The following is a 72,089-nucleotide window of genomic DNA, read 5'->3' as shown; positions in this document are numbered from 1 at the left end:
CTGAACGAATATTAAAATGTTTTTCAATTAAATATTCATTATTTTTATTCAATCTAAAAGAAGATCTTTTCATTCTTGAACTCTATAAATAGGACCTACTACCCAACCATTTCTTTCATTCTTCAAGCTGAGTTCAAAGCCTTCAAGCTGCTAGGTTTACTTTAGAGTGTTAAATACTTGGGTTAGGGTTATAAGCTTTATCATCTTAAGGTTATTAAAATCTTGGGAAGTAAGGTTAAAAGTGTGTTTTTCGATATCAAGGTGTAGTTCGATTCTAGTGCATTCAAAGGTATTCCTATTCCTAGTTCATTTTTGTATGTTTCATTAGTTTCTTATGGTTTTTCTTCAATCAAATCCTAACTCAATATTTTTAATTCTTGGTTAAGCATTTAAGTTCTTTGAACTTGAGGTTTCTTTTCGGTAAACTCTTCTTCTCGATGGTTTAAACTCATTTCTTTTTCATCTCCTTATTTTTGAAATACACACCTTCTCATTGTTGGTTTTAGGAGTGTTCCAAAATTCTGTCCTTGTTCTCACATCCCGGTATTGATAAGGAAAATAGGATAGTTTCTATATGCTTATGTGTTATGTTTATGTATAATATGTTATGGTAATTTTACGATATGTTTTGTTTTCATCTAGGGCTCATAGTTGCTTAATTAGCAAGTCCTAGTGTTTATCATTTTCATGTTTAGAGTTATGATTTACCATACCTCAGATATTAGACTAGATGGGTTATTATATACTATCTTGTGATCTAACCTACCTCAGATATTAGTCAGGGGACGTAGATGGTTTATCATATGTCATAATGGCCATTAATATTGTAGTCCTATATGGTATACGTTTTTATAGTCATATGTTTATAATTTATGTTTATGTTTATATGTTTTTAGTAGATTTTCCTTGCTGGGCATTAGGCTCATTCTTTTATTTTTATGTATGCAGGACAATAGTTATGGCAGTGGGAAGATTCTTGGCAGCTTGGGATTGTGTATTGAGGAAGAATGGATTTGGTGTACTGCGTGAATGATTCGAGGATGACGTTGTATTTCAGTTTTTTTTTTAATTATGTTTTCTTTGTATTTTCCGCACTTGGTTTTGCAACAAATTTATTTAAGATTTAAGTTATGTTTATTTTTAAAACAATGGGATCCCATATCACGCATTTATGTATTTCCATTTTTACTTTATAGATTTTAATAAAGTTATGAATGTTTCGTATGTATGTTTTCTTAAGAATAATGTCTATGTATAAGTAGTTTTAATGGTCCAGAGTCTAGAATTAGTTGGGTCATTACAGTTGGTATGAGAGAAACGGTTCATTCGCATGAAGTTCTACTTGATACACACGCTCAAGCTCCGAATCTAATCATCAAGTAAGTGTTTATGACTATAGTTATTATGTTTATATGTATAGCTAACGATTTTTGCCTTTATGTTTTCAGTTAAGAATGAATGGAGCATTAACTTATGAGGATATCCAAGCTATTAAGGCCTTACAAATAATTAGAGAACCGAGAAACACCATAGGAGTGCTAGAAAGAATCACTCGAAGACTACTTTTGTTCCACAGGGAGATAGGTCACCTCCAAGAATCTAAGCACAACATGATGAGATCAACAGAGCAATACGTTTTAGTAATTAAACTTTTTAGAGATTATCCTACTGTGATTGTAGCCTTAGAAGAAATTTGGGAGACGATAGATGATGAAGATGAATTGCCAGTAGCTATGAGATATTATTTTCTCATACTTAGGTTCACTTCAAAAATAGAATTTCAATTTACAAATGAGCAAAAACATAGAATTTTCACGAATCTTCCTCGAGGGAATTTTGAGGCACAAGACAATGACGACTATGAAGAAATAGATGACGATATGTTAGATGAAGGATCGGATGTAGAAAATCCCGATTTTTAGAATAGATTAGGTCTTATTGATTTTATTTATTTGCATTTATGATTGTAAATGGTTAAAACTTTTTTTTTCCAAATTAATATCATTGTTATTTTGTTAACATATATGAGTTTGATTTTATTTTGCAATGATAATAAATAATAAATTTAATAAATAATGACTAAGTTTGGTGAGGGTGGATACAAATCAATGAACTGGGTTCTCTATATTGAGAGTTAGGGGGCCATAGTAGTGGGAATGATTTTACTGATCCCAGCCCTCCCTCAACATGGTTAACTTTAGAACAAAGATGAGTTTCGAGCCTGAGAATTAAGTCATATAGGATGATTAGAAACAGAATTAGAAAAAAATAAAGATGGCTTATTTTTCTAAGTATAGAAACCCACTCAAATGATAAAGAAGACTTATATAATTTTCATAAGAAATCATAATTAATAGGTTCGAGTTATGTTTGTTTAGATTAAGTTTTTGCCTTAGAGCCTATTAGGGTAAAGTTCTAACTTGTTTTTCTCAACTGTTAGAACTTTGCTGAGATGCCCCTCTGAAGGTCTGCTCGCACCAATGGAAATGCCTCCAACGCTGCTCCTGTAAGCAATGAAGCCCCTCCAGTTCGCAGAAGGGGAGTGCGTGCTACTGCCAACCGCAACGCACCGCCGCCGTCGGTTGACAACACTACGAAAATTTCCAGACTGCGACAGCAAGTTGAGGAACTATTGCAGAAACAGCAACAACAGGCTCAGCCTTAGACTCAGACTCAGCCTCTGCCTCCACCGCAACCACAGCCTCCACAAATGGCCCCAGCACCCCAACAAGTTGGTCCATATGGGGGATGGCCAGTGGCGAACTATGCGCCATACCCAGCTCAGCACATGGAGCCAATTTATGAGCGGTTTTGTAAGCAACACGCTCCGAACTTTGAAGGGACTACAGACCCCTTCGAGGCGGAAGAATGGCTCAGAAATGTGGAGCCAATCCTGACGCACATGAACCTTGGCAACGCGGACCGCATATCCTGCATTTCGTCTCTGCTCAAGAAGGATGCTTGAATATGGTGGGATTTAGTTTAGCAGACGCATGATGTTTCCACCATGAATTGGACCCGATTTGTGGAGCTGTTCCATAAAAAGTACTACAATTCGGCAGTCATCGCTTCAAGAGTCGAGGAGTTCGCTGGCCTGAAGCAAGGGAGTTTATCAGTGGCAGAATATGCTCAATAGTTTGACCAATTAGCTAAGTTCATATCAGAAATGGTTCCAACTGACTTGCTGAGGGTGACCATGTTCGTTAGAGGCCTTCGACCAAAGATTGAGCTAGGGGTTAAGCTAGAAAACCCAGGAAATACTACCTATGCCGATGTTCTAGAGACTGTAATAGAAGTAGAAAGGCTGCAGGCTAATGTTAGTCAAGAAGAAGCCAGTAAGCCTGAGCCTAAACAGCAGAGTCAACCTCATACTAGTCGGAACAACAACCACCACAACAACAGCAATCAGTCCAGCAACAACAATAACGGTCAGAAAAGAAGGCATCCTGACAATAAGCAGTCTGATAGCGATAAAAGGGCATGGACAAATAATGGAGGTAATAGGTCGGGTTATGTAGAATACCCGCAATGTGCTAAGTGCCAGAAGAAACATCCTGGTGAATGTCGGGAAAACACCAAGGGTTGTTACAACTATGGTCAAGAAGGACACCGGAAGAAAGACTGTCCCTAGCTCAAGCCAGAAGGGAAAAAGGAAGACAAGATGGTTCCTGCCAGGGTATTTGCCTTAACCAAAGGAGAAGCTGATGCTAGCAATAAAGTGGTCACAGGTCAAGTTTCTATCCTCAACAATATATGTTATGTATTATTTGATTCGAGAGCCACTCATTCGTATATATCATTAGGAATGATAGAAAAACTAGACAAACCTTGTGAAATCTTTAGAACTAGGTTTGTAACGGAGTTGCCTTCGGGCAAAGTAGTTCTATCATCACGGATAGTACGAGGCGTACCGATCAAGATTGAGGACCTAAAACTAGACGGAGACCTGATAGAACTGGAGATCAAAGACTTTGATGTGATACTAGGCATGGACTGGTTAGCAAGGCATGGCGCAACCATCGAATGCAAACGCAAGAAAGTGACGTTCTAGACTCCTAAAGGCCAGAGATTATGCTTCATGGGACAAGTTTTAGGACTACGCACACCACTAGTATCATCTCTCAAAGCTCAAAGGATGATAGAGAAAGGATGTCAAGCATACTTAGATAGCATCACAGATGTGTTAAAGGAAACACCACTTAAGGTTGGAGACGTCCGCATTGTAAAAGTGTTCCCAGAAGTTTTTCCTGACGACTTGCCAGGATTGCTGCCGACTTGGGAAATTGACTTCACGATCGAATTAGTACCGAGCACCGAGCCTGTCTCCAAGGCACCATACCGGATGGCACCTACAGAACTCAAGGATTTAAAGACATAGCTACAAGAACTCCTAGACTTGGGTTTCATTAGACCGAGCCATTCGCCATGGGGAGCACCAGTTCTATTTGTGAAGAAAAAGGACGGAAGCATGCGGATGTGCATAGATTACTGCGAGCTGAATAAGGTGATGATTAAGAATAAGTACCCGCTACCCTGGATTGATGATTTGTTTGATCAACTCCGAGGTGCGACTGTATTTTCAAAGATTGATTTACGGTCCGGGTACCATCAGCTCAAGGTACGGGAAGAGGATATTCCTAAGACAACTTTTAGAACTCGTTATGGGCATTACGAGTTTTTAGTTATGTGTTTCGGTCTTACCAATGATCCAGCCGCGTTTATGGATTTAATGAATAGGGTCTTTAAGGATTACTTGGATAGATTCATCGTAGTATTCATCGACGACATCTTGGTGCACTCAAAGGACGAAGTCGAGCACGAGGAACACTTAAGGTTTATCTTGTTACGACTAAAGGAGCATCAACTCTACGGTAGAGGCTGTGAAGGATTGGCCAAGACCAAAGAATGCATCAGAAGTACGGAACTTTCTGGGATTAGCAGGTTATTATCGGAGGTTTGTAGAAGGCTTTTCTAAGATAGCCACTCCGCTTACCAACTTGACCCGGAAGCAGCAGAGGTTCAACTGGACTGATAAGTGTGAATAGAGCTTCCAGTTGCTTAAGGATAAGTTGTGCTCAGCAGCAGTACTCTGTGTACCGACACCCAACGACAAGTTTGTTGTAATGCCCCGAATTTCTTAATAAGGGTTAGGACCTTGATTAGGAGGTCGGGAGGGCCATAATTGAGTTATGATGCTATTTAATGATCATATGCATGTTTATGTGAATTATATTATCATATGATGGTAAATGCATGCATATGGGTGTATTTATGATTATGAGGGTATTTTGGTAATTGGGCCGCTGTGGGCGTAATCGTGTATTTTGGGTGCATGGTTGTGATTAATTAATATAGCCACATTATAAGGTGGATTGGTTCGAGCTATTCGGCATGTGACGATCATGAAATGTAAGTGTTCGGTCTAGTCATAATGGGTTTAAGTTCGGGGCTCGGGGTGAGTCTCGGGGTCACCTCGATGATTAGAACATTACCGGTAATTAAAGGGTAATGGGATATGATTTATTGGCATTTGAGAATATTGAGAATAGCGGGACTTTGAGGGTGTTAATTATAATTAATGAGTTAAGTGGGAAAGGACGGTTTTACCCTTGGGAAGGCTTTAGAAACTTTTAATGACCTAGGGGCATTTGGGTCATTTGGTTTGGATTTATATTGACTTTCAAGGCTGTAGAAATTCAGAACAAAAATAGAGCATCATCCTCATCTCCTTCTCTCCCGTACATGCTCTTCCCTTCACTTTCCTTTGAATTTTGAGAACCCAAACCGAGGCAACAAGCTAGGAGATCAGGTGGAAGCTTAGGAACTTGATTCATCCATTGAAGGGGATTCAAAATCAAGTTTGAGGTAAGTTCCAGCCATGGAATTTCTGGTTTTACTCTGTTTTGGGCTTTAGTTTCCAGCTTATGAATTCTTTGTGGAAAGTTTGGATTAATGGAAATTTTGAATGATGTTTAACTTGGGTTTTGATGAGGGTGAGTTGTAGATGATGTTTAGTGGTTGAATTGGGTGTTAGGTTGGTGTTTGGGACTGGTTTGAAGGATTGGTTTCAAAGAAAAATGCACGGGAAGCAAGCTGGTGGCTTGTTGGTTTGAGTAAAAGGCCGCAGCCTGGCTATGGTGAGCCGCGGTCTGTGTGTGTTTCTGGGGAGGATTTTTCCTCTGTCTGAAAGTGAGCTGTGGCGTGGCTGTTATGAGTCGTGGCCCATAGAGGCATATTTGGCCAGGAATGGGTTTTTGACTTGAGGATGCTAGCCATAGGCCTCGGGGTCGATCCTACTACCCGGTTAAGTGTGGATTGATGTCCTGGAGGCTAGATATTGGTTTGGGAACCTATGTTGATCATTTTTATTGATGGTATCCTCTATTTGGTTATGACTAGGTGACCGGTAAAAGACTAAAAGTTGATCGTTCTAAAGGGTCGTTCTTTTATCATTCTAGCTCGAATCTGAGGTAAGAAAAACTGCACCCTGTGTATATGTGACATGCATGGCTATTCTTGATACATGTTGGTTGATTATTAAACGTGACATGCATGGCTATTATTGGTGCATGTTGGATTGTTAGATATAATGCATGTGATGCACGAGAAACATGTGATTAGGACATGCTTTGTATATTGAGTATGATATCGTTTAGAGCTTGAGCCTCTATGTTTGTGCATGGTCCTAATTGTACTAGTACATGTTAAGTAAGCATGATGAATATCTTGTTTATGGATATTGGACATGTGATATATGTTTGGTTGCATGGCTTACTTGTATATGGCACTGACTTATTAGTCAGATTCGGCAATGGTGTTAGATCCATCTGTGAAGCTGTGATTTACTAGTCAAGTTCACAATGGGTTGAACACTAGTCGTGTTTTACTGACCTAAGAGTCAGAGATGGCATAGCGTCGTGAACTCTGAGTCATATGAAGATTAGATCTAATTGATATTAGCAAGAATGACTCATATGGGGTATTAACGCTGGACCGATCCTAAGGTCGATGAATTTATAAGCGCTTGTCTGGTCTAAGACCAATTACTCAGAGCCAGGGCATATGGCCCCGATGAATGTTTGTCACATGGCTAGGGAACGCTGTTCCAGGGTTATGACTCTATGGTCATGAGGAAGGTTATGTTGGTGACTAGTCACCATACACCTATCCTGATCAAACTTATGAAAGGTTCTCTTGTCAGTTAAGCCCGGGTGATCCTAACGTCACAAGGCTAGAGGGTGTTGTTCCCATATTAGTGACCTGTGATATCTATTAAGCTCTGGTGATCCTATCATCACATAGCTAAAGGGTGTTGTCCCCATATTTGTGACTTTATGTGATAGTCACCTATTTGTTTGGACTGTTGGTCCCGAATAATTAATATAACCATTGTTGATATTATATCATGTTATATTGTGTTTTCTTGCTGGGATTCGGCTCACGGGTGCTATGTGGTGTAGGTAAAGGCAAAAGAAAGCTAGACCATCCTTGAGTTGGAGAGCTTAGGTGATGACGTGTACATATGCAGCTGCTCGTCCGCAACGGCCGAGGTTTAAAGAGGAACTAGGGTTAAACCCTATTTTGCCGCATAGAACAGCCTGTTGTAAATATTTTCTTGTAGTAGACTCTGAAATTATAATTTTGGGATCCCAACATATATATTAAACGTTCTAATGAAACGTTACATCTTATCCAAAAAAAATTTAAATTCCTAAACTGCTAATCATACTTAGTTACACAATTTTGGCCAAATGACTCGATTAGTGAGTTTAGCACTGTTTACAAGGCACACCGTAACGGTCCTTGGAGTTGGGGCGTTACATTTGTAGTCTACTGTGATGCGTCAAAGCAAGGGTTGGGTTGCGTGCTGATGCAGAATGACAAGGTGATAGCCTACGCCTCATTGCAGCTGAAGGAGTATGAGCAACGCTATCCAACTCACGATATGGAGTTGGCAGCGGTGGTATTTGCATTAAAAATCTGGCGCCATTATCTTTACGGAGAACGGTGTGAGATTTATACGGACCACAAAAGTTTAAAGTACTTCTTCACTCAAAAGGAGCTCAACATGAGGCATTGCAGGTGGTTAGAGCTAGTGAAGGATTATGACTGTGAAATCCTATACCACCCGGGAAAGGCAAACGTAGTTGCTGATGCGCAAAGTAGGAAGAGTTATGGAAGTATAGTAGCACTAGCCGAAATAGAAAAGCCACTACAGCAGGAGCTGATCAATGCCGGGATAGAGGTAGTCATCGGTAGGCTGGCTAATTTGTCGATCCAGTCAAATCTGTTAGAAGATATACGGATTGGGCAAGGGCATGATGACACATTAGTTGCACATATGGATGTAGTTAGAGAAGGCAAGGCCACATATTTCTCAATATCAGGTCAAGGGTTATTGAGATATAAGGATCGGGTATGCGTACCAAATGATCAAAGGATTAAGATGACAATTCTAGAAGAAGCGCACAGTACCCCATACTCAGTTCACCCAGGGTTGACCAAGATGACACACGACATCAAGGAAATATATTTGTGGCTAGGGATGAAGAAGGATATAGCGAAATTTTTGTCTAAATGTTTAGTATGCCAGCAAGTGAAAGCAAAACACTAGCGGCCTGCGAGCTTATTGCAACCACTTAGCATACCAGAATGGAAATGGGACGATATAGCTATGGATTTTGTGACAGGTTTGCCACGAACAAGTAAGCAGCATGATTCAGATTGGGTAGTAATAGATAGACTAACCAAGTCCGCTTATTTCCTGCCTGTTACGACTTCATACACAGCGGATCAATACGCAGAACTCTATGTCGAAGAGATAGTACGGTTGCATGGAATTCCCAAGAGAATAGTGTCCGACAGAGGATCGGTGTTTACATCGAGATTTTGGGGAAGTTTACAGCAAGCCATGGGTACTAAGTTAAGTCTTAGTGCATCTTTTCATCCTCAAACAGATGGTCAGTTCGAGCGTACCATACAAATTTTAGAAGATATGTTGTGCGCTTGTGTACTTGATTTCGGAGGATCATGGAATAAGTACTTGGCGCTGATAGAATTCTCCTACAACAATAGATACCAGTCAATGATCGGGATGACACTTTATGAGTTACTTTATGGAAGACGGTTTCGATCTCCATTACATTGGGACGAAGAAGGAGAAAGGAAGCTCCTTGGTCCCGAAGCTGTTAGAAAAGCTCAGGAAGCAGTAGTGCTGATTAGAAAGTGTATGCTCGCTGCTCAAACCTGTCAGAAAAGCTATGCGGATGCCAAGCGGTGTGATGTGGAATTCAAAGTTAGAGATCAAGTCTTCTTGAAGATATCTCCTATGAAAGGTGTGAAGCGGTTTGGGAAGAAAGGCACGCTTAGTCCCCAGTTTATAGGTCCTTTTGAGATATTGGACAAAGTGGGAGCAGTTGCATATAGATTAGCCCTACCGCCAGCTGTGGCAGATAGCCACAATGTGTTCCACATCTCAATGCTATGAAAGTATGTGTCAGACCCATCTCACATCCTCAAGTATGATATGATAGTACTCCAGAAAGACTTGAGTTACGAGGAACGACCGGTTAGCATCTTAGATAGAGGGATGAAGCAGTTACGGTCCAAGGGTATTCCGATAGTCAAATTCCTATGGAGTAATAGTTCTGAACAAGAAGCAACGTGGGAGTTGGAGGAGGACATGTTAGCTCAGTATCCGGAATTGTTTGGTAAGTAAATTTCGAGGACGAAATTCTTTTTAGTAGGGGAGAATTGTAGAGTCCAAGAATTTTACTTAGCTAGTTAGATAGTAGTAGTAAAAGTAATAGCTAGTAGTAGTTATAGTATATTTATTACTGTGGATTTTAGTTCAAGCCGGGACATAGTTGGACATAGCAACACTTATAGATTTTATAAGTTTCACCTATACTTGAAGAATATTAATTATAACATAAGGTTTGATTAATATAGCTGATTATAAAGATGGTATTTATTATACTATAAGGTTTAGATAGAACTAATAAGATCATGACACTTTTCATGTGCATGTTGTAACGACCCAACTACTCTAGACCTTGGACCATTAACGAAAACTATACATAGACACTAATCTTTAACAAAACTTACAAGTGAAAGGATCATAACTTTATTAAAACTTGTAAAAACAAATGTTAGACTTACATAAAATCTCAAGTAGGATATGGGATCCCATTGTTTTAAAATCAAAACATGACAAAATGGTAATTAAAAAGAGATTTACATAATAAAATGCGGAAAAATACATGTAAAAACCATAAGAAACAAAACTACATCCTCGAATCGAAACGTTCGACTCTTGAATCCATTCCGCCTCAATACACATTCTCCAAGCTTCCAAGAACCTTTCCCACCACTAAGACTATTTTCCTGCACATATAAACAAAAAGGAGTGAGCCTAATGCCCAACAAGGAAAATCTAACACATAGTCCATAGACATAAATTTCATAAAAACATAAAAGCATAACATAACATAACATAACATAACACTTATATCACATACATACTATAATGGCCATTATTACTTGGGGTCCCATAGACTAAACAAGTCATATGCCCATTAGATTAGTGGGGTCTTGCTAGCTAAGCAAGTCATATGCCCATAATCTATTTGGGGCTTGTTAGTCATATGGGTCATATGCCCAAGTCTACAATCATACATATCATAACATATTGCATAACATAAAACCATAAGATAACATATAAAAGCATATAACATATAAATTATATCCTATTTTCCTTACCAAAATAACCGTGATATGGGAACTGATTTGGGACATTGGAACACTCCTAAAAATCATTTAAAATATGGTGAGTATATTGAAGAAAAGGGATGAATGGGAGGACTATACCATTGAGAATATACTTACCAAAAACTTATGTGCAAGTTCTTAGATTTCCTAACCAAAATAAAGAATAAGGTTAGAAGGCTGAGTAGAAGACTATGAGATCTTAAATAAAATAATACCAATGAACTAGAGTGTGGAAATACCTTGAAGACTTGTAAGACCAATCTAAACCTTGAACCGAAATGCTATAAAACCTTACTTCCCAAGTGTTTGATAAGCTTATGATGATCAAGCTTATGATTCCCAACCCAAGTGTTTACACTCTCACACTCACCTAGCAACTTGCAGCCTCTGAACTTAGAGTAATAGATGAATAATGGCTGGGTACTAGGTCCTATTTATAGAGTTTAGGAATGAAAAGATCTCATTTAACTTGAATAAAAATAATGGCTTTTTAAGTGAAAATAATTTGAATTATCGTTCAGCAGAGGCTGAAGACTCGTTCAAAAAGATGTTGGACTTATCAAGAGGTTGAAGGTTTGAATGGGAAACGAGTTTGAAAACTTTAAAAATGTGCTGAGAGGGGCGATATATTGCCCCCTGTAGGCAATATATCACCTGGGCCAGTATGCCCGAGGCAATCGTGCATCGTTTCGGGTTATTCGTATCTTCGTGCTGCGATATATCGCCCCCTATAGCTGCGATATATCGGCATACGCTGACTATTTAAACACAAAATTACACATTTTTAGCTTAATTTGAATTGAGTAAACAGCCTTGACTAAGCCTTCAAACGTTTTCAAAGCTGCTGACTGACCTTAAAGCATTCAAATTTCACCCTTAATAAATTTAATCCTCAAAATACTTAATCATTAATAACCCATACATAACATGTGCTATAATCCTATTGGTTCTTATCTAAACCTTATAGTATAATAAATATTATCCTCAATATCAGTCATATTAATTAAACCTTAGGTTAAAATTAATATTCCTACACTATAGGTTAAACTTAGAAAATCTACAAGTACTACTATGAGTGTCCAAATAAATCCCGGTCTGAACTAAAAATCCACAGTCATAAAGATAATAATACTATTACTATTATACTACTATCTAACTTAGCTAAGTAAAGTTCTTGGACTCTACACATGTTTATTGAGAAATTAAGTACTTTTGAGGAATAGTTTTATAAGAGAAATATTTGAAAACCTCAGAATCTGCCAGCAGCTTTAAAATCGTTTTATGACTTAGTCAAAGTTGTTTACTCAATTCAAATTAGGCTAAAAAGTGCAATTACATGTATAATATTTCAGTGTATGCTGATACATCGTAGCTCTAGGGGCGACATATAGCCACACGGGGAATACGAAAACACGTAACTTCGCATGTATGCTTCGACGAGCCTCGGGACTATAATCCCAGGCGATATATCGCCTCTAGGGCAAGATTTTTAAACAATTTTGAAACCGAGCTCATTTTAATCCTTGACCTCTTAGCAAGCCTCTGAATCTTTTGATCGAGACTTAAGCCTCTGCTGAACGAATATTCAAATGTTTTTCAATTAAATATTCATTATTTTTATTCATGTTAAAAGAAGATATTTTCATTCTTGAACTCTATAAATAGGACCTAGTGCCCAACCATTTCTTTCATTCTTCAAGCTGAGTTCAGAGCCTTCAAGCTACTAGTTTTACTTTAGAGTATTAAACACTTGGGTTGGGGTTATAAGCTTTATCATCTTAAGGTTATTAAACACTTGGGAAGTAAGGTTCTATAACGACCCAAATTTGCTAATAAGGCTTAAGGGCCTTAATTAGTGTGCCTGGAGGGCATAATGGGAATTATGTGTGACTTTAATGAGTCAAATGCATGATTATGATTTAAAGCATGTTATATGACTATTTGAATATTCAAGATGCATGACTATGTGTATTAGTATGCATGTAGGCCCTGATTAGGTTAGAAGGGCGTAATCATAATTTTGGCCATTATCGGCATAACTGTATTGATATATGTGATAATTGTCAAGACCACATTATTATGTGGATATATCTGTGATCTATGACTCGAGACGATCCTAGTGAGCAGATTAGCGAAAAAGCCATGGCAGGGATTTATACCCGGCTCGGGGTGAGCCTAGGGGTATAAACAAGAATTTAGTGAGTATATTGGAGTCTATTTTGACATCGAGGAATATTATTGGTGATTAATTAGGTATCGGGAATTAAGCGGTAAACATTAGAGACACTCGAGGAGTTAGCAGGAATTGGGGTAAAATGACTAAAATGGCCCTAAGTGGACTAAAGGATTTAGAATTAATAGGGAGGGCATTTTGGTCAATTGGCTTTTCAGAGATAAGTAAGTTAAGGCTTTATACTTAGTGGGAATTTTAGAACAATACAGAAGTCTAAGGAAAGAAGGAAAAGAAAGGAAAGAAAGGGAGGAAAAACAGAGTTGTTTTCTCTAGGGTCGGTTTAAGGTTTTCTCACCACTTTTCTTGGGTTTTCTTGGAGCAAGCTCAGAGGAGAGCTGGGTTAGGCTGAGCATCAAGGATCCTAAGCTAGGCTTGAAGAATTGGCAGGGGTTTAGCAAGAACACACCATCACTTGAGGTAAGACTTTGTAGCTTCTTGAGTTTCTGGTTTTAGTTTTTAGACCTATGGTGCGTAAGCTGGACTTGATGGAAATTTTAGGGAATTCAGGCCAAAGTTTGAGGAATAGCAAGCTAAGGAGGCGTAGAGGTTGTCTTGAAATCGAATTCCCATTAAAGGTATGAAATTCTAAGCTTTTAACTCTGATGTTTTGGTTGGTTTCTGCTGAGTTTTGATGTCTAGGAGTGGCTATGGTGAATTTTGAGATTAGGGATGCATGTGCTTGAGTTTTGGGTATTTGGGGTGCATGGAGAAGGTTTGGAGAAGTTTTGGTTGAGTTTGGTTCGAGAAAATCGCAGGAGGGAAAATTGAGGTGTTGCCTGTCTGTGTCTAGCGCTAGCCTTTGGGCACTGTAGCGCTAGGCCATGCTTCCTGTGGGATTTTGCTTCTGCTTGTAGCGCTGTAGTGCCCTCCTATGAGCACTGTAGCGCTGCCCTGTTTCCAAAAAGGGATTTTAGGGTTATTTGCAAGGGTTTTTGACCTAGGGTTCGGGGTTCGATTCCACCTTCTTGTTTGGTGGAACTAGGACTTCTCGGGGGCTCGGGATTGGTCCCGAGGCTAGGTTTTGGACTTGAGGTTTGGTGATGACTTTAACCTATGGTTGTGTTTAGGTGAGCGCTAGGGCTCGAGAGAGATTGTGCTCAAGGAGTTAGGGGATCAAAGCTAGCGAATTAAAAGGTAAGAAAACTGCACCCAGTTATATGTTTGTGATGGGACTAAGTGTTCCCGATATTTGTATTATGTCAATGATGGTATTATGCCATGGGACATGTGATAGCGGCCTAAGGGTGTCGTACACAATATTTGCGCACAGGGCGCGGCTTGGCCACTGGTAGCCGAGGACAGCTTAATATTCACTGAGCTCGGTTTAAGCGGGCCGGAGTCAGTGGGATAACGGAGGGAGCGGCCTAAGGGCGCTAGCCCTAGTTATCATTTGTGAACTGATATATGATATGAGTTGATATGTTTAGTATGTGGAATACCTGATTATACTGAATGCTTATATGGTTGAGAATATGTGATGCGATATGAGTTACTGAATTGTCTGTTGATTGCTTATGCTCTATTGTTGTGTTTTCTTGCTGGGCCTTGGCTCACGGGTGCTACATGGTGCAGGTAAAGGCAGAGGAAAGTTGGACCAATCCTGAGATGGAGAGCTGCAGGGTTGAATGTACATAGTCAGATGTTCGATCGCCATGGTCAAGGAGTGGATCAGGACAGGGATTGCCTAACTGTCTGTTTTGCCTTAATATGGCTTGATATTGTATTTAAACCTTATGTCTTTTATAAACGGTCTGTAATCTTAATATTTTTGGGATCCCGTGTAAACAGGAAACGTCTCTTTATGAAAAATGTGGCTTTTAAGACCAAAACATTTTAACCCTAGTTCCTTTATAGTATCAATAACACGTTTTTAATAAAACAACTTGATTAGCAAGTCTAGCACTTTATAAACACACAGTGTAGCGGTCTTGGCTATCCAGGGCGTTACAGGTTCGTAGTGTGTTTTTCGATATCAAGGTGTAGTTTGGTTCTAGTGCATTCAGAGGTATTCCTATTCCTAGTTCATTTTTGTATGTTTCATTAGTTTCTTATAGTTTTTCTTAACTCAAATCCTAACTCAATATTCTCCATTCTTGGTTAGGCATTTAAGTTCTTTGAACTTGAGGTTTGTTTTCGGTAAGCTCTTCTTCTCGGTGGTTTAAACTCATTTCTTTTTCATCTCCTTCTTTTAGAAATACTCACCTTCTCATTGTTGGTTTTAGGAGTATTCCAAAATCCTGTCCTTGTTCTCACATCCCGGTATTGATAAGGAAAATAGGATAGTTTCTATATGCTTATGTGTTATGTTTATGTATAATATGTTATGGTAATTTTACGATATGTTTTGTTTTCATCTAGGGCTCATAGTTGCTTAATTAGCAAGTCCTAGTGTTTATCATTTTCATGTTTAGAGTTATGATTTACCATACCTCAGATATTAGACTAGATGGGTTATTATATACTATCTTGTGATCTAACCTACCTCAGATATTAGTCAGGGGACGTAGATGGTTTATCACGTGTCATAATGGCCATTAATATTGTAGTCCTATATGATATACATTTTTATAGTCATATGTTTATAGTTTGTGTTTATGTTTATATGTTTTTAGTAGATTTTTCTTGCTGGGCATTAGACCCATTCCTTTATTTTTATGTATGCAGGAAAATAGTTATGGCGGCGGGAAGATTCTTGGCAGCTTGGGATTGTGTATTGAGGAAGAATGGATTCGGTGGACTGCGTGAATGATTCGAGGATGACGTTGTATTTCAGTTTTTTTTTAATTATGTTTTCTATGTATTTTCTGCACTTGGTTTTGTAACAAATTTATTTAAGATTTAAGTTATGTTTATTTTTAAAACAATGGGATCCCATACATCACGTTTATGTATTTCAATTTTTTACTTTATAGTTTTTAACAAAGTTATGAATGTTTCATATGTATGTTTTCTTAAGAATAGTGTCTATGTATAAGTAATGGTCCAAAGTCTAGAATTAGTTGGGTCATTACAATCTATTTTCTTTATTATTATTTCATTTTGTATAGATTTTAATAACAATCTATAATAAAATCTCCAAAACCTTAACTCTTCTCATTCTTTTCATTAATTTTTTTATATTTATCTATCTTATATATATATATACACATATAAAGCAGAGCTACATGGAATGGAATTGACACGGCAGCATAAAATCACTTTTTTAAGGTGTATCTATTTTATCAAAATTTGGTATTTCTTAAATACAATTTTTGTGTCTATCTACATGTAACTAAAAATATAAGCAAAACCATTCAAATACCTTATTCAATATATATTTGGAGTATCTATATAAACAATGACTTATTCAATATATACTTGGAGTAAACGTATATAAAGCTTTAACTTCTAATAATAATAATAATGACAATAACGTATATAAGATCAAGAATCCACATGTAACTGAAAATATAAGGAAAACCATTCAAAAACCTTATTCAATATTATTTGGAGGAGCTATATATAAAGATAGAAGTATGTGATTATTTTGAAAATTTACATAGTTTTTCCTTGTGATTCAAAGACGTATACTTTCATTGTAATTTCTATTTTTGATATCAATAATAATAAGCACATAATACATCGATTCAATATCTCATCTCTCCTTGCCACTCTACTAATCAGTTTTTTCTTATGTTGTAAAGCAGGTGCACCTGGGTATGTTGCATCTACCTTTCTAAATGGAGTGTCATCTGTGGAAGAGTGAGGACATAAATTTTTTATATCAAAAGGGTGCGTACACCAGCTGGTACGATTATTGTGTAGTTTAAAAAGTAAACATTTATTGATATTGTTGGAAATGAAGATAAATTTCCCAGTTCAAGAACTTCAGATTAATCTCAGTGACCCAGAGATGAATCTAAGAACACAAATCAGTAAGACTAATTGTCAAACAGTTAGAAAACGAAAAATATGAAAGCATAAATCAACACAAGTATATATGCTAGTTCAGAACAAGATCAATGTGATCTTGAACCTAATCTGGTTTTAGGAATCACTATCTCTTCTTTAGTTAATCAACGAAATGAGTACAAGACTTCAATAGAGCTTCTTGGAACAATCTTGGATCAAACTCTCTAAACACTCAATCACACAGGTGTTTTCCTCTCAATCTCTGAGCAAGCTCATTCCCAAAAGTTGTGCTTCTCAATACAGTTCCTCAAACCCAACTCTCACAACCTTTCTCAATACTCAATCTTGATTTCCACACTTGAGCTCTCTCTTCTAATCTGGCTTTTTTGTTGTTTCATCTGAATTTTCTCTCGCTTCATCTGTGTTTTGCTCTTCACAATGTTTTTCTCCCTCCGTTTTTCTCTTCTTTCACGAGTGGAGTCAAGATGTCCTTTTATAGACCAAGGACTGAAATAACACTTATGTTAATGAGGTTGTTATGACAGTTGAGAACCAAACAACCCATTAACAGAATTAGTTGGGATTTGGAGAAACTACTCCCACAAATTCCACCTAGATTTTTCAAATCACAACCTAAGTGTAGTAATAGAATTCCACTTGTAGAGATAGTGATCCTAGAGTTCCAGCATTAGTTACCAAGGTTGACTAAGTTTAAGCAATACTTAAACTTGTTCACAGGTAACACCTTAGTTCCTATATCAGTTGGATTATCCTCAGTACCAATCTTGTCCAATGATATCACATCTTCCTCTATCTTTTCTCTTATCCAAAACAAACGAATGTCAATGTGTTTGCTCTTTTTGTGGTATACTGGATTTTTACAAAGGTGAATTGAAATTGACTATCTGAGTATATCTTAGCTTTACCTTTCATCACCTTCAGCTCTTGTAGCATTCCTTGTAACCATATTGCCTCTTTGAATGCTTCGGTGGTGGCCATGAGCTCAGCTTCAGTTGTTGATAGTGACACCACTGACTGTAGTTGGGACTTCCAACATATGCAATCTCCATTTGTTGTGAATACATATGAAGTAGTTGACCTCTTTGTATCCTTACTTGCTGCATAGTCTGCATCTACAAAACCTTCAAGTGTAACTTTTTGATCCATCTACTTGTATCTCAGTCCCATCTCAGTAGTTCCCTTTAGATATCTAAGTATCCACTTAAGAGCATTCCAATGCTCTAATCTGGGGTTGGACATAAATTTACTAAGAATGCTTAGAGCATGTGCTATGTCTGGTCTAGTGCTGACCATGATGTACATTAAACACCCTAGTGCCATAGCATAAGGGGCTTTTTCCATTTCCTTTGTCTCTTCGATAGTCTTTGGACTTTGATCTTTTGAAAGTACAAATTGTCCTCCTAGAGGTACTAAAACACTCTTTGAATCCTGCATGTTGAATCTTTGAAGTACCCTCTGAATATAACTTGCTTATTTAAGATTCAGACTCCCATCTTTTCTATTCCTTGTCACTTCTATCCCAAGTATCTTTTGGACTTGACCAAGCTCCTTCATTTCAAATTCATCTTTCAGCTTCTCTTTGATGCCTTTTATCACTGTCTTGTCCTTCCCCATAATGAGCATATCATCTACATATAGTAAGAGAAAAACTGATGTAGATTGCTCAAGATTTTTGCAATATAGGCAATGATCAAACTTTGATCTAACGAATCCATTCTCTTGAACATAGGTGTCGAATCTCTTATTCCATTGTCGTGGTGATTGTTTAAGTCCATACAGTGACCTTCTAAGCTTGCACACCATATCTTTGTTGCTTGATTCCACCTGAAAACGAGGTGGTTGATGCATATAAATCTCCTCCTCTATAAAACCATTTAAAAAGGCAGTCTTGACATCAAGCTGTTCTACTTCTAAATTTTGTTGTGCTGCAAGAGATAGCATCAATCTTATAGTCTTATATTTTATTACATGTGAGAACACTTCATAGTAATCGATTCCTTCCACTTGTGTAAACCCCTTTATGACGAGCCTTGCTTTCAACCTCAAAGGCTCATCTTTATTCAGACCTTCCTTCACCTTGAAAATCCATTTACATGAAATTACTTTTTGACCTTTTGGTTTTGCAACTAAATCCCATGTTCTGTTTTTTCTCAATGAATCAATTTCTTCCTTCATTGATTGTAACGACCAAACTATTCTAGACTTTGGACCATTAATAACTACTATACACAGACACTAATCTTAAGAAAACATATATATGAAATAACCATAACTTTATTAAAACTGTAAAGAGTTAAAATACATAAAATTCATAGTAGGATATGAGATCCCATTGTTTTGAAAATAAAATAAAGCATAACTTAAATCTTAAATAAAATGGTTACAATATTAAGTGCGGAAATACATAAAAATTATAATTTAAAAGACTTAAACAACTTCATCCTCGAATCGTTCGCGCAGTCCACCGATTTCATTCTCCCTCAATACACATTCCCAAGCTGCCAAGAATCTTCCCGCCGCCATAACTATTTTCCTGAACATATAAAACATAAAGGAATGAGCCTAATGCCCAGCAAGGAAAATCTACTACAAGCATGAAACATAGTTATACACATAAACTATGAACATCTATCATATACTATAACACATATATTTTATAATTCTAACCCATGTACATGATAACTATTGGGGTTTGCTAACTAAGCAACTATAAGCCTCAGACTGCAATGAGGTTTGCTAGTTAAGCAACTATAAGCCCCAAAAACATATAACCATTGGGGTTTGCTATATAGCAACTATAAGCCCCAAAACATAAATGTGATAGGGTTTGCTATATAAAAACTATAAGCCCCAAACATACATATATAATACACATAAAATCACACTATAGCATAATCATAACATCTTACATAAACATAGCACATATCACATAAGAATTATCCTATTTTCCTTACCAAAATAACGGGATGATGAGAACAAGGTCAGGATTTTGGAACACTCCTAAAAACCATTAATAGAGAGGTGAGTTTTCTAAAAGAAAAAAGATGAAAAGAATGAGTTAAACCATCAAGAAGATACCTACCAACGAGAACCTCAAGTTTAAAGAACGTAGATGCCTTTGAAATTGCTATGACCGAACTACACCTCGAAACCGAAATACACACTATGAACCTTACTTCCCCAGTGTCTAATAAGCTTAGAATCATAAAGCTTATAACCCCAACCCAAGTGTTTATCACTCTATAGTCTCACTAGCACCTGGAAGGCTCTGATCAATGCTTGAAGAATGAATGAAAAGGCTTGGTGCTAGGTCCTATTTATAGAGTTCTAGGAATAAAAATCTTCTTTTTGGCTTTGAATAAAAATAATGAATTTAATTGAAAATATTTGAATATTCTTCAGCCAAAGGCTTAGGATGTGATCAAATTGTTCAAAGAGATGTTTAAGGAGTCAAAGCTTAATTTTTAAAAACAAAAATAATAAAAACAAATAGAATCCTAACTTCTAACTCCCGAAATCTTGTAACTCTAAACTCACCTGCAGTAAAATCAACATAACTGAAGCTTTAGGACTTTGATTTAGACCATCTTTATACCGTTAGAAAGATAATTCAATTATCTACAACTTTCTAGATATACTATTTTTCGAAATTCATAAAATAACTGGGGAAAAAATATGTTGGAAGTTACAGTACCCTAAAGTTACAAAAAATCTATTTAATTATTTAAATAACAACCTAATCCACAAATAAATAAAATTGTGACAAATGTCATGCTCCTAACAGATTCTAGTGCTCCTAACAGATTCTAGTGAAGACTAAGTCTTATATTTCCCTTATTTTATCATTAAAATAATAATTCCTTAATAACCATGCATATGACAAGAGTCATAATCCTATTGGCTCTATCAAAACCTTAGGAAAAACTATGCTCATGACAAGTGTCATATTCTTATTGGCTCTATCTACACCTTAGGTTATAATAATTATCATATTAATAACCAACAATATTAATCAAACCATATGTTATAATTAATATTCTTAAACTATAGGTTAAACTTATAAAATCCATAACTATTGCTAGGAGTTTCCAACTAAGTCCCGGCTTGAACCAAAATCCACAGTAATAAACATACTATAACTATTACTAGCTATTACTATTACTACTACTATCTAACTAGCTAAGTAAAGTTCTTGGACTCTACAATTCTCCCCTACTAAAAAGAATTTCGTCCTCGAAATTTACTTACCAAATAATTCCGGATACCGGCCTCATATGTCTTCCTCCAATTCCCACGTTGCCTCCTGTTCAGATCTATTACTCCATAAAACTTTGACTATCGGAAAACTCTTAGACCGTAATTCTTTCATCTCTCTATCTAGGATGCTAACCGGTCTTTCTGGAGTGCTATCGTATCATACTTGAGGACGTGAGATGGGTCTGACACATACTTGCGTAGCATTGAGATGTGGAACACGTTGTGGCTATCTGCTAGGGCTAGTGGTAGGGCTAGTCTATATGCAATTGCTCCCACTTTGTCCAATATCTCAAAAGGACCCATAAATCGGGGACTAATTTTGTCTTTCTTCCCGAACCGCTTCACATATTTCATAGGAGATACTCTTAAGAAAACTTGATCTTCGACTTTGAATTCCACATCACGCCGCTTCGCATCCGCTCAACTTTTCTAACAGCTTTGAGTAGCAAGCATACGCTTTCTAATCAGCGCTACTACATCCTGAGCTCCTTTAACCGGTTCAGGTCCAAGTAGTTGCCTTTCTCCTACCTCGTCCTAATGCAACGACGATCGACCCTTCTTCCATAAAGTAGCTTGTAGGGTGCCATCCTGATTGTTGACTGGTAGCTATTGTTGTAGGAGAATTCTATCAGCGGCAAATACTTACTCCAAGATCTCGATGTAAACACCGATCCTCTATCGAATACTATTGTCTTAGAGATTGTATGCAATCGTACTATTTCTTGGACTTAAACGTCTGTGTATTGATCTGATGTGTATGAAGTCTTAACAGATAGGAAATGAACTGACTTGGTTATTCTATCTATTACTATCCAAGCTGAATCATCTTGCTTACTTGTTCGTGGCAAACCCGTCACAAAATCTTTGGCTATTTCATCCCATTTCAATTCTGGAATGCTAAGTGGTTGCAATAAGCCTACAGGCCATTGATGTTTTGCTTTCACTTACTGGCATACCAAGCATTTAGATACATACTCTGCTATATCTTTCTTCATTCCTAGCCACCAATATAACACTTTAAGGTCGTGAGTCATCTTGGTCGACCCTGGGTGAACTGAGTACGGGGTACTATGCGCTTCTTCTATAATCGCCATCTTAATCCCTTGATTATCTGGCACGCATACCCGATCCTTATATCTCAATAATCCTTAACTTGATATTGAGAAATTTGTGGCCTTGCCTTCTCTGACTACATCCATATGTGCTGCTAGTGTGTCGTCATGCCCTTGCCCAATCCAAATATCTTCTAGCAGATTTGACTGGATATAAAAATTAGCCAGCTTACTGACAACTATTTCTATTCTGGCTCTAATCAGCTCCTGCTGTAGTGGCTTTCCCATTCCGGCTAGTGCTGCTAAACTTCCATAACTCTTCCTACTTAGCGCATCGGCAACTATGTTTGCCTTTCCCAGGTGGTATAAGATTTCGCAGTCGTAATCCTTCACTAGCTCTAACCACCTGCGCTGCCTCATGTTGAGCTCCTTCTTAATAAAGAAGTACTTTAAACTTTTGTGGTCCGTATAAATCTTGCACCGTTCTCCGTAAAGATAATGGCACCAGATTTTCAACGCAAAGACCACTGCTGCCAACTCCATATCATGCATTGGATAGCGTTGCTCGTACTCTTTTAGCTGTCGTGAGGCATAGGCTATCACCTAGTCATTATGCATCACCATGCAACCCAACCCTTGATTCGATGCATCGCACTACGAACTTATCGTTGGGTGTCGGTACACAGAGTACTGGTGCTGAGCACAACATGTCCTTAAGCAACTGGAAGCTTTCTTCACATCTATCATTCCAGTTGAACTTTGTTGTTTCCGGGTCAGGTTGGTGAGTGGAGTTGCTATCTTAGAAAAGCCTTCTATGAACCTCCTATAATAACCTGCTAATCCCAGAAAGCTCCTTACTTCGGATGCCTTATTTGGTCTTGGCCAATCCTTCACGGCCTCTACCTTTGATGGGTCTACTGCAACTCCGTCCTTGGATATAATGTGCTCGAGGAACGCCACTTGCGAAAGGCAAAACTCGCATTTCTTCAACTTGGCGTAGAGTTGATGCTCCTTTAGTCGTGACAAAATCAACCTCAAATGTTCCTCGTGCTTGACTTCGTCCTTGGAGTATACTAAGATGTCGTCGATGAATACTACGAAAAATTTATCTAAGTAGTCCTTAAAGACCCTATTCATTAAATCCATAAACACGGCTGGAGTGTTGGTAAGACCAAAAGACATAACTAGGAACTCATAATTTCCATAACGAGTTCTAAAAGACATCTTGGGAATATCCTTTTCCCGTACCTTGAGCGTGTGATTCGCGGACCGTAGATCAATCTAAAAAAAAACAGTTGCCCCTCGGAGTTGATACAAGTCATTAATTCGGGGTAGCAGGTACTTATTCTTATTTGTCACCTTATTCTGCTCGCAATAATCTATACATATCTGCATGCTTCAATCCTTCTTCTTCACAAATAGTACCGGTGCTCCCCATAGCGAATGGTTCATTCTAATGAAACCCAAGTCTAAGAGTTCTTCTAACTACATCTTTAACTCCTTGAGTTCGGTAGGATCCATCCGGTATGGTGCCGTGGAGGTAGGCTCGGTGCCCGGTACTAATTCGATTGTGAAGTCAATTTCCTGCGTCGACGGCAATCCTGGCAAGTCATCAGGAAATACCTATGGAAATTCCCTAACAATATGTACATCTCCGACCTTTTGTGGTGTTCCCTTTACCACATGCGTAATGCTAGCTAAGAATGCTTGACATCCTTTTTCTATCATCCTCTGAGCTTTGAGAGATGAAATAAGTGGCGTATGTAGTCCTAAACTTTTCCCATATAGCATCGTTTCTGACCGTCAGGAGTCTCGAACATCACTTGCTTACGTTTGCTATCGATGGTTACGCCATGCCTTGCTAGCCAGTCCATTCCTAATATCATATCGAAATCTTTAATCTCCAGTTCTATCAGGTCTCCTTCTAGTTCTACGTCCTCAATTTTGATCGGTACGCCTCGTACTATCCGTGATGATAGGACTACTTCACCCGAAGGCAACTATGTCACAAACCTAGTTCTACAAGGTTTATCTAATTTCTCTATCATTCCTAACGAGATATACGAGTATTGCTCCCAAATCAAGCTATACTAGAACATATACTATCGAGGATAGGAATCTGACCTGTAACTGCTTGTTACTAGCATGGGCTCCTCCCTGGGTCAAGGCATAGACTTTGGTCTAGAACCATCGTTTAATCCCTCTTCTCCTCACTAACATTCGTCTGAATCCTTTCTACTTCTATTGTCGTTTCTAGAACATTGGCATAGGTAGTATTTCCCGAGTTTGCTAGCTTAACCCCTAATTCATGTTGGGGTGTTATGCCCTAATTAAAACCCAAATTCTTTGTAATCTCATTTTATTATCAATAAAAGAATAGAAATCATTTTTTGACTTGGTCAATCACTTTGCTCACATGTTTTATTTTCATGATTATTTGTTTAATATAAACTTCTATTAAATCCCGAGCATATAGCTAATCTTATTTATAGTAACGTAATCACAGTGGAATATAAATATGATTATATGTTCAAAATAAGTTAGTCCTAAGATTAGTCAGTGCACCGGATTTACACTGACTTGCCAATCTACGATATGATCTACTTACACATTACAGTGTTATGTTCTTTCCAGAACATTAGCAAAGTAGATAAGATCGGATGTATTTGTTACATCGGACAGGACCGATATTGACAGTTGATAAGATAAGTAAACATACCGTTATTATCTATTCTAGTCATATCATATAGTTGACCATAGGTCAATTCAATCTCAATTCTGAGTGGTTAGTATTCTAACTGATTGTATTATTTGAGTTCTTTGACTTGTTGTTACCAGCTTACCCTACGGACTAGCCCATACTTACATCTTGGGAACTCGATAGTATAATTGAGTGTGAGTGTTAATCATAGATATGAACATCTATAGCTTCTGATGAAGAAGTGAAACGATGGTTTCCTTTTAGTTTGGTTCAAGGTGTTAAATGATAGAGATCTCATTTTAGTAATTAAATTAGTTTACTGAAATATCATTTACAAGGAACTAAGTGTTTTAAGGATAAAATACAATGAGGAGTAAAACGGTATTTTAGTCCTATCTCATTGTAGACCGTCTATAGAGGATTGAGTGACAATTATGGTTGTAACAATGGATAATTAATAGCGTATCTATATTTGTTATAGAGCGTTCTATGAATTCAAGAGTGCAATTCCAAGTCTATAGTGGAGTCACGAGGAATTAATAAGTTAGTAAATTTATTTGTTAGATTTATGATAACTTATTGGAGCTTGATTTCATAGGCCCATGGTCCCCATTGTACCTTGGATAAAATCATCTAGATAGTCTCAATTAATTGATTTAATTATCAATTAGAATTATCAAAGTTGACCAGGTCAATTTTGGATAGTTTCACAGAGTTGTGTAATTTTGAGAAGAAAAGATAAATTATGGAAGATTTATTAATTAAGATAAATTGGTATCTAAATTAATAAATAAATTTAAATCAAGGTTCAAATTATAAATAATTAATTTGATAAAGGATTTAAATAATTATTTAATTAATTAAATCAATAGAAAATAATACAGGCCTTGATTTTAAGTCCAATGGGCTTATAATCAAATGGGAAATTTCACGGGCCTATAGCCCATGATAATTTCGACCTAGGGCTTCAAAATGGCTGTTATTTTATTGATTTTTTAATTAAATTAAATGGCCTAATTGAGTCTATAAAAGGAGTGCTTAGAGAGAAGATTTTAGAGACGACAGATAAGTCACAAGTCAGATTTTCTGATAGTTTTATATTCTCTCTAAACACAAGTCCTTTTCTAAGCCACTTTGTTATTTTCTCTTCTTCTCTCTATATCTATCTCATGTGTTGAGAATTGCCCACACTAGTCTAGGTGGTTCTAAGGATACATTGGAAGATCGTGAAGAAAATAGAAGATCAGTTCAGTTTCTTGATAATACTCTGCGACAGAAAGGATACAAGAGTTAGAGAAACTGAAGGAAGGACTCTTAATTCCGCTGCATATACTGTAAGTATTATACTATTTGTTTCTCTTTGAATTCAATTTTAGAAACATGTTTTAGGCTATCTTGTATTAATTTGTTTAATATTAGATATACATGAAAATAAATAAAGATCCTGTATAAGCTTTTTCCAACAATTCAATCTTTGTTCGAAGTCCTCTAACGAACTTAGCCAAACGGTTGAACTGCCGAGCATACTCTGCCACTGATAAACTTCCTTGCTTTAGGCCAGCGAACTCCTCAACTCTTGAAGCGAGTACAATCAAATTATAGTACTTTTTGTGGAACAGCTCCACAAATCGAGTCCAAGTCATGGTGGCAACATCATGCGTCTGTTGGACTAAGTCCCACCATATCCTGGCATCTTTCTTGAACAAGGACAAAACGAAATATATGCGGTCCGCGTTGCTCAGATTCATATGTACTAGGATCGGCTCTACATTTCTGAGCCATTCTTCTGCCTCGAAGGGGTTTGTTGTCCCTTCAAAGTTTGGAGTGTTTTGCTTACAAAATCGCTCATAGATTGGCTCCATGTGCTGAGCTAGGTATGGTGCATGGTTCGCCATTGGCCATCCCCCATAAGGACCTACTTGATGGGGTACTTGAGCCATTTGCTGAGGCTGTGGTAGCGACAGAGGCGGAGGCTGAGTCTGTTGTCGTTGTTGCTGTAGTAATTCCTCCACTTGTTGTCGTAGTCTTGTAATTTCCGTAGTGTTGTCATCTGACGGCGGCGACGATGGCGGCAACGCTCTTTCACTAGCAGTAGCATTGGTTGCATGCCTCCTTCTGTGAACTGTAGGGGCTTCATAAGTTTCAGAAGCGACGCTTGAGGCATTGGCGTTGTTGCGAGCAGATCTTCTGAGTGACATCTTCACCAAAAGTTCTAACAGTTGAGAACATGTTAGAACTTACCCTAATAGTCTCTAAGGCAAAGCTTAATCTAAGCAAACATAACTCGGACCTATTAATTATGACTTCTTATGAAAAAAAATATGTGGGCCTTCTTTATAATTAGGGTGTGTTTCTAAACTTTAAAAAAATAAGCCATCTTTATTATTTTCTAAGTGTGTTTCTAATTATCCTATATGACTTAATTTTCAAGCTCGAAACTCATCGTTGTTCCAAAGTTAACCATACTGAGGGAGGGCTGGGATCAATAAAATCGTTCCCACTACTATGGCCCCCTAACTCTCAATATAGAAACTTGGTTCATTGATTTGTATCCACCCTCACCGAACTTATTCATTATTTATTTTATTTATTATTTATTATGATTGCAAAAATAAACAAACTCATACATGTCATTCAAAAATAACAATGATATTTATTTGGAAAAATATTTTCACTAAGTACAATCATACATGCAAAATAAAACAATAAACAAATAAATAACAATGCACTAACATAAAAAAAAAATCAGGCTATTAAAATAAACATAAGCATAATAAACATAAACATGATAACTATAACGTAAACACTTACATTGACGGTTAGATTCGGAGCTTGAGCGTGTATATCGAGGAGAACTTCATGCGAATGAAACGTTGCTCTGATACCAACTGTAACAACCCAACTATTCTAGACTTTGGACCATTAATAACTACTATACATAGACACTAATCTTAAGAAAACATATATATGAAATAACCATAACTTTATTAAAACTGTAAAGAGTTAAAATACATAAAATTCATAGTAGGATATGAGATCCCATTGTTTTGAAAATAAAATAAAGCATAACATAAATCTTAAATAAAATGGTTACAATATTAAGTGCGGAAATACATAAAAATCATAATTTAAAAGACTTAAACAACTTCATCCTCGAATCGTTCGCGCAGTCCACCGATTTCATTCTCCCTCAATACACATTCCCAAGCTGCCAAGAATCTTCCCGCCGCCATAACTATTTTCCTGCACATATAAAACATAAAGGAATGAGCCTAATGCCCAGCAAGGAAAATCTACTACAAGCATGAAACATAATCATACACATAAACTATGAACATCTATCATATACTATAACACATATATCATAATTCAAACTCATGTACATGGTAACTATTGGGGTTTGCTAACTAAGCAACTATAAGCCTCAGACTACAATGAGGTTTACTAGTTACGCAACTATAAGCCCCAAAAACATATAACTATTGGGGTTTGCTATATAGAAACTATAAGCCCCAAAACATAAATGTGATAGGGTTTGCGATATAACAACTATAAGCCCCAAACATACATATATCATACACATAAAATCATACTATGGCATAATCATAACATCTTACATAAACATAGCACATATCACATAAGAACTGTCCTATTTTCCTTACCAAAATACTGGGGTGATGAGAACAAGGTCAGGATTTTTGAACACTACTAAAAACCATTAATAGAGAGGTGAATTTTATAACAGAAAAGAGATGAAAAGAATGAACTAAACCATCGAGAAGATACTTACCAACGAGAAACTCAAGTTCAAAGAACTTAGATGCCTTTGAAATTGCTATGACCGAACTACACCTCGAAACTGAAATACACACTATGAACCTTACTTCCCAAGTGTCTAATAAGCTTAGAATCATAAAGCTTATAACCCCAACCCAAGTGTTTATGTACCTGGAAGGCTCTTATCAATGCTTGAAGAATGAATGAAAAGGCTTGGTGCTAGGTCCTATTTATAGAGTTCTAGGAATAAAAATCTTCAGTTTGGCTTTAAATAAAAATAATGAATTTAATTGAAAATATTTTAATATTCTTCAACCAAAGGCTTAGGACTTGGTCAAATTATTCAGAGAGAGGTTTAAGGAGTCAAAGCTTGATTTTTAAAAACAAAAATAATTAAAACAAATAGAATCCTAACTTCTAACTCCCTAAATCTCGTAACTCTGATTTCACTTGCAGTTAAATCAATACAACTGAAGCTTTAGGACTCCGATTTAGACTATGCTTATACTGTTAGAAATCTAATTCAATTATCTACAACTTTCTAGAAATACTATTTTTTGAAATTCATAATATTACTGGGTCAAAAATAGGTCAGAAGTTACAGTACCCTAAAGTTACAAAAAATCTATTTAATTATCTAAATATCAACCTAATCAACAAATAAATAAAATTGTGACAAATGTCATGCTCCTAACAGATTCTGGTGAAGACTAAGTCTTATATTTCCCTTATTTTATCATTAAAATAATAATTCATTAATAACCATGCATATGACAAGTGTCATAATCCTATTGGCTCTATCTAAACCTTAGGAATAACTATGCTCATGACAAGTGTCATATTCTTATTGGCTATATCTAAACCTTAGGTAATAATAATTATCATATTAATAACCAACAATATTAACCAAACCTTATGTTATAATTAATATTCTTAAACTATAGGTTAAACTTATAAAATCCATACCTATTGCTAGGAGTTTCCAACTAATTCTCGGCTTGAACCAAAATCCACAGTAATAAACATACTATAACTACTACTAGCTATTACTATTATTACTACTATATAACTAGCTAAGTTAAGTTCTTGGACTCTACATTGCTTGACTCCATTCAGCATTGTTCTTCCCTGAAAGAGCCTCTCCAACACTGTTGGGTTCTGGTGTGTTAGTTTGCTGCACTGATGCAAGTGCATAAACCACCAAGTTTGCTTCAGCATATCTTGCTGGAGGTTGTATAACTCTTCTCTCTTAATCTCTTGCCAGTTGATACCCAGATAGATCAAGTTGTTGTTCTGTTGCATCTAGCTCAGTTTCAGATTCACTTTGCTCACTCATATCAGCTCTAGCTTGAGTATTTCCTTCAAAGTTTCTCAACTTAACTTCAAACTCAGCTATGTTCCTTTTACTTGTTCCACCTGCATCATTTGAAACACTACCAACTCGGCTTTCAAGTGAGGAAAATCATGCTCATTAAGGATAACTGTTGACGCCGTTTTTCGTCAACAGTGAAAGAAGAGCACGTAAACAATAACTAGTAATGGCCAATAAAAATATGATAATACAAAACACGATTTTTTACGTGGTTCAGCAGTTAAATCTGCCTAGTCCACGAGTCTTTTTTATTAAGCTCAAGATGATCTCTGAAAATTCTTCAAGGATGAATTCTTCAGAGTTTTCTCTCAAGATTCAGAAAATCGGTCCTTTACAATGGTGCATGACCTCTCTATTTATAGAGAAGATTGCAGAATACTATCCCACATATTTTGGGTAGTTACTCTTTTTGTGCAAATAAATCAAATGGCTTTAAATGCCTGTAATCCGATATAAAAGGAAACATCCCCTGAAGACCAGGGGGCGTATAACTAATCAAATAATATCCCATGATTTTAGGGGATTTAAAGTAATAAATGTAGACCACGTCTCTTATGGACAACCCTTGTAGATGTTCAAGATTATTATCATATATCTCCAAGGCCTTATTCTCCCAGGTCTCTCATCAACGTTCGAGCTAATGACATCTCCCGAGGTCACATGGCTTTCGCGCGTTAGGCTCGGAACCCCTAATCCGAGGTCATCCCTGGGGTTAGATGCATCTCGGGAGCTCCCCTTCGAGATCGTGTGGGTTTTGAGGCTACCATATTCGAAGTCGTCTCAGCTTTGCAGGCTTGATGTCTAGTCTTGAAACATACTTCAGACTTTACGAGTTCATTCGCTGCGAATCCAGCTTTCTAGGTCACATTTATCATGGCTCGAAATCTGGGTATAACATCTTTCCCCCTCAAAAGTATTTGTTCGAATCCTAAGAGAAGGAAACTTTTGAACTACTTTCTTCGGGAACCGTACCATCACACACTTGAGAATGGACACGCGTCGGTTGGATATTGCTCATTTATGGTACTTGAGTACCTTGGAAACCTGCCCACGATCATTCGTCTGCCACCTTTTTGGTACCATCATGTCATTGACCCCTGATCGTTGGATTTCATGAGGATTCTGGCCAATGGCCCAGATTAATCCTTTTTATCACTTTTCTCCCTTTATATATTCAAGGTCTTCTCCTTCCTCTTATTTTACACGCATCAGAAACAAAAAATGGAAGGGACGAAACCAGAGGCCATCCCAGAGAACCTCTTTCTCGTGCATGCTCTCTCAGCCGAAAAAACAAAGGACCTCCAGTTTGTTCGAGTCCGTGAGCTCATATTTGCAGCCTCTCCTTCAGTCAGCAATTTCTCTGCAATCGCCATTATTATGTAAGTGTCCAATCTTTGTTTTCCCTTATCCCAGTTTTTGTTCATATTGTTCTTGTGTTTTAAGTTTCCATACAGGGTTTACATCACTGGTTCATACCTAGTTTTGATGTTTGAGCAAGATTTCTGTTTTTTGGGTTTTAAAATTTTAAAAGACGTTTCTTGTACACCAAGATATCGGGTATAAAACCTTGGCTTTGAAAAATGCACGATACCCAAGGTTACCTTTTCTGGTTATCCGCCACTCTCTTTCCCCTAATTTTTGGGATTCTCAAAAAAAATAAAATTGTCTACTCTCCTCCCTTTCTCGTGGAACACACGTTCTGACTCTTTAATAAGGGTCTTAGTATCGAGCTTTTTTTGTTCCTAAACTCCGAGCTCGTCCTATCGAGCTCGTATTCTTGCATGCATGGCCCTCACCATTTTTTCTTTCTCGCTAGATGTCACAGAATCTGGAAAGATGGTGGGGGTCGTTGCTGGCAATCCCTTACTCGCCAAAAACCCCGAGCCTAGAATTGTTGTTTGCTCGGAATCAACGTCGAATTCGTGAGTACGATCTTGCACGCGAGCAGGAGGATATTCGAGCTCATTATCCCCGCCAAATAAACGAGGTCATAGAGAAGAAAAGGAGAACTCTTCGGGAGGCCCTTTATCCAGAGTCCAACTCAGGGCCTAGGCCGATCCCCCTCGACCCCGCATTAAAGGTCACCGTCGCATATAGTCCAGGAGAACTTCAATTTTCATTGATGGGGGAGCCTTCTTCCTCGCAGCCGAGGAAAGAAATTTTCGAGGCCGAGCACTATTGGAGGTTGGTTACCTCGACAAGTCAGATAACTGACATTCTAGCTCTCCATGGCCTCAGGTTGTCAAGTTCTTTGAAGTGTCGAGCTCCGGCCGCTCACGAACAAAGCTGTTATGCCCCCGGGGATCGTGACAATAGGCTGAGATACGTGGCATGGAGCCAGGAACACATGAAGGCGGGGGCGCTATTGCCTTTGAAGTCTTTTTTCAAGGACTTCACGGATTTTGTTGGGTTGGCTCCGTTCCAGCTCAACACCAATTCTTACAGGGTTCTGTCTGCCCTGAGGTCGCTATACCAGGAGCTGGAGTGGGAAGGGCCTTCACCTCAGGAGATTTTATATCTCTTTTGTCTGAAAAGCAACCCCTCCCGAGCTCGGGGAGGAGATGGCTTTTACTATCTTTCGAGCTATCCCAAAGAGAAAAAGGTCTTTGAAGATCTCCCTAATCATCCACCTGATTTCAAAAAAGCCTTCTTCTGGACAGATGGCCTGTCCCGGTCTCGATATTACTCATTCAGGCGGATTCGTAAGTATTCCAGTTTTCTTTATCTCTGTGCTCGGGATTTTAGCTGTAAGACCCGTACTTAGTTGAAATGTGTCTTGCTTTCCAGCCAATTTTTAGCATCCTACTCCTGACGAGGCAATGAAGGGGCATAGAGAGACCCTGCTCCAACTCCCTCATGGTAGGAGGTCTCTCTTGTACCTTTTACATGAAGATAAGCTCTGAGATTGCGGACTTTTGGGAGAGGGTCAGTCCACCTTTGACTGGTCCAATAAAAAGTATGAACATTGGGAGCAGGTTCCTTTGCCCACAGGCGTCCTTCCTTCGAGGAGAGACGTGAGGCCCCCACTTCTAGTTCGCAGAAGGAGTCCGCCATCGGGGAATGAGGCTAATGACGAAGCCTCGAGTTTAGACTCAGATGAAGGTAAAGCCATCCTTACCTCGAGAATGTGGTCCCCCACCTTACTAAAGCATAAACCCGATAGGTTAGTTTCATGCTCGTATGATAGATACCACTTCTACATATGGAGTTGGGTAGACGATTGTGTTCATAGGTTTGATAGTTGGCTCGGGAAGTATGACACCATGTATACTTCAGACGAGGTGTGGAACGGGATAGCTGTCCAATATGGGACCAACGATTATAGGGAACTTTCGAGGTTGACGTCCACCTATAGGGAAGGTACTCCCCCCGCCTCTTCTAAAGATGGGGGAATTTCATGGTCCCCGAGCTCTAGTTCGAGGGAGAGTTCCAGTCAGGTCTTTTCTTTACTTGGTTTTTTCTTTTTTTATTTATTTTCCAAGCTCATTATGATTATGTCTAACTTCGATTGGAACTGTGCAGGTGCCATGGATCCCGATCTCGACGCTGTGCTTTTTAGTGATGAGGGAGCTCGAGCTCAGAAGAGTAGACGCCCGAGAGCCTCGCGGAGGTCTGACCGACCATCCAAGGTCCCTAGACGCCTCGAGAAGACCCCAATGGCTCAGGTTACTGCGAGCACAACCGAGGAACCGATTGCCCAGGTTGATGCATTTGGTTCAACTGCGCCCGTCTCGCTTCCTTCGACCGACACTCAAATAACAGTTGGCTAGCCCCTGAAGATACCTTCCGTCACCAAGGTTCGACTACCGACGGCCCGACCTCATATTGAGGAGTTCAGGCTTGACGGCGCCGCTGGGACCCAAGGGGCTGTGCTTAGCCCGGACGTCCTCTCTCGAGTGGGTCAGAGTTTTTCAGGCTTCGGCACCGACCATTGGGACCTTGTGCACAAGGCCTCGGACTGTAATACTCTTTATGATAAGAGTATCGAACTCACTAGCGCGGTAGCCTTCGCAACTCTCCTTTAACTGTTTGTGTCTCAGCTCGCGATCTAATTCGTTCTTTGTATTTCAGGCCCTTGTCGTTTCAGCACAGCTTAATTATAAGCTGGCCAACGAGGTGCACATGAGTATGTCTCTGGTCCAAGAGTCGAAGGATCTCCAGCTTAAGATGGCTGATGAACTCAAGGACTCGAAGTTCGAACTTGAGAAAGTGAAGGCCCGTCTCGCGGAGCTGGAGAAGACAAAAGCCGAGCTCGAACAGGCGAAGACTCATCTTGCCGAGCTGGAGAAGGCTAACACTAAGCTCGAAGAGGAGAAAGCTGCTACTTTCGACATCATGGAAGGTGAGAAGGCCCGCCTCCTGAACGAGTTCAAAGAGCAGAAGGAGAAGGCGGTCGACCAGGCCATGTACAAAATTTGGGTTGACAACGCCGACCTTGCTACCAGCTTCCTGGGTCCTCTCGAGGCCAAGTATGTAGAGCGGTGGAGTGCCCGTCTTGAGGCGAGTGAAGCCACTCAAGAGGCTGCTCAGAAGGATAGTCATGCTATTCGTCCTGCGGTGTCTAGTGTCGTTGACGCTGGCAAAGCCAAGGGAACTTTTCCTTCTTGATTCTTACCTCGGGGCTGCGTCCCTCTATTTTTGTAACTATTTTTATTTATGCCCGTAGGGCTGATACAATTGTTTTTTTTTATATTGACCTTTATATGCTTTACACTTCTTGGCTCGAAATATTTTGCATATTTTATATGAATGAGCAGTTTATACAAACATAGTTTGGATTTAGACTCGAAACTCGATGCATTCACGCATAGTTTGTTCGAATTATCCGCTTCTGATCTCGTTATTCATCAAGGTTGGATATTACTTTAACCATGAACTCGAAAGTACTTGTATGGTATGTAATGTGAATGGTTTAGTTATATCTTATTGCTTAGTTACTTTTTCTCATCCTCGGTTATCTCCCCGAGGTTATGAGTTCGAAACTATTTTTCTTTAAGATATTCCAGCCTCGATCTCGACTTATTTCTAAGTAGGTTTAAATTCCAACTCGTCGATTAGTTTTAGCTGGTTTGTTCCAGACCTATTAAGTTTTCACATTTGGTTAAATCCAAACGTTATTATCTTTTGATAATTTGGTTGTCCAAACTATCTAAGCTCGCATATCTGGTTACATCCAAATATTTTATGTTTTTTATTTTTTATATCAATGGTATATATACCGATGATGCCCCCTTAATATCCTATGAGTGTGACCATAGGTTATTAAATTAAGAGAGATTTGCAAAAATAAAAAGAGATAACATATTGAACGAAATAGATCTTTATTTGATGGAATTCAAAAGCAAATAAACTAATACATATAGAAAATCATGGTTACAGGCAACACTTTTCCTATACTACTGATAGTAAGGTCTAAGGTGTTCGTCATTCCATGCTCGCGGTACCAGGCTCCCGTCCAATCTCGCAAGCTTGTACACTCCGGGCCGAATGACTGACTCTATCTGGTACGGTCCTTCCCAATTTGGCTCGAGCACTCCAGCTGCCGGATCTCGCGTTGCCAAAAATACGCGTCTCAACACCAGATCTCCCATTCCGAACTTTCGATCTCGAACCCTCTTGTTGAAATACCTGGTAGCTCGCTGCTGGTAGGCAGCGTTTCTTAACTGGGTCTCTTCTCGTTTTTCTTCAATCAAGTCTAAGGTCTCCTGGAGCTGAGTGTGGTTTGAACTTCGATCGTAAATCTGAGTTCGGATCGTTGGGATTTCGACCTCAATGGGCAACATTTCCTCGCAACCGTATGCTAGAGAGAACGGGGTATGTCCCGTTGATGTTCGAGCTGTGGTCCTATATCCCCATAGGACTTGGGGAAATTCTTCGGGCCACCGTCCCTTCGCCTCCTCCAACTTTTTCTTCAGAGAGCTTTTGAGAGTTTTGTTCACAGCCTCGACCTGGCCATTCGCTTGAGGATGAGCTACTGATGAAAAACTCTTTATTATGCCGTTCTTTTCACAAAAGTTGGTGAACAAGTCGCAATCGAACTGGGTTCCGTTGTCAGATACGATCTTCCTTGGCACCCCATATCGGCACACGATGCTTTTTACTACGAAATCAAGGATCTTTTTTGAAGTTATAGTTGCCAATGGTTCAGCCTCCGTCCACTTCGTGAAGTAATCCACGGCGACTACAGCATATTTTACTCCGCCTTTGCCAGTCGGGAGAGAGCCTATGAGGTTAATGCCCCATACCGCGAAAGGCCATGGGGAAGTCAACATGGTCAGCTCAGATGGTGGAGCTCAGGGAATTGCGGCGAATCTCTGGCATTTGTCGCATTTCTTCACGTACTCGAAAGAATCCGTTTTAATAGTTGGCCAGAAATATCCTTGGCGTATGATCTTCTTGGACAGGCTATGCCCCCTCGGTGTGATCTCCGCAGAACCCTTCATGAATTTCTTCAATGATCTTCTTAGCTTCCGGCGGGGTTACGCACCGAAGTAACGGCATGGAACATCCCCTTTGGTATAGCTTTCCGTCCAAAATGGTGTCACGGAGAAGTTGATACATCAACTTTCGAGCCTAGTTCCGGTCTCTTGGAAGGACTCCGTTCTCGAGATATTCAACTATTGGGGTCATCCAGGTAGGTTATGTTTCGATCATACACACATCTTCCTCCTCTGGATCATTAATGATAGGTGCCGATAGGTGTTCTATGGGCACAACGTTCAGTTCTTCATTTTCAGTGGATGTGGCGAGCCGAGCTAAGGCATCTGCATTTGAGTACCGCTCGCGGGGAACCTGTTCGATTGTATAAAATTCGAAACACTCCAATGCAGATATTGCCTTTTCCAAATAAGCTGCCATTCTTGTGCCGCGAGCCTGGTATTCTCCCAAGATTTGTTTTACCACGAGCTGGGAATCATTGTAGCAATGTACAGCCCTAGCCTTGAGCTCCTTTGCTATACGAAGTACCGCAAGTAAAGTTTCGTATTCAGCCTCATTATTCGACGCTCTGAAACCAAATCTTAAGGTAGAATGAAATCTGCTCCCTGCGGGGGTAACCAAAATGACCCCTGCCCCCGCTCCATTTTCATTTGATGAGCCGTCGACGTAAAGTTTCCACAGCTCGTGGGCCGAGGTTATTACCTCGTCGTCGGCCACTATAAAGTCCGCCAACGCCTATGCCTTAATGGTCGTTCTTGGGTGGTAGGTGATCTCGAACTGTCCGAGCTCAACAGCCCATTTAAGAAGTCGACCTAAAGCTTCTTGTTTAGATAAGACTTGCCTAAGTGGTTGATCAGTCAGCACATGGATGGGATGCGCCTAAAAGTAGGGGCAGAGTTTACGACACGAATGAATTAAACTGAGCGCGAGTTTCTCCATCAATGGGTATCTTGACTCTGCCCCTAGTAATCTTTTACTGATGTAGTAAACGGGTCTTTGCATCTTCTCTTCTTCTCGAACGAGCACTGCGCTTATTGCGTGTTCGGTGGTTGAAAGGTATAGGTACATTATTTCTCCCGTTTCAGGTTTTGACAGGACAGGTGGTTCCGCAAGGTGCTTTTTGAGCTTCTGAAAGGCCAGCTCGCATTCCTCCGTCCATTCAAATTTCTTACCTCCTCTCAATGAGTTGAAAAATGGAAGACCACGGTTCGTAGATTTCGAGATGAATCTGCTTAGGGCTGCCATCCTGCCAGTCAAACTTTGGACATCTTTATGCCTTCGAGGTGAGGGCATGTCAATCAGGGCCTTGATCTTGTCGGGGTTAGCATCCGATTCCATGAGAGTTCACAATAAAGCCCAGAAATTTTCCTGAAGATACCCCAAAAGTGCACTTATGAGGATTTAGCTTCATGTTATACTTTCGGAGCACGCCGAAGCACTCTTCAAGGTCATCAACATGGTTCTTGTTGAGTTGAGACTTGACAAGCATGTCATCAACATAAACCTCCATGTTGTTCCCTATTTGCTGAAAACATCATGTTCACGAGCCGCTGGTATGTGGCCCCAGCATTCTTGAGCCCGAATGGCATGACATTATAGCAGTATAGCCCCTTATCCGTGATGAAGCTCATATGTTCTTGGTCAGGGGCATGCATGGGAATCTGGTTATATCCAGAATAGGCATCCATGAAGGAAATCAGGCCATGCCCCGCCGTGGCATCCACGAGCTGGTCAATCCTCGGCAACGGAAAACAGTCTTTCGAGCAAGCTTTGTTGAGATCTGAGTAGTCGATTCAGGTTCGCCACGTCCCATTGGGCTTTGGGACCAACACTGGATTGGCCACCCAGTCGGGGTAAAAGGCATCCCTAATGAATCGGTTTTCCTTTAACCTATCAACCTCCTCCTTTAGTGCTTTCTTTCTATCTTCGTCCAGCTGTCTTCGCTTTTGTTGCTTCGGGGGGAAGCTCTTGTCTATATTCAGTGCGTGGCTTGCTATATTCGGACTTATTCCCACCATGTCCGAGTGCGACCACGCGAAGACATCCTGGTTTTTCTTCAAAAAGCAAATTACTTGCTATTTTGTCTCATCTTGGAGGTGTTTTTTGACCTTCACCTTTTTCGAGGGATCGGTTTCCTCGAGCTGAATTTCATCGAGCTCCTCTAAAGGTTCGAGGTCAACTTTCTCCTCAAACCTTGGATCAATCTCTTCGTCAATCTTTAAGACAGTTCCGTCTTTGTTTTGAATGATGGCGAGTGCTTGTGCGCTCGTCTATTTCTTTCCTCTCAAGGAGATGTTGTAGCATTCCCTCCCTGCTAATTGATCTCCCTTCAATGTTCCGACTCTGCTAGGGGTTGGGAACTTAAGGGCCAGATGCCTTACTGATGAAACTGCCCCCAGCCCGACCAGGGCGGGTCTCCCGAGCAGCACATTGTAGGCTGGTGGTAAGTCTACTACCACGAACTCCATCATCTTGGTTGCCGAGACTGGGTAGTCTCCCAAGGTCACGGGGAGCTCGATGGATCCCATGCAGGCGATCCCTTCTCCTGAAAAGCCATATAAAGTAGTTGCACACGCTTTTAGGTCGCGAAGGGAGAGTCCCATCTTTTCGAGGGTTGCTTTATAGAGAATGTTGACTGAGCTCCCATTGTCTATGAGAACTCGGTGGACCCTTTTATTGGCCAGCTGGAGAGTGATGACCAGAGGATCATGGTGAGGATACTGGACATGGGACGCGTCATCCTCGGTGAAGGTTATTGGTTGTGTTTTAATCCTCTGGCTTTTTGGAGCCCTAGGTTCGGGTTCATAAGGAGACCCATCCCCAGTCTTTAGCTCGTTAACGTATCTCTTTTGGGCATTCCTGCCTACTCCTACGGGATGAGGCCCTCCCGAGATGGTTATTACATCCTCTCCATCTATCGGCGGGGGCCTATCCTCTTCCCGAGCTCGGGAATTATTGTTTTGTGCCATTGGAGGCGCGGCTACTCTCTGGCTTGCGGTCGCCTGACTAGTACTCTGGTTTTTGACATATTGCCGAAAGTAACCTCTTGAGATCAATCCTTCGATCTCGTCCTTCAGTTGTCGACATTCATCGGTTGTATGCCTGGTGTCTCTGTGAAATCGGCAATACTTACTGGAGTCCCTCTTGGATTTTTGATTTCTCATCGGGTCCGGACGCCTAAAGAGGACCTGGTTTTCATTAGCCAGGTATATGTTCTCCCGAGACTCATTGAGCTCGGTGTATACTCTATACACGGAGAAATATCTCTCCCCTTTCTTTTTCTTTCCTCCCTCGGTTTCGGGGTTACTCCCTTCGTTCTTTTTCCTCTTGGAGGGGTTTTCCGCGACAGGCTTTGGAGCTGCTGGGTCCGCCGAGGTTGAGGCAGAGTTGACGTTTATCGTTGTAGTTTCGGGCTGGAAAGTCACATTAAGTGTCGACCTCGCTTCCTCTACATTGACAAACCTCTGCGCTCGTCTGTTAAACTCGGTTATGGACCTCACTGGTTTTCTTTGCATGTCATCCCAAAGGGCACTCCCCGGCATTATGCCAGCTTGGACAGCCATTAGGTGCCCACTGTCATCCACGTTCCGAGCTCGGGCGACTTCTAGATTAAACCTTGTTAAGTAACTTTTTAGTGTTTCGCCCAACTGTTGTCGAACGTTAGTTAAGGTTGATGCCTCTGGTCTAACCCCCATCATTGCTCTGAACTGCTTCTTAAAGTCTTTAGACTACTGCTCCCAAGAAGTTATTGAGTGTCTCTTATATTTTTCGAACTAGCTTTTGGCAGGTCCTGTCAATGATGCTGGAAACAACATGCATCTGAGCTCGTAACCCACGTTACTGGCTCTCATTATGGTGTTGAACGTGCTCAGATGACTATACGGGTCGGTCTTTCCTTCGAACGTTGGGACGTGAGGGATCCGAAACCCTTGAGGAAATGGAGTATTGGAAATATGGGGAGCAAACGGTTCGAGCTCCTCGTCAGAGTCTTCATATCGATCATTCTCTTGCTCATTTTTCAAAAGCCTAAAAGCCTTTTCAAGCTGGTCGATTCTTTCTTGGACTGGGTCCGCAAGAGGCACTGTCTGGAATCAGTTGTCATCGATCATAATCCCAGGCTCGCGTCTCCACAAGGGATCTCTACGCCTATTCAAGCGATCCCTCAGGTCCGGATTTATTGGGTCACCATTTCCCCGAATTTGATTTAGGTGCTCTCGCAGGTCGGGACGATTTCTGCGTTTTCCAGTATTCTTACGACCTCGGTCATGCTTGCTGACCGACCTGGTATCTCCAGATTCATCACTGGTAAAACTCGTCGCCTGGTTATTTCGTGATGGATTCTTTCCATGTCGCCTCGTCTTCGCCGTGCGAGACCGAGATGTTTGACTTTTTTCAGATGGGGCGCCTCTCTGCTCCTGGAAAGCCTCCCTGTTTCCTTGTCTTCCTCCCGCACGCCTTTCGCCCTGGTCTCGAACGAATTGAGCATTCCTGCGGGGGGCGAAGGATATCTTATAGGTGATGGAGGAAACCGTATAGGCGACGGTGGCTACCATCCATGTCGCGGCCTAGACGGTCCAGAATTTGCTCGAGATGGGTCGGTCGCATTTGGTGCGCTCCCAGGTATCTGAGTCCGAGCCTCTGCAGGGGTTCGATTGTTCTCAGTTCCTATAGGTACTTCCGCAGGCGGGTTAGCCGGGGCCCGAGCCCGAGTACTCCTCTGAGGCCTAGGTGGAGCGGATGACTCTGCTGGTGCCGGAGGTTGAGCCGGCCTCCTTGTGGCAGCATCTTTTCATGGACGCCCACGGGGTCTACGGGGAGGAACGTGTACGTCCCTTGGAGGAGGGACTTGGTTTTTGCGCAGAGGCGGGGGCTGAGCCACCTGCGCCTCTGCGGCTATCCTTTCCAACTCCTCATTCCGTTTGTTGGCCTCTGCCAACTGCTGCTTCAATTGTTGGTTTTCAAGTTCCACAATGGGAACATACCGCTCAGGATTGTAATACATATCCTCATCCCTTGGTGGAGCAGGTGGTCCCTGGGAATCGGAAGATCCACTTCTTTCTTCAACATCCGGTTTTTCCATTGGTTGTTTCCCAGGACGTCTTGGATAATTCTCTTCAGGTGTGTTCTGATTATTAGTGGCCATGACTTTTTCAGGAATGAATGCTTAAGGCTCTCAATGAAAGCACCAAACTGTTGACGCCATTTTTCGTCAACAGTGAAAGAAGAGCACGCAAACAATAACTAGTAATGGCCAATAAAAATATGATAATACAAAACACGATTTTTTACGTGGTTCAGCAGTTAAATCTGCCTAGTCCACAAGTCTGTTTTATTAAGCTCAAGATGATCTCTGAAAATTCTTCAAGGATGAATTCTTCAGAGTTTTCTCTCAAGATTCAGAAAATCGGTCCTTTACAATGGTGCATGACCTCTATATTTATAGAGAAGATTGCAGAATACTATCCCAAATATTTTGGGTAGTTACTCTTTTTGTGCAAATAAATCAAATGGCTTTAAATGCCTGTAATCCGATATAAAAGGAAACGTCCCCGGAAGACCAGGGGGCGTATAACTAATCAAATAATATCCCATGATTTTAGGGGATTTACAGTAATAAATGTAGACCACGTCTCTTATGGACAACCCTTGTAGATGTTCAAGATTATTATCATATATCTCCAAGGCCTTATTCTCCCAGGTCTCTCATCAACGTTCGAGCTAATGACATCTCCCGAGGTCACATGGCTTTTGAGATCGCTCGCGCGTCAGGCTTGGAACCCCTAATCTGAGGTCATCCCTGGGGGTAGATGCATCTCGGGAGCTCAGCACAACAGATGTGGAATTCCAATTTACTGTTTCTTTTGAAATATGAGCTCAACACCTGATTTAGATGATTTTTCTGCAATATTATTGGCTAGTCTGTAGAACTCTTTAGTAAAAGCCATCGAAAACATGTGCCACTCTCAACCTTAATGCTAGGGATGATATGTTTTGAGAAGAACAAAACACACAAGAAACTAACCAAAAACAAAAGTCTACTTCCACATAAGGGTAGAAGGTTAGATTTTCACTAAGAAAAATCACCAAAAGATTCACAAATGTAAGTATTTGAAAACTTCTTTCAAAACTCTCAAATACATGTCTTTCTCTCACGTCTTGTTAGTTCGATTTTCTAAAGCATCTTTATTAATATGGTTTTTGTCAGTTTTAAACACACTTTTATTCTTATTTTGCTAACTACTTTAAACTACATTGGTTATGAGCTCTCTCTGTAAGGTAATAGATGATGCCCTCTAAGTGTTTGTGAAAATGATGCAAAGAAAAATGTCAGTATTTGATCAATATTTTTGTAATGTGGCTATTTTGATAATCATTATTGCTTCCTTTGTTTCATTATTTTTTCAGAATAGAGATGAGCTTGTTCAGTGTTTGTTAGATTGATTCTCTTGTTTACATTTTAAATTAATTTTTTTAATTTTCAGTTTATTTTAGAGTATTGTATGAGACAGTAATTTTGTTATTTCTTTCATTATGAAAATGAGTTATAATCCATATATTTCCTCAAGCATATGTATTGAATTGGCTAGTATAAAGAGATCGCCTTTTAAAACCAGGTAGTCACAAAATATTGTATATACATAGTACTATGTATGGTATTGCCTAAATATATAATATTTTAGTTAAATTCAATACCAAACATATTATATATATATATATATATAATATGCTATAAAACACAATGTATTATAATACAATACCATAAACATACCCTTAACTTGAGAAAATGTAGAAAAGAATGATCAATAGAGGTGGAAGAGGGTTGAGAGACATTGTTTTAATTTTAATTTTAACTTATTGTATCATTTAATTTTAATTTTGTATTAATCTTTTAGGTATTGATTATATTCTTTAGGTTGGATCGAATTGGCAAGGAGCATTGCAAAGTTAATTAACTTGATTATTAATTGCAAGAGGTACGGAAATATGTTCTCTTAACTATTTTATTAATATCATACAAATGTTAGAGGAGTTTGAATATCTTAAATATTCATTCGTAGAGAAGTAGGTTCTGAGATTAAAATTGTGTGCTACAGTGATAACGGAAGGTTGAAAACTTGTGTTTCTTAGAGAAGTAGGTTCTGGAATTTGTTTGTGTGTTGCAGTGATATAAGGAAGAAAACTTATTGTGTGTTGCAGTGATATAAGGAAGAAAATTTATTGTGTGTTGTGTGAATTTTTTTACTTGGTATCATAATAAACTTTTAGTTAAAATTTAAAAAAAACCTCCATGTTTCACTTAAAAAGTGAACAAAAAAATCTAAGAATATTATGATGCTTTGTTCTTTGTATTTGATTTGAAAGCTTGTTTGTGGAGCCCAAAAATTATATCTTGACCTTCCATTTGATTCTCTCTATATGTGTCTTGGTCTGAAATGAAACAACAACAATATTAAAGCGCTATTAATATTAAAGGACATAAATATTATATTCATACATGATTTATACTACTAAAGCAAGCCAACAATATCTGAGGACAAAATATCCTAGCAAAATACAAGGGAAATCTTGCATGTGTATGTATTCCCATTAAGGCTTGTGTTCAAACAGATTCACATAGTTCTATCTTGATCTATAAGTCAAACAAAAGAAAAGTGTTCAACTGTTAAGACTTGCAACACAACAACATAATTCAAAAAGTTGTGTTGCATACAGAACAAATTACAAGCAAAAGTTTGCAACGAGGATTTTTATCACCACCATATATTTCACAAACTTTTTCCTAAAAAAGAGAGAAATAAATCATATTAATTATATAAGAAATGATTACTGAAGATTATAAAAACTGATATATGTACTCATAATGCAAATTAAGTCATAAAAAAGGAAATAAATTAGAATCGAGCCAAGGACAATTTTCTTGCTTGCTTCTTACAGAGTCCCTAAGTATAATCAATACATCTCATTGTATTCAACCAGTACAAGATTTCCAATAAAAGCACCAATTAAGGCTCAGACCAAGCTTGATCATAACTATAAATTTATTACTAGCTACAGCTTGTTTCAGGGCAAACAATAAAAACTTGCACTTTAACTGTCATATAATGCATTAAATACCAACATGCAACATAGAAATAAATAGTTGATATTATATATGGATAGATAACACACCTTATCTTTGTCATTTTGCCAGAGTTTTGCCAGTGTTTTCCCTTTTTCTTGTAGACTGAATGATCATCAGAAGCTTCAATGGTTCCCAAAATCTGAAATTTTATTCCATAACTAGTTATTTAATACATATTAGAGATTTATATATATATTAATACTTCAAGTATTTAATACCTAAGAATATAGTCTGTTATAGTCTTATTGAACTAACTGATATCCTAAGAATAATAAGGAGAGTAACTTGAAATAACTGGTACCATAAAGGTATCAATGAATTAGAGTTATAAGAAAAGAGAAAGAAACATATCTCTAACCTTATCCATTGAGAAAGTTGATATTTTAGAATATTAATTTCCTCTTCAGCATTCTTCCTTAGAAGAGTTTCTTTCTGAAGCATTTTTTTGAGTTCAACAACTTCCTCTAGAGCAGACAAATTCTGTGAAATAAACTTCCGAAGACACATTACAATATAATTTAAAATGTTAGTTGAATTGGACAGTGAATGAAGAGACCAGAGATGACATGAAAATCAGAAGCCTAAGTGATAATTTAAGATAAGTCACACATCTATTTCTAAATAGATCTGCTACAGTTATCTATTATTCCATATATTAAGTTTAAGACATTATAATAAAGCAACATATTCATCATTGTATAAGCCAATTTTTTAATGACTGAGATATTGAGATGATCAAAAGAAATAGTGAATACTTTATATTTAATAAATTCCCACCATTTATTTTAGTGTTTGTTTCTGTTCTAGTTGAATTAGACATGTATAATTATTACATCCTTGGAGACATCAGTGCAGCCAAACACGCTTTATGGTGGATCAGAGTACAGAATAAGCAAAATGTGTTGTTTGATTTGATGCTTTATTTTTCCAACTTTTGTGATGATAATAGAGGTATCATTCAGAAAAAATTATATAGGAAGTTCTTTTTCTCATCAGATATTATTACCTCTTTGTTAGATGTCACATCAGTGCCATTATCTATCGCTTCATTTGCGATTTTGTCACTGCCATGGTTTCATTGATTCATCATCAATTGCTCTTCAAGCTTCTTTATGGATTCCATGTAATCTTTTTGATTGTTTAATCTTTCCTTCTACAAATACAAAAAAAAATGAGGATTACAACAATTAAAACAACTATATGCACTTATCAGATCAAAAGTTCATGTATTAAAAAAAACAAGGAGACTTGAGCTACTTTTCTTGCTTATAAAAAATAATAAAATGAAAAGTTGTTAAGACCAATTAGCTTTTAAGAAAATTTAACACATGAAGGAACACACTTGAAGAGACAAATAAACATGCCAAATTTTTTAAAGGAACATGATGCTTCTGGATAATATTAACAGAAATATTTACCTCCAAGGCTTCTGCGTAATTCCTTTTAGTCTCATAAATCTAATTTTGTGCCTCTATGATTATTCTCTCAATTTCATCCTTAAATTCTTTCTGCTACCTTTCCTGTTCCATAATAAGTTTATCTAATTGTATATCTAGCCTTCTATATAAATAGTTGTAATCAAATTCCTCCTTAAGTTGGTATAAACTGTGGAGAAAAAACTGCCTCAGTTTAAAGCATATGCCGCATTGTTGCTAAACGTAAGTTGTTCCTATGAATAAAGGCCAATCAACAAAGCAAACAATAAAAAAAGACTCATTTTGTAATAAGAAATTCAAACACTCATACCTTACTTATCAATACGCTCTGAACCAGCTAGATCGACTATAACTAACTTGCCCTTCCAAACTAAAGGAGCCTTTAGAATTTTACTTATGTGGGAGATGTTACCATTTTCATTCAAAAGAGTTGAATCTCTTCCTTTCACATGCCTCTTCACATTTACCTGTAGCAGTTTATGCGATTGTTAATTCTCCACCTTAAATAATTTAAAACTTTTAAAATTCGAAACCATTGAAGTACCAAGAATTACACATTAAGTATTACCATCAAAATAGCTTGACTACGAGAAGATTCTGTGTTCAATTTTGTATTTGCAGCAAAACGGTGAGCCTCTCCAAGTCTTAATAGTTCCACAAAACTCATATGGTCCCAATTTTCAATTATTGTAGCCCCTGGTAGAGAAACATCTCCAGTTTTGGGGTCTTCCACTATGGAAATGTTATCATTTGCAGGATCAAGAAGGTCCTGTATAGTTTCCATATAAAGCTGCAAGCATAGATGGAAAGAAAAAAAACTAGGATCATTTGGAAAATATTACAAATTAATCAAAGCACAAAACAAGTTTGATTGTTTATGAAATCAAATATCTGACAAGGAATATACATAAGATTATGATTATGTATAAAAAAAATAAAAGAATTTTTCTGAAAATATAACAACCTGCAAATATGAAACTGACACAGAATCAGTCTCTAGAGAAATATCTGCTAAAATGTCCTCCATTGCGCACACCATTATACCACGAGCAGCTGTGCCTTCTTGTCTTCCAAGAGAATATGTTTTACTTGTACCAGTCTGCCTATATGCCATGACTATCCCATTATAACCATCTAGGACACTCTGGGAAAAGAGAATTACAAAGTTCCATGTTACTTAATGAAATATCTACAAAAATATGGTTTGTATTATAAAAGTGCTATGCATAAGTACCACACTAATCATGAAAGAAAATTTGATGTAGATGCACCTGCACAATAGGTTTTTCCATAACTTCATAAACACAAATTTGTGATTCAAACTCAATTAGCTCGAATGTATTAGAGTCTAATTTCAACCTTTTAGGATGATAACAAAAGAAAAAGAATCTAATTTAGTTACCATAAGCATAAAAAAATAATGTATGGTTTGACGGCTATCACGCTTTTCCATGCCTCGAAAAATCACCCCCCCCCCCCATCATTACCGTAGTAACCGTGCTTCAACCAATATAAATAACTCCTCAAATTCACTTTTTACTTTTCATTTCTCCTCAAGAACATTGAAGAACAGAGCATAAAGAACCTGGAAAATTCAGACGATTTTGGCAATCCACGGAGTTTCTATCCAGCCACTCGACTCAACGTCTCATAAATTTTCACCAATTTTTATCCAAGTGAGTTTCTTGAACTTCTTCGTCGTTGAGATGCCATGCAATATTTAGTTTTCTGGGTTGTTTTGGATTTGAAGTTCCTGAATGTTCTTGGAAAAAAAAACGATTTGGGGCAGTCGGGCATGTAGGTATGAACATGATAGGATAAGGAGAAAAACACTGCATGAGGCCGAGGAATCAGTTTGGGAGTTAGGATCATAGATTTAGGGCGTAAAATCAAAGTAAAAAATTGATTTTTAAGTACTTAGAAAAAACTAGGTTTTTCCCGCCCTTTCTCAGTGTCGAAAAGTTTTTCCTGAAAACCTTTTCACTATTGCTTTTTAATCTGTTTTCCAAACTGTTCGCATACGATTTAGTGTTTATGTTAGAATGCTACTGGTTGTATAAAATCTTAACTTTTATACACGAGCAACGTTATTCCAACTTTTCCACTTTCTTGGTCTATTGGCCATAGATTCTCATCTCCCCTTCTCTATTCGCAGATTTTCATCCACGACCTGTGGGGAGGTGAGAGGCCGATCGACGACGACTTGCTCGCACAGCTACTCGAAGATCAAGATCAGTCGTCACTGCTAATCTTGGAAATTCCCTTTTCTTATAACCCTTCAAATAGACTTTCGATCAGCCCAGCCAACATGGGTCGCGTAAAATCCATCGCACAAAAAAGAAAGAAAACAGCCAAGCCTTCTGATAATCAGCCTACTCCTTGGGCAGAAACTCCTTCAACTAGCCCTCAACCTGAAAACACTTCCCAACCAGGAATCCAAACAAAAGCGTGACTTCAAGACGTCCTTTGACCAAAAGTTGAATGGTACGTAGTGCCTTCTAGTGTTATTATTGCTAGGATGGTAGGGAATTCTCTGAAGAAGTATGGACTTCCTGGGATAACCCTGATCAAGTGTTCGATCGACCAGTGGGAAAACCTACCTAGGGGCACCTACAGCGCCTGGTCGAGGTATCACATTGAGGCAGAGGCAACTTTGCCTCTTCATCCATTTTTCCAAGGGGTGGCCAACTATTTCAAGGTCGCTTCCTTTCAAGTCACCCCAAATGGATATAGAGTGCTCTCTACTCTCTATATTCTGTACAGCCACAAGAAGTGGCCCATTCCTATGCCACACGAGATCAATTATTTGTTCGATCTCAAGTCCAACCCCAATCACAACAACACGGGGTTCTTCCACCTCTACCACCAAGAATCTGCTCACACATTCCTGAGTGATATTACCCACAAGTCCAACGTGGGAAAGTACTTCCAGGAGTAATTTTTAACACCAGACCTAGTCGCCCACAATCTGGCATTCACTAAAGGAGGTAAATTATTTATTCATTGGTCGTTCAATTTCCTTTAGCTTTTTTGCACATTCCTTAGAACCTTGATGTCATTCAGGTCCATAGGATCGACCAGCTCCCACCCCTGATATGGAGATATGAGTAGCATCCTTGGCCAGCATCACAAATATTGAAAAAAGTGTCAAAGAGTTGGTCACAGAGACCAATCTAAGGCTAGTTGGCCTTTTGGCACCTCACCAGAATGTGAGGGAGTCAACTGCGGGAAGTGCTACTAGGGGAGAAATTTCCGAGCAACATCAAGTTGTGTCACAACCTCCGAGGAGAGCAACGGGAGTGACCATCAGGGAACCGTCCAGCACCCCGCGAGCAGCTGCTACTCCTGCTCAAAAAGGAAAAGGAAAGCAGAAGGTCTCTGAGTATCCCGAGCCTATTCTTGAGTCTTCGAATGAGAACGGTACTAACTTCTCACTCATAGACAGTTTGCCCATTCCCTATCATTTATTTGACGAGGATGACAACTTTAAATACACACCGAATTTAAATTCAGACTTCTTCAAGGCAGAGAGTGATTGTAGCAGTAGTACAATAAGTAATGTAGCGACCAGTAGTTGTAGCTCGGATATTTTACTTGTAATTTATTTGATCTTATTTCCTTTATTTAGTAGGTATCTCCATCTATATTGCCTGACTGTTTGCTTCTATATTGCAGTCATGTAGGCTGAAGATCTATTCGACCTGTATAGTGAACTTGACCTCGTTGCTCTTGCGAGCAAGAAAAAGGGGAGCAGGCAACATTGTGGAGAAAGCAGCAACAACCCTCCAACAAAAAAGGCTCGAATCAGAGATCCTCCAGCACCAGTTCCTTCTAGGGAAACAACACCTCCTCCAGCTCCCATCGACCAATCGTCTCCACTAGCCCTCGTCGACCAGACACATCCTCCAGTGCCTGCTAACCAAGCTCCTCCAACTCCCGCTGACCAGACACCTGCTGATCAAATAGGAGAGGCTTTGACGAACGCGGTTGTCAGTTCGGCCAAAGATAGGCTGACAAAGCTATCGAGGCACCGACGCAGCCGAGAGGCCATCAACAATACTGACTCCATGGAAGTCGATCAGATCTTTAACCGTGCGTTGAATGAAGTGCTCAGTGTAAGTTTCCATTTTTTGCTGAGCTTTATTTTTTTATATTGTCACTTTATTCCCACTAATAGTTTAACCTTTTTTCTTATCACAGGGAGTTCTAACCATGAGCACTGGCTGGCGCTGCTCGGGGGCCCTGACTGCTCAATACGAGAAGAGGCTTGGCGAGCAGCTCAAAGAATCCGAGGATAAACATGATGAGGAGCATAAGATGGCTGAGGTGAAATACACCGAGCAGCTTGAGGCAACTAAGAAGAAAAATGCTGAACCGCTCGAACAGAAGGCCAAGCTGGCCGAAGAGCTGAAACAACACTAGGCTACCTTGACCAAAGCCATTGAAACTAAAGAGAAGTACATGGAGGCTTCTTTTCTTAATTTCAAGGAAGCCTCTAAGCTTCAAGATGATCTGATCATCAGTAGAAAGGAGACTGAGGGGTTGGAGGAACGCATCAAAGAGCTTGAGGAGACAAATGCCAGTAACCTGGAGAGATACAAGGGAGCCACTTTTAAATGCTTCTATATGTTTTGGAAGAATAACCCCGGGGTGGACTTCAGCTATCTATTAGAGCATAGAGGCAGTCTAAGATAAACAGATGTCTGGCTCGCCTTGAAGAGGAGGAGGGAGCGAAAGTTCCAGCATCCCCCGAAATCTCGTTGGCTACGGGCATCGATGGCGTAGACGAGGAAATTGGGGCCTCTGTTGACCAACAAATTCCTCAAGATCCTCCTGCTTCATAATTTCTTTTATTTAAATTTGTAACTTGGGACACACGGACCTCGGTTCGTAGTGTCAAGACAATATATTTTTTGTTGCACGAGTAGCTTTTTCTTTTAAGCAGAGAATTACATCCGAGCAGTAACTGCTCGCGGTGTAAAACAATTTACTTTTAATATTTAGTTATTATAATACTTGCAATATATAACAACATCCTGTTCGCATGACCGAACTTAGCATATCACTTTGTTTTGATTTAACAAAATTTAAACAAAATTTTGAAAAATACTCTAAGTACTGTAGCATGCTTTCACTTATTTTCTCGTGTGTTTACAAATACTTGTCGATATGCTTTGTTTACTAGGTACCTTTTATGTCCCCCAAGTGATTGAGGAGCTTTAGGTTCTTAGTCACTTGCCTTGACCAAGACTTGTTCGAACATTACTGCTCGTAATAAAGATTTATAAAAAATGATAATATAGCAAAACACCACACGTAATGAGCAAATACTTGTAATAAATACAATAATTGGACAGATTGACTGGCTGCACACAGTCCCTTTTATTTATCGTAATAAATGGGCAATCATGTCTATATGAGTGATCAAAAATTTGATCTTAAACTTATAAGCAATTAGTCATATGGCTGACTAACCCTTGTTCATTAACTTGTAAAAAGTGAAATGAATACAAGCCAATTCTTTAAAAAGAACTATTTATTGATAATACTTGCGCAGGTGTTCTACATTCCAATAGCGAGGAATGAGATCTCCATATAAGTGAGTGAGTTTGTAGGTGCCTGGTTGAAGTACTTCTTCGATTTGGTATGGCCCTTCCAAGTTAGGTCCAAGCACTCCAGCAGCTTGATCGCGGGTGTTGAGGAAAACTCTTCTATGTACCAAATCTCCCACATTAAATTTTCTTTCACGTACTTTAGAGTTGAAGTACCGGGCGACCTTTTTTTGGTAAGCTGCTACTCAAAGTTGGGCTTGCTCACGCCTTTCATCGACCAAGTCTAGAGATTCAATCAATAATTGGCTATTAACGTCTTGATCGTATGCCAACATTCGGTGTGATGGCGGATCTAATTCAATAGGAAACATAGCTTCATACCTATATGCTAAGGAAAATAGAGTATGGCCTATTGCTGTTCGATGTGATGTTCTATACGACCAGAGGACTTCAGGCTAGTGCTCTGACCATGCCCCCTTCGCTTCTTCAAGCCTTTTCTTCAAAGTATCCTTTAGTGTCTTGTTGACAGCCTCAACTTGTCAGTTTGCCTGTGGATGAGCTATTGAAGAAAAGCTTTTGGTAATCCCATGTCGTTCACAAAAATCAGTGAACAGATCACTATCAAATTGTGTGTCGTTGTTTGAGATAATTTTTCTTGGCAATCCATAGCGACACACAATGTTCATGACCACAAAATCCAAAACCTTCTTGGTCATGATGGTCGCAAGTGGCTCAGCTTCGGCCCACTTCGTGAAGTAGTCAATAGCAACCACAACATACTTAAAGTTGCCTTTTCCCGTGGGCAAAGACCCAATCAAATCTATCCCCCACATTGCGAATGGCCACGGGCTTTGCATTTGCTTTAGTTCATTAGGAGTTGTTCGAGGTATCTTGGAAAATCTTTGGCACTTGTTGAACTTTCGAAAAAAATCCACAGAGTCTTCATTCATTGTTGGCCAGAAGTGTCCTTGCCTTAGGATCTTTTTTGATAAACTCTGTCCCCTAGCATGATCTCTGCAGAAACCTTCATGGACTCTCGCATTAATTATTTGGCCTTTTCTTTAGAAACACACCTTAGGAGTGGCATTTAGTACCCTCTTATGTATAACATTCCGTCGACTAGGATAAACCAAGAAAACTGCCTCTGGAGGGCTCTTGCTTTGTTTCTATTCGTTGGCAGTACTCCATGCGTCAATTATTCAATGAAGGTACCATCCACGTGTCTGCTGCCTGAATTACCAGAGAGGTTTCTTCTGCTTTGATGCTTGATGAGGACAGTTGTTCAACATGCACTATATTCAAGGTGTCAGCATCCTTTGCACTTGCTAATTTGGCCAAAGCATCAGTGTTTGAGTTTTGGTCGCGAGGTACTTGCTGGAGAGTATATTTTTCTAATTGCGCCAACAAATCCTTTGCTTTCTTCAAGTAAGTAACCATCTTCAAACCCCTGGCTTGATATTCTCCAGTAATTTGATTAACCACCAACTGGGAGTCACTATAGATTTCAAGTGACTATATGTTAATGTCCCTAACTAATCTTAACCCTGCGAGCAGCGCTTCGTACTCGACTTCATTATTGGACGTTGTGAAGTCGAATCTAATTGAGCAGTGGAATCGATGTCCTTCAGGCGTTACCAAAATCACACCTCTAGCATGGTGCTCATTAGAAGAGCCGTCTGTGAACAACTTCCAAGCGGGAGGTTGACTTTGAGGCTCAGGCTCTTCTATTGGTTCAATGTCTGGAAGTCCAGTGAGCTCTACGACAAAGTCTGCTAGAGCTTGTCCCTTTACTGCTGCTCGCAGCGAATAAGAAATATCAAACTGTCCAATCTCAACCGCCCATTTCAATAATCGACCGGCGACTTCTGGTTTCTACAGGACTTGCCGTAGGGGCTGGTCGATGAGTACTGCAATGGGGTGAGCTTGGAAGTATGCTCGCAGCTTTGTGGAGGCTAAAATCAAGCAGTAGGCTAATTTCTCAATGGGAGGATACCGCAGTTATGCTCCTATTAGCCTTTTGCTTATATAATACACAACTTTTTGCACATGTTCCTCCTCTCATACCAAGACAGCACTAGCAGCATATTCTGTGACCGCCAAATAGATGAACAAAGTTACTCACACTCCTCGATCCACTCAAATTTTTTATTGCCCCTAAGTAGATTAAAAAATGGGACGCATTTGTTTGTGGATTTAGAAATAAATTTACTTAGAGCGACAATTCTCCCAGTTAAACTTTGAACATCTTTTATCTTTATTGGCGATTTCATATCGACCAGGGCCTTGATCTTTTCAGGATTAGCTTCGATACCTCGTGAGTTCACTATAAATCCCAAAAATTTCCCTAATCCAACTCCAAAGGAACACTTAAGGGGATTCAACTTCATTTGATATTTATTTAAGACGTTGAAGCACTCTTGCAGGGCCCCAATGTGTTCTTCTCCCTTCTTCGACTTAACTAGGATATCGTCAACATACACCTCCATGTTTACACCGATCAACATTTTAAACATGTGATTGACCAGTCGCTAGTAAGTCGCACCATCATTTTTCAAACCGAAAGGCATTACTTTGTAACAGTAAAGTCTTGCATTGGACCGAAAGCTAGTGTGATCCTCATCAGGTGGGTGCATACTGATCTGATTGTATCCAAAGTAGGCATTCATGAATGATAGGATCTCGTGCCCTGCAGTGGCATCGACTAGCTGGTTGATCCTTGGGAGCGAGAAGCAATCTTTAGGGCCGGCTCTATTAAGGTCTATGAAATCCACGCATGTTCTCCATTTTCCATTTGGCTTGGGAACTAGTACGGGATTAGATACCCACGATGGATAAAATGCTACCATGATGAATCTGTTCTCCTTTAGCTTCTTGACTTCTTCCTTTAAAGCCTTCGATCTATCTTTGTCGAGCAGCCTCATTTTCTGTTGTACTGGTGGAAAGCTTTTATCTATGTTCAAGACATGGGTGATAACTGCAGGGTCAATACCAACCATATATTTATGCGACCAGGCAAATACCTCCTGGTTCTTCTTTAAAAATTCCACCAATCTCTGTTTTTTTGTTGTCTCTAAGTTTTTACCGACTTTCACAACCCTGGTCGGATCTGCCTCATCGAGTTGGACCTCCTCGAGGTCCTCGGCTGGTCCTACTTTTGCATCAAAATCCCCAAAGCGAGGATCTAAATCTCTATCCCACATTGGGCAACACTTTTCTGGCTCTTTCCCTCAATCTACCCTTTTTAGCCATAGTAAACGAGGAATTGTAGCGTTCCCTCGCTTCTCGCTGGTTTCTAACACGCATCCTATCTTTGTGTCAGTTGGGAACTTCATGGCGAGGTGTCAGACTGAGGTTACGGCTCACAGGTCCACTAGAATAGGCTTTCCTATCACAGCATTGTATGTAAAAGGACAATCAACTACTATAAAAGTAGCGAGTAAAGTCTTGTTCGAAGCCACAGTTTCTGCCGTAACCAGAAGCCTGATCGACCCTGTTGGTGCGAGCCTTTCGTTAGAAAAACCATAAATGGTTTTGTTGCATGGCTCCAGGTCTTTCACTGACAATTTCATTCTTTCCAGCGAAGACTTGTACAAAATGTTCACTGGCTTTTCGTGTCTACTAACACCCGCGTCCACGACCAGAGGGTCCGAATGAGGGAACCGGACATGCTGAGCGTCAAGCTTAGAGAAAGTTATTAGCTCTTCCTCTGTTCGAGCTTTCTTGGGAGTTCGCTCATCCACATTCAGCATTTCGATGTCCTGGTCGTGGCGTAAGGTCTGAGTGTATCGCTCCCTTGCCTTCCGACTATCTCCTGCAAGGTGTGGGCCTCCACAGATGGTTAGCAATGTACCTGCCACAGGAGCGAGTTGTAAAGGGGGTGAGCGTTGGCATGCAGCTGCCTGCTCGTTGCCTCCTTGAGCCTCTCGTTGAGAACCTCCAATGGCTCGTACATATCTCCTCAGGTGTTCTTGTCTGATAAGGAACTCAATTTCATCTTTCAGTTGGTTACACTCATTGGTGTCATGACCATAGTCGTTGTGGAAACGACAAAAGTTCTTTGTATCTCTCTTTGAGATATCCTTCCTAATTGGCGTTGGTCGCTTGTAAGGGAAAGTGGTGCTAGTCGCCTGGTACACCTCTGATCTACTTTCGACAAGGGCCGTGTAGTTGGTGAATCTTGGTTCATACCTATTGCTCTTAGGGCGCTTATTTTCAGATGTTGACGGCTCATTGTTGGCTCTTTCTCCACCATTTTTCTTGTTGCTTTTGTCGTTGCCATTAGGTTTATCTGACCCATTGGCGGCTTTCATGGGATCTTCTTTTGGTCCTTTGTCTTTTGCCAGTGACTTCCCCTCATTGGCAATCGCCTCTTCGAGCTTAATGTACTGGTCTGCTCGATCAAGGAATTCCTGGGTACTCTTCACCCCATTCTTCCTTAAATATTTCCAGAGGGGAGAGTGGCACCGCACTCCAGTAGTAAGGGCCATCATTTTCCCTTCATCACCAACTGTTTTAGCTCGAGCTGCTGCTCGCATAAAACGTTGGACATACTCCTTTAAGGACTCACCCTCCTTCTGGCGTATCTCGACCAGCTGATTGGCTTTAATCAGGTGCACACAACCAACATAGAATTGCCTGTAGAACTCATTCACGAACATCTCCCAAGACACTATGCTAGCAGGAGGGAATTTAAAAAACCATTCATGAGCAGTATCAGATAGGGTTGCCGAAAAATTTTTGCAGGGAGCATCATCCGACACCTTCTGGATGTCCATCTGTATCTCAAATTTATGCACATGAGATATCGAGTCCCCATATCCATCGAAGTTGGGCAATACTAGCATCTTGAATTTGCTAGGGGTTTCTTCCATTGATATTCTTTGTATGAATGGAGTGCCTCTTCTCCGATCATACGTGATATGAGATGTTCGACTCCCCACCAGCTGTTAAATGGCCTAGTTCAGCGCATTGATCTAGGCTTGTACAGCGTCTAGTATCGCTGGGGCGATTGGTGCCGGAGGAGTGTACTCATCGTGCCTTTCGCGCCTGTCATTGATTACATCCCTCAAGTCGTCATCTTTGCGCCTTTGCTCGCTAGTGCCCAACCGATCAAAAATGTTAGGCTGCCTAGGCTTGCATGCCTATTTTCTCTTGGTGGGGGGTTCCTTTTTGCACCTCTCTCTCCTTTCCCTCAACCAGCATTCCCTCTCGGCCGGAATCAGCTTCGCTATAGTCATGACTATCCCAAAAACGTGATTGGCTATGGCGCGACCTGCTGACCGCACTATTTCCTCCTCTCACTGGTATCTCTCGAGCATCAGGGGGAGGCTTGCATTGGTTGATGGGTCCCCAAGCATTTTAATGTCATGGGGGGCCCCTGACTGCAGAGCCTGACTCGGCATGCCTCTTGTTAGAAGAAGGACGTTGTCCCCTACTCTGTGGATTCGGTTCCTCAGCAGTTTGGAGTCTAGGGCCTCGGGGAGGCTGCTCGGCCCTATTCTGTCTTTAACGCTGGGGATTATCTCGACCAGCGCGAGAAGGTGGCTACTACTCAGGATCTTGAAATGGAATATCTTGTTGAGCAGCAGGATGTTGCTCCGGCCTCTGAGGGCTTGCCGATTGAGGTGGAGGACTTGGGTCTAGGCCTTGTTGTGGTGGTGCACTTGGTGGCTAATCTGGTTGAGAAGTTGGCATAGGTTGTCCTCGTGTCAACTGGATGGCCGCCTCCAGGGTAGCGGTGGCATCTCTCTGTCGGCGGTCCATGTCAGCCTGCCGCTCATTCAACTCTTGACGTTGATGGTTAATCTCCCTTTGTTGCAACACCATCATCTCAACCACATTCTCTTGAATGGCCCTCAGATTGGCCAACTCCTCCTGCAACACACTAAGTGTTGTCCTCAAGGTCTCAGAATCAATCTTGTCCTCTTCAATATCCAATTGTGGTTCATCTTCAGCCACATTTGGTGGAGGAGGCTGGGTGGATGTAGCACCAGAAGTCTGTCCCACCTTTTTGGATGTTTTCGCCATTTGATTTCCTTGGAAGTCTCGAATTCGAACTCTCAATGAAAGCATGAAAATGTTGACCCTCGAATTGGTCAACGACATGGAGTCATATAAATGATATAGAATGAGATGAAAAAAATAAGAAATCAAGACGAAAAACTAAACGACACAAACAATTTATAGTGGTTCGGCCCCAATCAAATGGTAATGACCTAGGTCCACTTAGTGTTCTTATTGATGTAGGATCCCAACACTGTGACCAATGAAATAAGGGTTCATGAGTTTCACAAGCTTCAGGATGATTACAATTTCGGTGAATAATAACACTATAATTTTCTCTCCGAATTCTCCCAGTCCAAAAAAAAAGTCCCCTCCCTTGAGCCTTTTTATTCGTATTTATAGGCTCAAGAATGTTACATTGGCCAATGGGCCTTAATTACAAATACAACTCGCGTATCTGGATAATAAGAGAAATTGCAATTAATGCACAATTACAAGAGTGCACATCTGAAGGAAATATATGAATATATGCGACCAGGCTGGTCGCACATAAGTATCATGCTTGATAAACCAACAGTCTTCTGGTCGATGGCTGAGCAGGATACACTTACTTAAAATAGACACGTGCCTCCTATGTGTGGACCGAACCTGCCACGTCATCAGGTAGTCCATTTTTGGATAAACAGTTTGTACCATCAAATTTCTCAAGCTCGAACTTGGCCATGGTTAACATAGTCTTCTAGCTTGTGTTCTGTATCAGTTGTAATGCGGAAGCTCTAGGATCTTGAACTTTCTTCTCCCATTTTGATCTGAAACCTGGCTCTGATTTTGTTGGAAATAAGGATAAATTTCCCAGTTCAAGAACTTCAGATTAATCTCAGGGACCCAAAGATGAATCTAAGAACACAAATCAGTAAGACTAATTGTCAAACAATTAGAAAATGAAAAATATGAAAGCATAAATCAACACAAGTATATATGCTGGTTCAGAACAAGATCAATGTGATCTTGAACCTAATCCAGTTTTAGGAACCACTATCTCTTCTTTATTCAATCAACGATATGAGTACAAGACTTCAATAGAGCTTCTTGGAACAATGTTTGATCAAACTCTCTAAACACTCAATCACACAAGTGTTTTCCTCTCAATCCCTGAGCAAGCACTTTCCCAACAGTTATGCTTCTCAATATAGTTTCCCAAACCTAGCTCTCATAACCTTTCTCAATACTCAGTCTTGATTTCCACACTTGAGCTCTCTCTTCTAATCTGGCTTTTCCGTTGTTTCATCTGAATTTTCTCTCATTTCATTTGTGTTTTGCTCTTCACTATGTTTTTCTCTCTCCGTTTTTCTCTTCTTTCACAAGTGGAGTCAAGATGTTCTTTTATAGACCAATGACTGAAATAACACTTAAGTTAATGTGGTTATTATGACAGTTGAGAACCAAACAACCCATTAACAGAATTAGTTGGGATTTGGAGAAACTACTCCCACAAATATTTCTAGCATTTATACTACTAAATTAGTCTTTTAGAATTTCCTACTTCCTACTTCTAAAGATTAGTCAATCTCTGTCTATAATGTTGATCTCTTACATAATATCTTCAGTTGTGGTCACATGCTTAACTTAGTAAATAAAACATATCTACCACTTAATGTAGTGTCACTACTACAAAACTGGGCTTTCCCGACACCCAACCACGACAATCAACTCTGTTGACTATCGTAATTGCTTAGCTAGACTGTACGCTGGCAGTTAAAAACGGTAGGCATAGAGACCAACGCCGACAGCTAATTACTGTCACCATTGCTTTTGACTATCACTATTGACCCCAACGCCAACAGTTAATTCGAGACCAATGCCGACAGTTAAAATGTGTCGCTATTGATCCCAACGCCGACAGTTAATTCGAGACCAATGTCGACAGTTAAAATGTGTCGCTATTGACCCTAACGTCGACAGTTAAAAGGTGTCGCTATTGACCCCAACGCTAACAGTTAATAAAAGTCAAATGCCGACAGTCATAAAATGTCGCCAAAATTTAAATAAAAAATCTAAAATTATAATTAATGAATAGTATAATTTTAAAAATAAACTAAATTATGTAAATATATATTTATAAAAATTATGTATTTATTAAAAAAATTTAAAACTATATATTTTTTTTGTTTCAAAATTTTTCATATTATTAACTTTTGTATTTATAATAATTTTTATATCAAAACTTAAATTTATTATTCTTTAACATATTTATAATACCTATATTAGTTAAATAAGAGTTGTTTTATTAATTGAAAAAATATTGTAAAAAAATTAATGAATAGTATAATTTTAAAAATAAACTAAATTATGTAAATATATATTTATAAAAATGATGTATTTATTAAAAACTTTTAAAATTAGATTTTTTTTGATTCTAAATTTTCATATTATTAACTTTTGTATTTATAATAATTTTTATATCAAAATTTAAATTTATTATACTTTAACATATTTATAAAATTAACTATATTATTCTTTAAAAAAGAGTTGTTTTATTAATTGGACAAATATTGTAAAAATTAATACTAAGTTTAATGTAAATATATATATATTTATAAAAATTATTTCAGACGCACCCTCTTGTTTCCCGCGAAACCAAATAAAAAACAACCAAAATAAAATTTCATTTCCCTCTCTATCTCACAAAGAAACCATACTCTCTCTCCCTTCACTTTCAGACCCATACTCGAAAATCCTCAAACCCCAAACGCAGAAACCCGAATGGAGAGACCCAAACGCAAACCTTAGTTATATAAGGAGTTGCTCTCTCTCCCTACGCCTCTCCTCTCCTCTACAATATCCCTCTCCCTACGCCGAGCCAGCCTCCTCTGCAATCTCTCTCCCTACGCCTCTCTTCTCCTCTGCAATCCAACTCAAACCAAGCAAACCAGATGCGAACCACAAGCTGATCTCCTAAAGCCGGGTCGAGCCCAGATGCCTCTTCTCTCCCTAAAATCGAGCCCAATTGCCTTTTCTCCCCTAAAGCCGAGCCGAGATGATATCCTAGCTTGAACCCAAATCGGCGTTCAACTCAACTCCATTCTTGAACCCAAACCCAACGCCGAGCTCGTTCACATCTGGTGCATATATATATTGTTTACATATATATATTATGAGTCTCTGTATTGGGAATTAGAACTGACACAATTGGTGATGGATTATAATATAGGATTTTTGGTTCTCGGTATATATGTTCTTTCGTGGTTCTCAATTTGGGGTTATATATTATCATGTTTGACTGAGAAAGTTGAAAATCTATGTTGGGTTGACTACACTACAACAATTTTCACTTTTAATGACTCTCTATAATGACTTACACCAATGTTGTAAGACATTAAAAGTAATCAGGGATATTTCAAGTCTAAGGGTGTAAGTCATCAAAAGTTCTTCTTTATGACTAAGTGTGTAAGTCATTAAAAGTAGTGGGAGACGTTATTTAGAATAAATTAAAAAATCAAAATAAAATAATTAAATATGTATAAGTCTGACAATTTGAGGCTTCTAACGTCTCCCCAAGGAAGACGTGCCACATCGGACGTCTTCCCAAGGGAGACGTTGGAAGTCTGGACATCTTCCCATGGGAGACGTTAGAGGTCTCCCTTGTATAAAACCTATTCCCATCTTCTTCCCCAAGCCACACGAACCAGAGGTGGAAACAGGCAATTTCTGGGCGATTTTGGCTTACGTTTTTGGTTGATTTTCATCTCCAAAAATTACTTTTAGGTATGTTTTTAAGATTTAATTACTGTATAATAGTCAGAATAATATTTTTTATTTATTTTCTTTAATTATAGTGGGTTAATGATGAGATTTTAGGGTATTTGTATATTGCAGTTTTGGGTAATTTTAGGATATTAGAAATATTTATTTAAAGTTTGAAAAATAATTTTAGTCAAGATTTGACATTAAGAATTGGGATATTGATATCATACCACATTATTTACTGTTTTTTAATTTTTTTTACTATTTAATCCGAAAATTGTAGATTTTTTAATTAATTTTTTAGGTTGATTAAGTATTAATATATATATGTCTAAAATAAGGAAACAAATTTAATTTTAATTTACATACTAAATTGCATGTATAGATATAAGTAATTCAAGTATTTATGTTTATGATTTTTTTAATTTATATTATTATTTAATTCAAAAATTATATATATTTGTATAAATATATTTTAAATATTTTATTAACATTGAAGTAGGTTGATTATATATATTATGTTTTTTTTATTTATTTAGTAATATTTTATTTATTAATTAATTTAATTTTGTAGGTTGTGGTTTTAACTAGAGAGATTTTTGCCTCAAAATTTCTATTTCAATAACACATTTGAGGTTTTTAAGTTTCTAAAATTGCAAGAATAAGTTATTGTTAATCCAATTATTTAGTGATATTTGTTTAGTAATTTCTTATTTATTAATTAATTCAATTTTGTTGGTTGTGAATTTAATAGCAAAGTGCATTGCAAAATGAAGTAAATTTTCTAGCTAGGGCTATTAATTGCAAGAGGTACGTACATTATCTTATCTCTCGTTTTAGTATTATTAAATTTTTGTTAGAGGAGTTTGAATATCTTAAATATTCATCCATAGTGAAGTAGGTTCTAAGATTAAAATTGTGTGTTGCGATGATAACAGAAGGTTGAGAACTGTGTGTTTTAGTGAAGTAGGTTCTAGAAAATTTGTTTGTGTGCTGTGGAGCTATAAGGAAGAAACTTATTGTATGTTGTTTGAATTGTTTGACTTGTTGTTAACAGATGGTTAGATCACTATTATAGGGGAAATGTTGTCTGATTTTGTCTAGAATTATGTATTATATTATTATATTTGAATTGTGTTGTGCTTATTTGATTGGATTTGATAAGATTGACTGATGGCTAGGTTACTAATATAGAAGAAATGCTGCCCAATTTTTCATATGCTCAGCCATATGCTTATGTAGTTTTTATTGTTTAATTTTTCATAGATATAGGAGAAGATATGGATAGAAAATGGATGTCAGCGAATAGGTTATCCGTGGAATATAAAAACGAGGTCGATTTATTCTTAAGATTTTGTTCGGGAAATGTGAAAGACCTAAAATTTACTCGTTTCCCATGTATTAAGTGTGGAAATGTAAGGAAAATGGATCTTAGTAAGATCAAACAACACTTATTTTTCAATGGAATCGACAAAAGTTACACGGTTTGGTATATGCATGGGGAGAGAACGCATGTCACGCCAACTCCACCAAGTAGACTTAGATAAGTTTGAGACACTACTTAGTGATGCTGAGAAACCAATTTACCCCGGTTGTAAAAAATTTACAAAGTTATCCGCACTCCTTAGGTTGTACAATTTATAAGCTAAACACAGTTGGAGTGATAAAGGGATGATTGATCTACTTTGTTTTTTGAATGATTTGTTGCCGGAGTGTAATGAAATGCTAACTTCATTTTATGAAGCAAAGAAAACATTATGCTCTGGCATGCAATATGAAAAAATTCATGCATGTCCTAATGATTGCATGTTATATCGGAATGACTTTGTAGATGCAAAAATGTGTCCTACTTGTGGTGAGTCACAATGGCAAAAGAAAAGAAATGGTGAGGATGTCAAGGAAGGAGTACTCGCCAAGGTCTTGTGGTACCTTCCTCCTATTCCTCGTTTCATCCGGTTGTTTAGAAATGCCGAACATGCTAAAAACTTATTGTGGCATGCTAATGAGAGAATAAATGATGGTAAATTAAGGCATCCAGCTGACACCCTAGCTTGGAAGAGGGTTGATTTGAAGTGGCCTTGTTTTGGAAATGAATCTCGTAATATTCATTTAGTTCTTTCAACTGACGGGATTAATCCACACACTTTTGTTAGTAGTAAGTATAGTTGTTGGCCTTTTATGCTTGTCATTTTCAATCTACCCCCATGGTTGTGCATAAAGAGAAAATTTACCTTGTTTACATTGTTTATATCGGGACCTAAACAACCTGGTAATGACATCGACGTATATTTGTCGCCTCTTATCGATGATTTGAAAACTTTGTGGGATGAAGGAGTTAAGGTTTATGATGCGTACAAGCAAGAAGAATTTAATCTTAGAGCTGTATTGTTGTGGACTATCAATGACTTTCCTGCTTATGGAAATTTATCTGGGTTTAGTGTGAAAGGATATAAGGCTTGTCCCGTTTGTGAAGAAAAAACATGTTCTGAATACTTAAAACACTCCCGAAAAGTATGTTATATGGGTCATAGGAAGTTCTTGATTAGTACGCATAAATATCGAACTTGGAAAAAGGAATTCAACGGCAAACAAGAGTTTGAGGAGGCTCCTCAACCTTTAAATGGGAGTGAAGTACTTGAGAAGATGTCTAAAATCATGTTTAAGTTAGGTAAGCCTAAAGTTCGTACACCTACAAAGCGGAAGGGTCGTGGGAAGGCTAAGGTTGTGGAAGAGCCCAAAAGTTGTTATAAAAAGAAATCTATTTTTTTCGAGCTTGAATATTGGCAATTCTTACTTGTACGTCATAATTTAGATCTTATGCACATAGAAAAAAATGTATGTGATAATTTGATTGGAACTTTGTTGAATATTCCTGGGAAAACTAAGGACGGAATTAAGGTTAGACAAGACTTGGCTGCAATGGGTATACGTGAAGGATTAACTCTGAAAATAGATAAGAGACGAACATACTTGCCTCCTGCTGCTTACACCCTCACTAAAGATGAAAGGAAGGAAGTTTGTTCCTGTCTATTTAATGTAAAAGTTATAGATGGCTATTCATCAAATATAAGGTCATTGGTAGACATGATAAGTTGTACTCTGAGTGGTATGAAATCTCATGATTGTCATATTCTAATGCAACACTTGCTACCAGTGGCAATTTGTTCTGTCTTACCTCAAAAAGTTCGAGAGATTATCACAAGGTTATGTTTATTTTTCAAGTCATTGTGTTGTAAGGTGATTGATCCTATTAAGTTACCCAAGTTACATGATGAAATTGCTGAGGTCTTGTGTGAGCTGGAGAAATACTTCCCACCTTCCTTTTTTGATATAATGATTCATCTTATAGTTCACTTGGTTAGAGAAGTGAAATTTTGTGGTCATGTTTATTTAAGATGGATGTATCCATTTGAACGATATATGAAGATTCTTAAGGGGTATGTCAGAAATAGAAGTCGCCCAGAAGGGTGCATTGTGGAATGTTATATTGCTGAAGAGGCAGTTGAATTTTGTTCCGAATACATGGCTGGTGTACATAGGATTGGGGTAAATGAAGTTAATAATGCAGAGATTCAAAGTCGTCGGGGTAGTGTTTTTTGCACAGTGAGTCAGGATGAACTAGATGAAGCACATCGTTTAGTATTGCAAAATATTAATAAAATTCAACCTTATATCGAGTAAGTTTATCTTCATAGATATAATGTATATGCAATGTAAATATGTGATAACTTTCACAATTAGTTCACTAACAGCATATGTAATTTTGAAGGGAACATTTTAACTGGATCAAGACAAAATTTCCATCAAAGTCAAGGAACACCAAATGGTTACAAGACGAACATTATCGTACATTTAATAGTTGGATAGAAAATAAGGTATATTATGTTGATTTTTTTATTTAATTTTTATTATATAGTAATGTATGTTGTTTGACTAGTTTTATTTTTAATAGGTTGTCAATGAATTGAAAAACACATCAAATAATGTGTCAGACATTGTTAAGTGGATCTCTCGAGGCCCTTCTCATAGAGTCATCAAGTTTTCATCATATATAATCGATGGTACACAATTCAATACTAGGGAGCATGATACCAATAGAACCACACAAAATAGTGGTGTTAGTCTTGTCGCTAGAACTATGCAAATATCCAGTGCGAAAGAAAAAAATCATGTTCAAAGTGATATGACTTTCTATGGAGTAATTAAAGAGATTTGGGAGTTATATTATATCACAACTCGAATACCTGTTTTCTTTTGTGATTGGGTGAAGAGTGACAGTGGCATAATATATGAAGATTTTGGTTTCACATTAGTAAACCTAAATCGACTAGGGCACAAATCTGACAGATTTATAATGGCTGCACAAGCAAAACAAGTATTTTATGTGAATGATCCTTCAGACAACCAATGGTCCATTGTGCTTACAATGCCAACATAAGAATGGAATACCAAAGATGGTGATTTGCATGATATACCTATTGAAGAAGAATCAATCATATTCACTTCACCAATATGTAATGATGAAATTGATGATGGTGGTGTTTGTTTACGTGATAATAGTGAAGGTTTGTGGATTGATAACCTGATGTGAGGTATAATATAATTATGTTTGTCATACTTGCAAAAATGATTTTGGTTTGTTTATGATATGTTTTTGTTTGTCATTTTTTTCTATATATATAACTTATCATATTGATTTTTATGTTTCACAAATGTCAGATCCTTTTGGTGATAGTGATGAGGAGGAAAATCCTCAACAAAATCCTAATATTGAGCCAGAGATTACAGATGAAAAAAAATGTGCGAGGACGCACATGGATGAATAAATTGATTAAGAATAGAAGTGAAGGAAATCTTATACGTGTAACGTTCAAGGAGTATGGTCAAGTAATAGGTACCGCAAGAAGTAATCGATCTCCAGCGTTGGGTTCTATAGTGAGGACTATTGTGCCCATCACCTGTAACTCCTGGAATGAAGTTCCAGCGGAGACTAAAACTCATATATGGGATTTAATGAAGGTATAATTTAATTACTTCTATTTTACTTAAAGATTTTAAAATATGTGATTTAATTTGATTAGTATTTCAAACTTGCAGAAAACTTTTCAGTTGGAATATAGCTCCAAAAAGCAGACAATGAAAGACGCAGCAAAGATGTTCAGACAATGGAAGACTGACACGACAAGGAAGCACATCTTTAATGCTTTAGAGAAAAGACCAGATGAGTTTCCCCCTAGGAAACCATATGGATTTGAGGAGATCATTACAGATGAGTAATGGTTAGAATTTGTCAACTCAAGATTAACACCAGAGTGTAAAGATAAGAGATTACAAATGCAAGAATACCGAAGAATGAACAAATACAACCACAACCTATCTAGAGGAGGTTACGTGCGTGTGGAAGAGATGCTTCAACAACAGACTGGGTAACAATTATCTGATATTGATAGAGCTGATTTATGGACGATGGGTCGACCGAAGAATAAAGAAGGAGAACTTATTGGAGAGGCAGCTGAGGTTCAAAAAAACATTGTAAGTTTTTATATATATATATTGAACTTATATAATCTATTTATTTTAATATAACTAACTTAAATAAATTACTTTTATTTTACAGGCTCATTATCGATAACTCATTGAGGAGGGTCAATGGGAACCCCAAGGCCCTGATGATGTGTTGGTGAGGGCATTGGGCACCCCCCGAGCCACGAGGGAGTGTTCGGGCTAAAGGTCACGGTGTGTCCCCCGCATTGTTTTGGGATACTCTGAAACCTACCAAAATGAAATAGAAATCGAAAGATATTCTTTTGGCTATCGCAGTGAGAAATGAGTTTAAGGAAAGACTTCGTCAACAAGAAGAACGACATCGTCAACAAGAAGCGTGTCTAGAAGAACGTTTTCGTAAACAAGAGGAAATGTTAAGATCTTTCATGGCCCAACAGAGTGGTTCAGGATCCAATATTGGAGTCCCACCAGTAGTTCCAACCCCACCAGGACCATGTTACTATGTACCCGACCCACAAGCACCATCTTACTATGTGTCCGACCCTCCAGGGCCATCTTGCTATGTGACCGACCCACCAGCCCCATCTTACTATCAGCCTGAACCACCAGTACCATTTGTGACTAAGGTAATTTCAATTTGATAGTTGAAAATGAATATGTATGTACATGCATACAAACATATATACATAATGCTACTTATTATAATGTGCAGGTACGTAGTTGTCAGTTAGCCATTGGTTCGCTATCCAATATTGTTGCATCAGGCAAGCTCATTGACAAAGAGTCGGGTAACAACTACCAAGTGGTGATTACTGACGCTATTAAGCCGGCGACACCTCTTCCTTATGCAAAACCTGATCAGACACTACAAGAAAAAATGCTTTTAATTACACAGAAAATGTGGTATCAAAACATACGATAACACTTTCTGATGTGTTAAGACCGACTATGTTATCGTAGGTCAGGGTACTTTACATAACACTTTATCAGTGTTATACAGATGTGTTATTGTACTGTCAACGATAACACAATTTCTGTGTTATTTTAATATATAGATAAGTGTTGAATTGTGTTATTTATAGTCGATTATATAACACTTTTTTTGTGTTATACTACACTTTAGTATAACACTTTTTTTGTGTTATACTACAATTTAGTATAACATTTTTTTTGTGTTATACTACACTTTAGTATAACACATTTTTTGTGTTATACTATACTTTAGTATAACACATTATTTGTGTTATATAATGAAGTTTGCATAACACAATTCTTTGCATAAAAAGTGTTATTGTAATAGATATTATAACACAATTTTCGTATTATTGTTATATTTAGATATGTTTAAATTCTCAATATATATTTTATTTATATAACACTAATTTATTCTATTATATTTTAATTTATTTTATATAATTAAAATTAGCTTTCTAATATATACTAGCATCATCAAATGAATTTGATTTTCAAATGACAAAAAGTAAGAACATTCAACACTGTATTAACAATCCACAAATTAGTTTAAAACATTCAACACTGTCATCAACAACAAAATGTTCTTTAAGTATTCAAGGAGTCTTAAATATTCAACATAGTTAAAAGTTACTACTTTCAGCACAAATAAATAAACAAAGTTACTACTTTCAAGGAGTCTTAAGTATCCTTTTCTACTTCGCTTGTCACATCTGCAAAATAAACAAAGAAATATTTTATTGTTATTATCTAGCATCACAAATTACTTAAAGAAAAATGCTATGGAAATTATATCCAAGAAAGGACACCACATACAAAATAATGAATTCACAACTACACCAAAGCAAACAAAGAAACCAAACACTAAATTATAAGACATTAGTTATTTTTTTAGTATGAAAATGTACCTCTTGGAATAACTTTTTTAAAAGGCCATGCAACTGTGGAACCAACTGCTTCTTGTATTGTAAGCATCGCATTATTAGGATGAAATAAGTAAGATTCTGGTACAAACTCCCTAGCTTTTTGCTCATATTCCACCGTTGCTCTACAATTTTAGAGCATACGTCAATAATCAAGCACTGACACTTAAACTTATACCCAAAATAAACTATATGATTTTGGTTACTAACCTGTTAAGATGGATCCAACTTTTATCCATCTCCAATGAATTTGAATTTGATGGTGTTCTCTTAATAAAATCTTGTTTTTTGTCTGGGTTTAACAACTGTTAGACAAGACAATCACATTATTTGCGGTTGTAATTTTAGGGTCATGACAAGGTCATTAACACACATGCTTTTAAAAGAAAACATGCCTTGGTTGAATTTCAGGTCATCTTAAAAGAGAATTTCAGGTCATACCAGTTAAAAAGATCATTTTCTTTAGTTAAATATCCTATAATTGCTATTTATCCTATGAATGATTAAAAATGGAAGAATTCCTTTATTGTTTTGGGGTTAGTTGCAGAAGAAGAAGAATAAGAAGAAAAGAAAGGCCATTAAGTCAATGTTGTTTAATAGAGAAGTTGACCATATTATTATTTTCGACCTCAATTGTTTTGTGGGTTGTAAATATATCAATGAAAAGGCCTAGTGGGCATTGGCCCTTATAATTTGATTAAGAAAAAAAGGGATATTATGTCTAGTGGGCAGCAGACTCTACATCATGTGCTCTTAAGAACTTGTTCCTCTTGAGAGTATAATATGACTAATTCAGTCTTTTAAATCTGTAAAAACAATTGGTTATATGATCCAAATGGTGGTAACCAACCAAAAGGAAAGAAAAGGAAAAGAAATTGATCTCTTTTGTTTTTTTTTTGTTATTATATTTTTGCTCAAGATTATTATATTTCATTTCTTGGTTTTCTTTTAAATTATGGCTTTCTATTTTCTGTTATACTAATCATATCAGCCCCCTGTTTCTTATGGAATGAGCATGCATTTAAACATCATTTTTAACAAAACAAATGTCATATATCTCACAATTCAGGGTCAATTTAAGAAGCGTACATAGCCATCTGTTTGTTAGTGTGACCATTTTCTATTAGTATACATTATAAATTCAATCTATTGTACTCACTTTGTTTGGACCTACTTATAGGCTATATAGATCATCAGAATACATTTTGTTTGGTTTGGCAATCTATTGTGAAACTACTTCAGAGTTCTTACTTAAGGAACTTCAGACTTTTTGACTTATTTTAATTTGTAGGAAGTGCTTATGTGTTTGATTCTATAGTAAAAGGAAGTTTCAACAACGAACCAGGGTAAGATTTTCAAGCTAGCAAAGGGGTTCCGTGGGGTACACTATCTAATACTTGTTTCATTGATTTGTAATTTTGAGTCAGATTTTATATTATATTCTCTGTCTATACAAGATTGTAAGGGATTTCTGATGATTTTGGTCTTCTTATTATGTAAGTTTTGTAGTATTGATCTCAGAATGAATCCTGCTCTAAGTCTTAGTTTTGTATTCAGTTTCTTTTAACTAAAAACTATACAAATAGTTTAGTTAATGCTCTCCTTCAGCTGCACTAAAGAATTAGAGAAGGATTCATTTTGAAATCAATATTAAAGATAATAAATAGTAAAATATTGTGTACAATTTCTGAATGTGTAAATTACTTTTGTTTTTGTGGCTTGAAAAGCTTGTTTGCATTTTATTATGGAGATTTCTATTGAAATCAGTAAGGCAGAGTGAGTTTCACTTATTTTAGATAGATTTTCCTTTGATTGAAAACCTTATAGTAATTTTTGAGGAACCAAAAACTAGAGAGAACTACTGAAATTCCTCATTATTTATTAATAGACAGTGATGGTATAGACCAAAACTCTAAACATTACAAGGTTAAGTTAGATTGAGAGGCTCCCCTTTCCCAAAGATTGCCAAATTCTTCTCTAAGTAAATCTCACTCTCTATCTACAATATCTTCCCAACCTAACAGCCCAGACAACTTCTAACACAAGTCTTTCTTATTTGAGGCTTATCTAAATGCTTATCTAGTTATCTTATTGGAGGCTTATCTAAACACAAGTCTTGACCACCATTTTTTGTTAATTCTGCTGGTTTATTTTCTATCCATTTAATAGTCTCTAGTTCAAGAGATTCTAGTGTTGTGTTTAATTTAAAAATCAGATTCTAAAATAGTAGCCACTAACTAATTGGGTTTGGATCAAAGACAAGATTTTAGCTTGGGTTATGACAATTAAATCTAATCTATACATATGGAAATAATGAAAACAATATGACTAAATGAAAAATATAATCTATACATATAATGAAAAATCTAATCTATACATATAAAAGCTTACCTAACCATCTATCATTACCAAGTCAAAAAATTCAAACAACACACAATAAGTTTTCTTCCTTATATCACCGAAGCACACAAACAAATTTTCCAGAACCTACTTCTCTAATACACACAAGTTTTCAACCTTCTGTTATCACCGCAGCACACAATTTTAATCTCAGAACCTACTTCTCTATGGATGAATATTTAAGATATTCAAACTCCTCTAACATTTTTAAGATATTAATAATAAGAGTTAAAAGAACAAATTCCGTACCTCTTGCAAATTAACTTTGCAATGCTCCTTCCCAATTCGATCCCCAACCTAAAGAATATTATCAATACCTAAAAGATTAATACAAAATTAAAATTTGTCAATAGATATTAAAACAGCCTTTGAAATCCAAAATTTATCGAATTCGATCTTAAAATTTGGGGATAAAATATATACACACATTTACTTTAAAGGCATTTTAAGTATGACTTAGTAAATTTTGACAAAATGGATAGGAGAGTGTACCTATTTCACACAATACAACAGTAAGTTTTGATCGTTTTCTAAATATATGGGATTAAATGGTAATTTTTCCATAATTGAATTGTTTCTTTCCGGGGATGATTGAGATGTTATTATCCAATAATTTTTTTTCTAGGGGACATTTCTACTCTAATAGAAATTACAGATTATATACTGAATATACTCTGGCTGAAATTACAGAGAGAAATTGAAAGGGTAAAGGCTGAACTAAATTTTAGAAGTGATAACCAAAATCTAGGCAAAGTAAATGAGAAATGACCAGCAGGGAAAATAAGTTCATCAAGCGTAGCTAATGAGTGAAAATGAGAAATAACCAACAGAATATAAGCAGTAAAAAAAATAACTTAGAAGTGATATTCTTTCAAGGAAAAGTAAATGAGACATAAATTCATCAAGCGTAGCTAAAAATG

General features: G+C 38.2%; 1 protein-coding gene across 1 annotated transcript; it reads right to left on the bottom strand.

Annotated features, from left to right (window-relative positions):
• Positions 1-29,795: 29,795 nt before the first annotated feature.
• LOC133805807 (kinesin-like protein KIN-UA) lies at positions 29,796-49,129 on the bottom strand. The gene is made up of 11 exons (XM_062243959.1): positions 49,119-49,129; positions 47,342-47,429; positions 47,035-47,214; positions 46,639-46,860; positions 46,386-46,537; positions 45,641-45,698; positions 44,993-45,114; positions 44,890-44,896; positions 44,682-44,773; positions 29,964-30,147; positions 29,796-29,876 (listed from the first exon to the last, which is right to left on the bottom strand). The coding sequence occupies exons 1-11, from the start codon at positions 49,127-49,129 to the stop codon at positions 29,796-29,798; spliced, it is 1,197 nt and encodes a 398-aa protein (XP_062099943.1).
• Positions 49,130-72,089: the final 22,960 nt, after the last annotated feature.

The sequence above is a fragment of the Humulus lupulus genome, chromosome X (assembly GCF_963169125.1).
Source record: "Humulus lupulus chromosome X, drHumLupu1.1, whole genome shotgun sequence".
Taxonomy (NCBI): domain Eukaryota; kingdom Viridiplantae; phylum Streptophyta; class Magnoliopsida; order Rosales; family Cannabaceae; genus Humulus; species Humulus lupulus.
The sequence above is the reverse complement of the archived record's forward strand: the minus strand, read 5'-3'. Positions and strand labels throughout refer to the sequence as shown.

Coding starts and splice junctions, on each gene's coding strand:
- LOC133805807 (XM_062243959.1), bottom strand. Junction 45,699..46,385: donor GGTTCAGAGCGTATTGATAA/GTAAGGTATGAG, acceptor AAACCATGGCAG/TGACAAAATCGCAAATGAAG. Junction 45,115..45,640: donor ATGTGACATCTAACAAAGAG/GTAATAATATCT, acceptor TTTATTTCACAG/AATTTGTCTGCTCTAGAGGA.